Here is a 72089-nt window from a genome sequence, read left to right as displayed (position 1 = left end):
GATATCCCTATTAATAGCATGTGTTCATTTATTGTTCTGTGTCAGCAATGGTGTTCAGGTGGCTAGGTTCAGAAGAGGGAGGGACTTAATTCCTCTGTGTGCCCCCAAGAGAGTCTTGAATGTACCTTTTGGGCTATGGTCTCAGTACCTCTCTCTTTAGGAACTTTTTCTCCCATTCATCCACAGAAAGGCAGCAAAAGGCATGGTGCACTGACAGCATGACTCCATCTCCTAGACCAGAGCAAGTTCATTTAAAGGAAGATGAACCAGTCCTGGAATTTTGAACCCGAGACTGCAGGACAAAATCGTCTCCTGTATGTCTTTGTGTTAGGAGTGATGCATAAACATGGGAACTACTTGACAATTTTTCCCCATGTGAACTAAGAAATCGGAATACTCTTCATGAAGATCAAAGTATGACCTCAGGCACAGAGAGAAATCAAGAAAGTAAGAGGCAGGGCTTCAAGCTCCTTTTGGCTCTGCTCATTGTCTCTTACTCCTCCTGGCTGCATTTCCATCCAAATGCCATGTTCCAGCACTTTTCTATTATGCCAGTTGGAGTTGAATTTCTGGGTAAACAAAAATTTCTCTAATAACAGAGGGAAAGGGCCTCCCTTAGTTCTCCCTGCATTGAGGTAGCAGAAGAAGAACTCTAACCATATGTTCTGGTCTATCAAGCCATTCAATAAACCTAATCCTGGAAAACCCCAAAGAAGTTCCTATAGTTACCTTAAACTAGAATCAGGATTGTGGTGATTGAGTACCCTGGGGATGGACTCTGACTGCAGTGCAGAATGTACAAGAATGGGCCAGAAAGGCCAAAGTCCTCAGCTGCAGCAGGAGGGGAGGTCATCCATTGCTGGGAACCATTCCAGCTTGAAGTGACCAGCTTTCAGTAAGAGACTAAACCAGGGGAGGATGGAGAGGGCCAGTCACCATGGAAGCAGGAAGTCGGTTTTTTTTCCCTTTAGAAGCAACGGTGAATTGGCCTGAATTAGGGTAGATCCAGGCGCAGTGTAGGCATAGGCCAAGCCAATAGCGACTTTACTACACATTGGTTGTGTCCCTTGCTCCCCACTGGATAGAAGGCAACAAAATTTTAAAGAGAAAGAAAGATGCCCCTTTCCCAGGACAAGATGATGGAGACAAGTCATCGAACTATCGAGTGTCTTCATCAACCTCTGGTAGGCAGGCGTTCCCAAGGAATCCCTGCCCAGCAGGCGAAAGCACCACTCCAAGCTACCATTCCACTTCTCCATCACAGCCAGTTGGGAAACTTGAGAAGCCTTTGCAAAGGAAGTGAGCATTGCAAGATGGACAGGATTCTGTCCACCTTTAAGAGGTTAGCTTTGCCTTCGTTAGGTAGTGTTCACTATTGTTCTATGTCTCTGTCCTAACACAACAGATGCACAAGAATTTTTGTTTAATTGAGATGTGTGGGTAGCAGCCAAAGGGGGTAATGCTCTTTGTAGGTGATAAAAGATATGAAGTAATCAGTCATGGAAGAAAGATCTACTGAAAGTCACGTCCGGAGCTGTAACTCAGGGAAGCTGGTGAGTCCTTGAGCTTCTGGAGGACAGTAACCATGACTTATATTCTAGTCTGTTCATACATGCATTAGGATCTGTATACCATAGGTGTTGGAAAGAGTTTAAAGGAATGAAAGAATTAGAAAGTTATCCTCTTAGGGACCAAAGGTCTAAATAAGGCCTGAAAGTTTGAAACTACTACAGGAAAACATTGATGACATCTTTGAAGGTATAGGAATATAACACCTGTCTGGAGATATGACAAAAGCACTTCATATATGTATATAAAAATAGAATAATGGAGCTCATTAAAATTTTTTTAAAAGGAGAAGGGAAATAGAACACAAATGTATGCTAAAAGTTATTTATGTGTAAGGAAATATCACAATGAACACCTTTGTGCTATTAATATATGTTAATTAGAAGTAAGATGTATCAACACAAAAATATCATTATCCCATTAACAAAAAATTCACTAATAGGTCCCTTCAAATCAAGTGTCATTAGTCTATTTAATTTAGGACTCCTTGCACAGAAATTACCTTTCCCAGAATTTTGGGATGAAGTTCATGGATGAAGCGTTGGCATGAGAACTTAGATCTAAAGCCCATTGACTGTTGAGGACAGCATTTCCGTCTGAGACCTGTATTCCCATTAGACAGGACTGCCCTAAAGCTAACCTGTGGCCTCTCCTTCCAACTTTCTTCTCAAATGTAGTCAGCTCTACCTATATTGGTAGCAACTTCCTGGTTGCTGGGTTTAGAAAAAGTAACTGGGCATGCCTACTTCTTCCAGGAAAGGCCAGTTGCCAGAAAGTCCACAATCCCTATTCTAGGGCAACTTTATTGGGATTTGAGGAGAAGGCTATATTTTAAGACTTTTTAAATTCATGTCAGGGGAACCCATTAGGGGACTGCTCCGTCCCCATCTGGCTCTCAGACAAACCTCCAAACCAGCTTTTATTAGTAATAAAACTGACATTTTCATCATCAGATGTCTGGCTCCTATGTCAAAAGGTTTAGAACTCAGGAAGTGAGTAGAGTTATTTTGGGTTCCTTCAAAGACCATCTATTAATTGGCCTAAAAATTTCTTTACCACAAAGATAAGATGTTAAATTCTCAGTAAATGTTTGTTCTCTTGATTTCCTTTTCAATGTCTTCGTCATTAAATACACTCCGTGAAGATAATTGTATCACTCACTATATCTAGCACATGGGTGGAGTTCCTAAAGAGTTAAAAATGTGAAAATGACCATTGTAGAACTCCAAGCATTGGGTTCATATTTGAAAATAGCTTTTAATGAAGGATAACCAACATACAATATACATAGACAAATTGGACAGCTTGATACGTTGTGGCAGAAGTAAACACCAATGGAAGCAGCACAATCAAACAATAAGCATATCCAATATCTTTGTGTAATCCTTTCTTCCTGCCTCCCACCATTCCATCCCCAGGAAACCACTCATCTGCCTTTGCCACTATGGATTAGTTTTCATTTTTTAGAGTTGCATACAAACAGAATGACACGGTATTCTCTGTGTGTCTATTCACTCCTCTGTCTCTCTCGCCTATGTTTTAATGAATAGTAAGCAGTCATCATTAAATAGTGGAAGAATACTGACATTAGACTAAAGAGAGCCAGGCTGGTTCTGATCACAAGGTAACATATGACCTTGTGACCTCATACAAGTCATGTGATTGTGACCTTTTCCTTATGAGTAGGAATGGAATAACAATGTCATGCACAACATTACAGTTTCATTTGCAATGGAAATGGTGCATAAATATACTATCAAACGCATGATCATGTTCATGTGTTAATAGCTACATAATTTTATTACAATAACCTACATGGTTTTTTTCTGACTAAAATGTCCTCCTTCCTTTCCTACATTCAAGCCAACAGTAAATGATGTGCCTAATTTGGTTGGGGAACTATTGACAGAGTGGAAATCTAGAAAGTCAGCCACTGATGTTGGTTTTGGACTTTCCAGATCCTAAATCTTTAGAAGGGCTCAGGTTTGCAAAAAAGTAAAAGGAGATAAGACTGTGTGCCTTCAGATGATGTCTTAGGAGAGGCAAGGGGAGGGGTAAGTGAGCACTTGTCAGTAGGCTCTCAAGAAAGTCCTGTGTCAGCAGCTCTGGCTATTCCTCCTGCTCATTCCTCCAGCACAGGAGCCTGTTTGAGGTTCTCCAGACAAATGAATTTGCCTCCTGTCAATCAACAGCCTCTTCCCTTCCCCTTCCACCCCCACTCTCTGAGCTCAAGATTGTCTTCCCTTCTCTCTGGTGTGTCATTTATCATTCCTCTGTCTGCTTTCTGTCTCCTGCAGCATAGTGGGTGACAGATGTTATCTAGTTTTGTGGAGCTCACTTTTATGGTGCCGTTTCTTATTTGTGGCATGTTTTAAGGGCACAAGAATGGTCTTGTGTGCCTTTTCAACAATTAAAAGGGGGAGTTTTTGCCTGACATTCTTAATGAGATTTTAATTTTAGAGTATTTTTAGGGTTCATAGTTAATCTGAGCAGATTAGGATAGATCTAGAATTCTACATAAATAGAATCAAAGCTTCTTTGATTCTACCACTGGAGTGTGTGTGTGTGTGTGTGTGTGTGTGTGTGTGTGTGTGTGTGTTGCTACTGGATCTTGAGTTGGGGGCCTGGGAACTGTCCCTTAACTTTCCACTCAAGGCTAGTACTCTACCACTTGAAATATACCATCACTTTTATCTTTTTGCTGTTTGATTGTAAGTAAGAGTCTCATAATTAGAAATAAGAGTCTCATGTATTTTCTTGCCCAGGTTGACTTCAAATGGAGATCCTTATGTCTCAGCCTCTTGAGTAGCTGGGATTATAGGCATAAGCCTCCAGCACCATGTTGAATGCTTTTTTTTTTGGCCAGTCCTGGGGCTTGAACTCAGGGCCTGAGTGCTGTCCTTGGGCTTTCTCAAGGTTAGTACTCTACCACTTCAGCCACAGCACCATTTCTGGCTTTTTCTGTGTATGTAGTACTGAGGAATCAAACCCAGGTCTTTGTGCATGCTAGACAAGCACTCTATCACTAGGCCAAACTCCTGGACCTCAAATGCTTTTCATATTCAATGTCGGTCCATTTATTAGTAGTTAATTCCTTTAATTACCAAGAAATATTCCATGCTCTGAAGATGCTGCAATTGGCTTATCCAATGTTCTGTTTATTTTGGTTGTTGTAAGTTTGATAGACATTTGCATGAATGTCCTTTTATAGACATAGGTTTTCAGACGTGTGAATAGAGTAGCTGGGCTATTGTGTAGGTACACAAGCAACCTTAGAAAAACAATTGCCAAGCTTGCTTACTGAAGGGCTCTGTGCAGTCACCTGGATAATAGTGCCATACAATCAATGCTCAATACTTGGCCATGGACAGCCAACAAGAAGCCTATGCGAATTGTACATATTTATCCATTCATGTACCAAAGGATTCTGCAGACCTTATACGGCCAGAATTTCAGGCCTACCACATTCTTGCCAGCTCTATTTGTAGTCACAATTTTCATTTCACACATCATGATGGGTTCTTAGTGGAATCTCCATTTTTCCAAATGCCCTCTAGTCTCTAAGAGAGCTTCTTTGAGCTCTGAGCAGAGATCTCTAAGCACTCTTTTTGGTTGTCATTTGTACTTCATAAATGCAGCTGATTATGGCATCTTTGTGCGCTTACTGAGGTGCTAACTGCAGCCCACTGAAAGATTGCTCCTTGCAAAAAGAAAAACCTGTGTCATTTGTGAACTCAGATGTCTCTGAGGCCATAAGTGGGAAAATTGCATAACCATTGACATCTATGAAAATCTCTCTGTATCCTTGTGGCTTTGGTGTTATAGATAAAAAATAACTTGGAAGCAGAAAAGGGATGCAAAAATATTTTTTTTAAACTGGGGCTTGAACTCAAGGTTTCATGTTTGACTTTTTGGCTCAGCTGGTGCTCCACCACTTAAGACACATCTTCAGCCCTGATTTATGCTGGTTATTTTAGAGATGGAATCTCCAGGATTTTTCTGTCCAGGCTGGCTTTAAACCATGATTCTTTGGATCTCAGCCTCCTGAACAGCTAACATTATAGGTGTGAGTCACTGGCATCTGGCTGGGAGATGTTTCATAACTGAAGAAGGAAAATACATTTAGAAATTTCTATGCTTTGAATGAATGTCCTCAAAAAAGTTTCTGTGCTAAATAAAGGCCTCATCTCCAAGTGGTACTACTTGAGGATGGAGAACCATTGAGAGGTGGGCCAAGTGGAAAGTTCTTAGTCCTTGAGGCCATGAGGCTGAAGGGAACTATAGAATCTTGGCCTCTTGGTCTCCTTTGCTGCTCTCCCCAGGACCCAAAGAAAGGGACTGTCCAGTCTTGAACTGCCTTTGGAACCATGAGTCAAAAATCAGTCTTTTCACATTTAAAAAAAAAAAAACTTCATTTATGTTTTCATTTATGTTGGCAATTCTGAAGATGGAACCCAAGACCTTGTGCATATGCTAAGGTAAGCACTCACTGCCACTAAGTGAAATCACCACCCCTCCTGCCTCTTCATAAGTTAATTGTCTTAGGGATTCCATGAAGGAGTGGGGAACAAAATTGACCTGTAAAGACTGTGAAATCATTTGGTGTAAAACCGGACAGATATATATGTTTTCCACATGCTTCTCTGTGGCTACCCAAGGCAATCTGACTATATTGATAAATTTATGGCCCAAAAATGATATTATAAATACCCAAATGGCCTTTGGCAGAAAAGAAATTCCCTAATCTTGCAGGGCAAAGCTGATGAACACAAAAGACCCATGGAACTGGCAAGGAAATACAGCTGTTTCAAATTCTGTCACCATTATTTACAAAACTGTTGACTATTTTTGTTTTATTTTTTCCTAAAGATAATTAGCCAGTTTTTTTAATTTTGCGAATTGGCCATTTATATACATTGTATTATGAAGCAACTGTTCAACTCTTTTGGTCAATGTTTTAGATCACATTTTGGAGAGAGTGTTGGTACCGGGGCTTGAACATGAAGTCTCCCACTTTTGTTCTTCTGTTTTTTTTTCACTCAGGAATAGCATTCTACCATTTGAGCCACAGCTCCAATTCTTAAATCACTTTTTGCTTTCTACTTAGTTGTAATATGAATCTTCACCTAGTATGCTTTTCCCTACTTAACACTGCCATTTATTTTTTTTATTTATTTATATTTTTGCCAGTCCTGGGCTTGAGCTCAGGGCCTGAGCACTGTCCTTGGACTTTCTCAAGGTTAGAGCTCTACCACATGAGCCTCAGCACCATTTCTGGCTTTTTTTCTATGTATGTGGCACCGATGAATCGAACCCGGGTCTTTGTGCATGCTAGGCAAGCACTCTGCCACTAGGCCAAACTCCCAGCCCCAACACTGCCATTTATTGAGCAGAACTTTTTTGTAAAGTCTAATTTGAGTTGTGGCTCAAGTGGTAGAGTGCCAACCTTGGAGAAAAAAAAATGCTCAGGGCCCCAGCCCAGGTCTTGAGTTCAAGCTCCAGTACTGTCACAACAACAATAACAACATATGTTATTCTCCTTCATAGTTTCAGCTCTGCACAGTGCAAAACTAATTAAAATAAATCAAATCAAAGAAGGACTGGGAAAGAGGGCTTTATTCAACTTCACCAATCTTATATAAGACCTCTTTTTGGGCAACTGATCTGGGTCAGACTCTGTGAAGGGAAATAGAATCCCAGTGGGAGTGAGATCAGAGACCTTCACCTGTAGCCACTTCATAGGAAGCAGTAATAAAAAAAAAAATCATCTTACACTTACGTAACCCTTACTATTTATAAAACACTTTCAACTATCTTATCTTAAAAAAAAATCTATGGGTATGAATTCTCTTCCTGCTCACAAGGACAAACAACTCTTGGAAGTGTGGGGCAAGTGGAGGCAAAGGGTGACAGGTCACATTTTCAACTAGGGCAGAATTCTTTCCTCTGGAGGTGTATTCAGGACATGCAGGTCCCTTTATAATTCCCCTTCATCCAGCTTCCAACTGATCCTTGAAATCTTACTGAGAGTTTCATCCTTTCAAGACCAGGAGGCTTTCATCCCAGGTACGCAGGAAAGCTGACCTGTCAATGAGCTGCCAATGAGACTCTTGTATTCACCAGTCACCATGGCAGGATTCATATGGTAGGAAGATTGGTAAGGGTAGGGATATTCCCACAGAGGAAGCTGGGGACCTCCAAGGGTCACCTTTCCAAGTCTCATAACTGCTGTGTGGTTAAAATCTCCACATACTACCCTGCTGCAGCTAGACCCCAAAATATGAACCCAGGCACAACCCAGACACAAGTTACCCATGCTTCCTGTCTGTGTCAATGGGCAGCACCCACTTCTGTCAGTCACTTCCCCCTACTCCTGGTTTCTGTACCCACACATTCACTGTTTATCTTGTAAGTAACCCATCTGACCCAAGAAATAGTCATAAGTCTGTTACTTACTTGGAAAATGAATATTTGGAGTCATTCAATGGTTAGAAACTACAGGCTTGTTGGGCCCCTCCCCCACACTAAGTACATAGAAATTTAGCACCATGCCAAGCTTATAATGGGTTCCTTGTGTCTTCGTTTTGAAAATAACTATCAGAAATCACTTCAGGCTTCCTGTCTGACTCTCAGGTCTACTCTGAATGGTGCTGATGGGCCAGGCCTGGGCTTTATATGGCAAAAGGAGATAGATTTCTCAAGGTAAGCCTAACCATTTTTAACAGGCCTATGGGATGTAAACACACCCTTAGGCCTTCCCTCCTCCAACTCCAATCTCCATGCAAGCTTCCCAGAATTGCTTTTCCCTGACTTGTGTTTCTTCTCAGGCCTGCTTCGCTTATCTCTTCCCCATGTGTTTCTCTAACACAAAGGTTGTGACTAGTCCTATTTTGCCCAATGTATATGGGACTCTGGAAACATGGCTGGGAATCAGGGAACTCCTCCAATCCAATAATAAGTGTCACCCATCTATCCCATCAATGTCACCAGGAGAGAATATATCATTCTGTACTACTTTGAGGGAGTTTGGTCTAGGTTTGAATGCTTTGGGGATCTTTGGGAGAAGGGGGTTGTTTGCGTTTTCTTTTCCAAATTTGGACTAAGCCATTTTTCTCTAACTGAAATCCTTCAGGCCCCTGAAAGGAAAACAGAGCTCCTGAGCAGAAGTGGAATTCAGCAAGCCTTCTTCCAGTGTCTACTGTGTCATACACTGTATTACTTTACTTTTCATGGCATGCATGCATGTGTGTGTGTGTGTGTGTATGTGCACGCGCATATGTGTGCAAGTCCACCTTCATATGTGGGTGTAAGGTAAACTTTCTATTTCCAAGTTCCATTACACAGATGCCAAAAGTAGACCCTAAGGCCAGTTTGCCCAGCTACAGCCAGGGAATTAATTTCCATTAGAGCATGGCTGCTGTTCCAGATGCAGCCTCAGAACACCCCACCACCACCAACAACAACCTCCTCAGGATCTTACAAATCACATCTGCCTCCCCTGCCTTCCAAATGCCAGCAGCTCCATGGATCAGGTGTCATTTTATTCTGTTTTTCTTTCTTTTGGTCCCCTCCCCCAAAAAGTATCATTTCAAGTTTCAGCTCTGATAAATTGATAAGATAGACAAATGGCATTTGTCATGGGATTGGAATTGTAGGACACATAAAAGACAACAGTTAACCCAGGGCACTTAATAGTCTCAAAACTTCTGTGTACTGTCACACTGCCTCTATAACTCTGTAATACAGGAAAAATGTACTTTATTTTTCTCTTGAGAGGAAAGAGAAAGAAGAGAGGGAGGACATGGAAGAATGTTGGTGAGGGGTTTAAGATTCAATACTGATGAATCAAAGACCTAAATACCCAAATTACAGGGGACGCAAGATGAAGACCCTGCTTGAATGGGAGAATGGGGAGGTGAGCTTATTTCCTGAATGTCTATTGGGTGATCGTGCTTTAGTAGGTTGTAGTATATATTATGTCATTTAATGCAACTCTGCAATCCCTATTTTTAAAATAGATCGTAATGCACAAAATTAATCTTTATGATCCTTGGTTAATTTTATACTGTCCTTACTGACCCATATTTGAGTCTTTGTTATTTACTTATTCTTTCTGTCAGCCATTTGTTTTTAACAATGTGGTAAACAGGCTTGAACCCATACCCAACTCACCAATTACAACACTAAAGGCAATTTCCACCTACTTTTCTGTTCTTTCCTCAGCCTTCCCCTGCTCCTGCTACCAACACTAACCCATCCCTATCTCTCCTTTGCTTTCTGTTATTATTACTGAACTCATATAAAAACCTTACCATATATTGCTAGTCAAGCACTAGGCAACACTCCCAGCATAATTTACTATTTTTATCTGAATGAAACAAGAGGTTTATCTTTGTGATTGCTATTCTTAATGTACTAAGTAAAATTATTCCTCTTTCTCTTTTTCCACTATGGTTAATCTCATGAGGTTACTGTATCTGAATTGGTATACTGGTATACTGTATACACACGTATTGGTTTATTTGAAATAGGGAAGGGAAGGGGGAAAACAAGATGACAGGGAGGGGGAGTGGTGAGGGAAAAGGGGACAAAAACATAAGAAGAGGTATCAAGTTTCAAGAAATAATGTACCCACCACGTGACAAATATAACTGTAACCCTTCTATACATTATCCTGACAATAAAATACAATAATTTAAAAAAAATACTGCAAAAAACTCTTACCATATATTGTTAGGTGAGCACTCTACCACTAGGCTACACTCAGCATAATTTATTATTTTTATCTGAGGGCCTTTTGTGTACTGTCCTGCCTGTAGTTATTACTGTTTTGTTATGTGTGTGTGTGTGTGTGTGTGTGTGTGTGTGTGTGCATATTTTTGAGATTCATGGATCTAAGAATGGAATTGCTGGCTCCATTTAACAGATGAGGAAATGGAGGCTCACAGAGACTAATGTAACTGTCCAGGATTAGACAAGTAAATAACTAGAATCAGGATTTGAATCCAAGACTGCTATGAAGAATACAGATGGGAGGCAAGGAATCTAGGAGGCACTTTAAAGGGCCAGCAAAGTCTTTATACTTTACATCAATATCCTGAGATGAGAACTTCTGATTTGGAGGTACTGAATGCTTTATGGACCTGTCTCATGTGCCTTGCCTTCTGCTTGGGCTAGAAGATTTGAAAGTTGAGCCAACCTCAGAACCAAGGCTGGTTCTGAATGTAAATTGGCTTGGTCCTTTCATTCCCAGAACTTTTGCCCTTTGCTACAAAAATGACAAACCATCCTGAGCTTCAGAAGCAGCCTGCTCCCTAGAACCACTTTTCTACTTCTCCTTCCATGGCCCCCTGGCCTCCCCACCACACCCTTCACCCCCTACCCCGACTCCACCCTGAAACCAAAGGAAAAGCTCGCAGAACGTTCTGGCAGTGCCCCTCCTCCACAGTTCATTGACCCCCCAAGCCAGAGTCTCCCTTGTCCCTGCCCATTAGCCCCACCTGCCAGTGCTAGCTAGGCACACACCAGGGAGAGGCCACCCACAGAGTCATTTAATCACCCCTGAGCACAAGGCCACGCCGGGGACACATGCTACAGGAAAGGACAGCAAGGCCTGCAGCTGCGTGGTGATGTCAGTAACAGGCAGATGGGCATTCAAATAAAAATTAGAATTACCAGACAAATACACCCTGGGCAGACCAGCTGTCACTGCCCTCTGGCTGACAAGCTTCTCAGATCTGGGGATGTCTAAGTCTCTGTGGAGCCTATAAAACATCCTGCCTCCAGGCCTTCCCCAGGTTCAGGGGCTGAAGCCTCACTCTTTCTTAAGGAAACGGACCTGTGCCCCCAGGGTTTGTCTTCCAATGGAATTTGCTCATGGTTCCAAGGGAGATTGGAGGGAGGTAGTGGTAGATACCAAGTGGAATCACACCTACTGCTGCAGCCCAGCGCATAGAGTCAAGGATCTCATCTCAATGCAGAAGGACTGTCCCGTGTCACTCTGCTCACAGTGAGCATTGGATTGTCACCTATGTGTCCCACCCTGGCCCAGAGCAGCAGAGCTGCCAACAGAGATGTATCAGACTCAACTCTCACCTCTGTTCTGAGGAAAGAAAGAATGAACTCACACTGCAAACAAGAAAATGGCTTAGCTCTCTCACAGAGGAGGTGTAGAATTCCATGGTCTTTTCTTCAGAAAGGTGAAGCACAGACTCACAGGTGGGTGACAGAACTCAGAGTTCTGAATCTACAATCTCATCCTTACTCACCTGAGGAAGCAGATAACCCCTTCAGAGCCTTATTGACCTTTTCCATTCTACCTGCTCCAATACATGTGGGGGAGGAGGGGAGGGAGAACAGCGATGGTTAAACATGATATTGATAGACTATAGACACACAATTAGTGTTACATAAAGAACAGGGGTTCCTACATCAGAAACTGATATCCTCCCTCCCCATCCCTCCAAATCAAATTCTCTATTCAAATTCAAGTGTGTGTTACGGCCTTGCCTCTAGACTTCCTTTGCTATCTTCAGTGGTGGTGAATGTGTACACAGGACATTTGCTTCTATAGCTTTAGAATATCTGCTGCCCCTTTTACTACACCAACCCCCGACATGCACAAACACCCCAAAGTTGGCTGGCTTTGCTCAGTGATCTGTAGAACAGGCTTCACATATCCTAATAGAGGGGGAAGGCAGTAAACCATATCCCTGGAATCTCTCTTTCTCCTATCCCCCAAACTTCACCCTCCCCACAAAGTCCAGGCAGCTCTGGCCTGATGCCAAAGCCTGATGTTATATGGCAGGGCCTGAGACAGATACTCCAGGGATGGGAGTGGGGCAGGTGATAGACAAAAAGGCCTGCTAGGTGGCTGCCAGCATGCTTTTAAATGGGCCTGTGTGAGGACCTTTGGGACGACAAAGAAGAGGCACATGAGTGATGCCTGTGCTACTGTGTGGAACTCACCTGGAAAAGCTACTAGCCTGGGAAGGAGGCACTGAACACACCATGGCATCTGCCTGCTGACTACCCCTCAGCCCTTTCTTCTGGAGCCACGCTTCTGCTTCCTGCTCAAAAAAGGGTTTTGCCAGGCTGATGAGCAGGTGGCTAGCAGCTGCTCTCTCAACAGGCCAAACTCGCCTCTGTGGCTCCAAAGCAGGCAGGTGCAGCCCCTCTGCATGAGAATGTTTCCTCCAGGCGGAGACAAGTCCCTAGGTGAGAGGAATGAGATTCTCAGGGCTCTCTCCACATGCACTCTGTGTGTGTGTGTGTGTGTGTGTGTGTGTGAGAGAGAGAGAGAGAGAGAGAGAGAGAGAGAGAGAGAGAGAGAGAGAGAGAGAGAGTTCCAGAGCCTGAACTCAGGGCCCAGGCACTGTCCCTGAGCTTTTTTGCTCAAGGCTAATACAAAAAATTAATCTTCTCATCCAGCTTTTTGCTGGTTAATAGGAGACAAGAATCTTCCCGTGGGGGCTGACTTCAAACTGGTATCCTCAGATCTCAGCCTTCAAAATAGCAAGGATTACAGGATTACAGGCACGAGGCACCAGCTCTCAGATTCCCCTCTTTTTTTATAGCTTGTTTTATCTTAGCGGCTGGCCTCCTGAATCAGGTATACAAGTCTACACAGGGTTCAGTCCTCTTTGGGCTGTACTCACTTTACCCCAGCCATGACAAGAGTGAGGGTGAGATGACTCATAAGTAATGGTTCCTCTCCCTCTCCCCAGGACTCAACTCCCTCCCCACGTTGCGAGGAGAGTTTTCTCTGGTACAGCATGCCACTGTCCTCTCCACTGCTGTGATTTGAATATTATTATGACACACAAGTTCCCAGAAGCTACATTTGAGATTCCCACTTCCCAGCAAATCACCCCTTCCTCACCATTTCCTGGGAGATACTGCCAATTTAGCCCAGAGGAGTTACAACTTTAAATCATCTTTGTTTGCTTATTACAAATGACCCAGCAGAGCCCTTAACTGGGAAAATCCAGCAATTCATTTGCAAAACACATGATTAAAAGCATTTCCTTTAATATCCCTGCAAACAACATCTAGTTGTAGTATCATGGAAGTGGCTCCATTTCACTACATTCTAGAAGGCCTTACATGCTCTGTTTTTTCAGTATGAACCTCTTGTGTTTTTTTAATGCTTATAAGTAAACCAAAAAATGTCACTCTATTCATACTGGGATAAATATGATAAGAACACTCTGCCAGGTAAGGGAGTGCATACCTGTGATCTTAACACTTGAGAGGCTAAGATAGGAAGATTGAAAGTTCAAGGTCAGCCCAGGCTTCATAGCCAGACACTCTCTGTTTGTTTGTTTGTGCCAATACTGGGGCTTGAATTCAGAACCCGAGCACTGTCCTTTAGCCTTGTTGCTCAAGGCTTACACTCTATCACTGGAGCCACAGGTCCCTTTCTGGGATTTTTTGGTGGTTAATTGGAGATAAGAGTCTCATAGGCCGGGAGTTTGGCCTAGTGGTAGAGTGCTTGCCTTGCATGCACGAAGACCCGGGTTCGATTCCTTGGTACCACATACATAGGAAAAAAGCCAGAAATGGTGCTGAGGCTCAAGTGGTAGAGCTCTAGCCTTGAGAAAGTCTAAGGACAGTGCTCAGGCCCTGAGCTTAAGCCCAGGACTGGCAAAAAAAAAAAAATAAAAAGAGTCTCATAGACTTTTCTTCCCAGGCTGGCTTTGAACCTAGATCCTCAGATCTCAGTCTCTAGAGTAGCTGGATTATAGACATGAGGCACCAGTGCCTGACTTCAGACCCTATTTCAAAACAACAACACAAAGAACATGCTGAAAATGACCAGTTGATTTGGTTCAAGGATTTTGTTTTTTAACTCTGCCAACTCAAACATTCAGTTAATCTGTTTTTGTCATGGATGTTGCATCAAAGAGCTGTGTGACAAGTGAATGATCCTGTTATATTTAGCTCACAGGGCACAAGGGGTTGTATGAATACCCTGGTTAGGAGAGAACACTCCCTTGAATGAAAAAGCTCTACTGTGGGTCAAGCTGACAGAGGTCCCAACCCATGTTATTTCTATTGTTAATAGGCCCAAGACAAAACCAAGAAAGCACCCGCTGCTGAGATGTCTGCACACTTGAACCAAGCAGTTCTTGCACAACTTTCAGCTATGATTGCTTCATACCCCCACAAGGCCAGGTCCTACCCTAGGTGCTCTGCCACCCTGCCCAGAAATGTTGGTAAGGGCAGGTAAGACTAAATACTTTCCCCCAAGGTCACATACACAGCATTCAACCGCTGGTCTGTCTTCATCCACATTCCCTGTACCTTCCTAGCAAGTGACTCTAGAGAGAGCTTTGGTCTCCGTGGGTGCTTACAGGCTGGTGTCAGTGCTTGGGAGTATGGTTCCTTCTCTTTCCTACAGCCTGCACCGCACCCATGCGCAGACACAGGAGGTAGAACCAACAACCATCGCCAGGTGGTGGGCAAGGCTATGAATCAGCCTCCTTAAGAAGAATTATGTGCCCAAGGATGTGCCTGAAAGCAAGACTGATTGTCCTAATGGAGGTGGTACATAGGACAGGACAGACACAAGTTAGACCCTGTGCCTGTGGCCACACGCCCTGCCAGGAAACAGCGCAGCACTTAATTGGACAATCCAGATTCAAGTGGGCTTTGCAGTGTGTCTTCCAACCAACATCATTTTCCACCCACTTCTCCAGGGGGCCAGACTTTGGAGTAAGAAAACGACGGGAAATTGGTCCCATCTCTGCTCTCCTCCTCACCCCTAGCTGGCCTGCCCTGGTGCACACTCATCCTTCCCATCCCATGAGCGGTTTAGTGCCAGGATCCCAACCCCTCCCTCCTCACACACTGGCATCTCCTTCTCACCCCACCCTCTGTGTGACCTTCTAATCCCCAGGACAGTCACCATGAGGCTCTGGGTTCTAAAGCTTGATGCTAGCAGTGACACCATTTAATCGCTCTGTGTTCTGTTTTGTATTTTGGTACCTGGGGATGGCAGCAATATCTATCTCTGGCTTTTCCCCTAAATTCATACATTAAAGCCTAACCCTAATTATACTTCAGAATTGAGGGCTAGATTTTTTTTCCAGTCCTGGGGCTTGAACTCAGGGCCTGGGCACTGTCCTTGGGTAGTTCCAGGCTAGGACTCTACTACTTGAACCATAGAGCCACTTCTGGCTTTTTTAATGATTAATTGGAAGTTAGAGTCTCACAGGTTTTTCTTCCTGGGCTTACGTGGAACCTCAATTTTAAGATCTCAGATCCTGAGTATCTAAGATTACAGGTGTGAGCCACTAATGCCTGGCTAGGGGCTAAAACTTTTAAAGGAGTGATTTAGTCGAGCAATGAGGGCAAAACTTTTGTTATGCTTATGGAAGAGAAGAGACAGCCAGAGCTGAAGGTACAGGGAAAGACCATGTGAAGTGGCTATGTTCAGTACCATGGTCTTGGGCTTCCAGCTCCACAACTGGGAGACAATAAGCCTTTGTGCCTTAAGCCAGCAGTCTATAGTGTTTCTTCTGTATTCACAGCCATGTAGATACGTTGCAGAGGGCCAGCTAGATGAAGTATCTAAACTGGTCAGCAAACTTCTAAGTTCCTAGGTCTTTCTATATATTTTCCCAGTTGAGAATATGTAACCAGGACCAAGAGTGTGGCCTAGTGGTAACAGTGCTTGCTTAGCATGCACGAAGCCCTGAGTTCGATTCCTCAGTACCACATAGACAGAAAAGGCTGGAAGTGGTGCTGTGAATCAAGTGGTAGGGTGCTAGCCTTGAGAAAGCCCAAGGACAGTGCTCAGGCCCTGAGTTCAAGCCCCAGGATGAGAAGAAGGAGGAGGAAGAGGAGGAAGAAGAGGAGAAGGAGGAGGAGGAAGATACAGAGAACAGAACTTGTTTTCTGCACCTGTTCACTGTGCTTGAGAGAGGCCGGGTGCAGCACTGGGTGTTTTATGCGTGCAAGGACTTCCTGTCAGAGCCTAGGAGATGGTGCTAAGATATTAAAGTGGGTTCCAGACCAAGCAAACACTCCAGAGAAAATGCCAAAAACTTTTCAGAGAGACCTGAAAACTTGTCTCATGGAGGAAAAGCCCAGAGTCTGGAGAACATTTGTGGTTTGTGGTGAGAGCTGTCCATGAGTGGTGAGTTTCAGCCTAGCCCCTGCACAGGGAGGCCAGGATGCCCACCTCTCACCTCATTCCCAAGGGAGAAGGTTCATGGTCCCTTGAAAAGCTTGGCATGTGTCTCTTAATGGCCCTCTCAGACCCAGAGGTAAGTGTTTGATTCCAGCCTGGAAAATTAAAAACATGGGCAGGGGGCTAATTGAAGGCCCTGACTGCCATGCAAAGGAAAATCCTATTGCCTTCAAATTCCAGGAGCAAGCAAGGCCTGAATGCTACCAATGGGGGTCAGTGGAGGTCTCCTGAGAGAAGACCAGTATGGACAGTCCTGGGACCTGTCCAAGAGGGCCAACTGCAGGAGCAAAACACTGCACATGGAGAAGCTAAGATGTCCTCTAGAATAGTGCAGGTACAGCCAGTGAAAGCAATTCACCAGCACTGGGGGGATGGAGGGGGCACTAGGAAGGGACTCTTAGGTCTCCAGTGAACCAGAAAAGATCAGACATCACACCAGGTATGGCATTCCCTGCTCCCTTCCCTCTCCTCCTGCCAGTCCATTCTCTCCAAGGTGAGGGGCACCAGCGACCCCAGATAACAAGTGAGGTAGAAGTAGAAAAACACCATTGAGAAGAGAGGAACCAGCCACTTCCTTCCCACATGGTGGCCGCCCATGCCCAGCAGCCCCACCGGGCCCCTCTCAGTATCTGATCTGCAAAACTGGACTCCTAGGGAGACCATTTGTATCAAAAAGCTGTTTTTCCTTGGAATAAAAATCAACTTTCCTTTAACAATGTACCTTCTCCGGTGCACTTTACATTATTTGGGCTATTAATGATAAATAGATAGATAGATAGATAGATAGATAGATAGATAGATAGATAGATAGATAGGCTGTGTTTTCATTCCTTCTACCCCTTCCACAGGGCCTGAACACGAGGGACAGTCAAAGCTTTGATGACTAATCCACATGGGTTGCGTAAAGTGAGGTAGGGCCGCAAGCAAGCTCAACCCACCGTGCTTTCAGATTGCTCCAGCTGAATAAATAGGCAAACCATCCCCAGCCTTTTCTTTCACAGCATTTTCAAGCAGTAGGTGGTACAAATAAAAATACCACCTGGCATTTGTATAGCACTTTGCAGTTTCAAAGCCACTCTCATAACCCAGAACCACCCTCCACCTCTCGCTCATCCCCAGACCATCCACATCCCATTTCCACCCACACTCCTGTTTTTGCCTGGCGGCCAGCCCCGTGCCAGCCTCTGCAGGTGAAAGCTGCATGCTCCCTTCAGGAGTCCACGTGTTCTGTAAAGTTCCCTCCTAACCAGTCAGCCGGCCAGAAATGTGGGCAGAGAGCAAAGGGCAACTTGTTCAGATTGTGTTTATTATGTTCTCACAGCCTTGTTTATAGTAAAGGTGAATGACACTGTTCCACTTTACATGGTAATGAAACAACTCAATGAAGACTCCGTCAGCTAAGCGGTTTATACGGCAGATGAGCTGCTACAGATCTGTTGTGCTTGCTAAAGACTCAGCTAAAACTACTGTGGCCGGCGCACACACAGAGCTCAGCCACCGTTCCACATCTGGCAGAGAGGAAGGAGCAGAAGGACTGGAGGGGGTAAGAACCAGGAAAGGGACAGGTTATTGAGAGGTCACGCATCTCACCCCAGGTAGGCCAGTGGCCCTAATTCTGAAGTCTCCCATCGTGGCCCACAGCATCTCGTAGTGTCCTGAGAGGCCACAGGGACAGGAAGCCATCTCAGCTCTCGGCTCCTTCTCCACAGTCTCACAGTGGCACAGTGGCAGAGGGTCTTCATGCCAGGAGTCCCGTTGCCACCTATCTTATTTTAATGCAGAGGGATTCTAATCAAAGGAAGATTGACATGTGGCAGACTGAAGGCCGAGGATGGGAAACCAACAGTCCTCTGTCTGGCTTGGAAGTGGGTATGGCAGCATTCTGGGTACTTGTCTGGATGGAAGACCATTCTGCTTCCGAATGTGCCCCATATCATCCGTCCCTGTGGGTCATGGAAGGTCAAACACCATGCCAGCCGCTTGTCCTTCCCTCCCTATTCCTTTCTCTGTAGTTTTTCCCATGTCAAGCCTCCCCCAGCTATCAGCAGCACAAAAGGATCATGCCCTCCCTTCTTCACTGTCCAGAGCCTGGGGAGCATGGCACACCAGGATCCTGCTGTGCACACAGGCCCTGCCCTACCCTACGGCTGGCCCTGCAGCCTGGGCAAAACCCCTTTTCACAGCTTTGGTTTATCAGAGCAGCAAGTTCTGGGGAGAGCACCAGAGAGTAAAGCCAGCTAGCAGCTTCCCAGCTACCTATCTGATGAAGACTGAAGAGGGACTAGTATGGTCTCGAATTCACACTCCCCAGGATGGGCTACCCTCCACCCCAAAACTGGGCAGTTGTTGTACACCTATTATTATCACTACCATAACACTCTGCATCAACTACCTGAATTCCAGCTACCCTGTTGCATGGCCTTGGGTACAGAGGTACAGCCTGACACTAAATGACCAAACACAAGAGTACATAAAAACACACCCATGGAAGATACAGTCCACGAGGCAAACCTCGGGGAAGCACTGAAAGCAAGAGTGGGGAAGCACAGCAAAGCATTCTCAGTTAAGTGCCCCTTGCACTTGCCAACCTTTAATCCACCTCTGCCAACCAGGGCATGTCACTTGGGTCCAAGCATCCGTCTCAAAGGAGCAAGTCAGTCTGAGTGGTCACAGAGGCCGTTATGCTAGGAGCCCAACTCCAGAGTAGGCAGAAGTCCTGGTTATTGTGCTTTTTCGCATCTGGATGAGCTGTAGTGCCCTCAGACTCACGGCCATGTGCTGCTCTGGACTCTGGTTCTCCTCTCCTCAGGCCAGTGCTTCCTAACCTAGTTGCACACTGAGACCACTGTGAAAGACTACTACCACCTGCTAACACTGTTCTGGGGTGGAACCTGGACAATTCGGGGCAGGGGAACTTGGGCTTTTTCTTTTTCTTTGTTTCATATGCCCAAGCGCTGGGTCTGGGTGCTGCTTTTTAGCTTTTTCATTCAAGATTTGTCCTCTACTTCCTGAGCCACAGTTCTACTTCTGACTTTTTATTTGGAGATAATAGTCTCACAGACTTCTGGCTTGGCTGGCTTTGAACCACTAGCTTCAGACCTCAGCCTTCTAAGTAGCTAGGATTATAGGCATTAGCCACCAGTACCTTTCTTGACAACTGAGTTTTGAATGCTCCAGGGTGATTTCGAGAGTCCCTGTGGTAGACCATCTTTGTTCAATGTCCACAGACTATTACATGTGTACCCCAGAGGCTTATGGAAAAATAAAGATTTCTGAGTTCTACCCTAAGTCTATAGGCTCGGCATCTCTGGGCATAGAAGCTGGGAATCAGCATTTATGGCAGGTTTTTTTTAGGGGGGGTGAGGAGTTGCTTTTTGTTTTTGCAATCCCTATGTACATTCAAGTTTTATAAGAAATACTGCCTCAAAAGATCATCTTTACCTACCTCAGTGGTATCTGAGCTTTATATAAAGGGTTGTCATGGATTAGGTTCTATTTGTCCACCAAGGGCAACTGCAAATCTAATGCCAGTCACCAAATAGGTCCATGCTCCAGTGAGACTGCAAGTTGGAGAGCAGATCTGAAGAGCACAGCTCAGAGATCCTGCTGCCCAGGTTTGCTTTAAGTCCACAAGGTAATCATCAGCACATGCTCAGCATGAAGAGCAAAGGAAGACAGTAGGTGGAGCTGGCTTCTGAGAGGCCAACTTAGTGAGGCAGATGAGGCAAATGGAGAAGGAAATGGGAGAAGGGGCAGGGCTGGGAAACATGGAAAGTCCTGGATGAGGTATGCTTGGATATTGCTCTAGATGTTGTAAACATTTCTCTTGGTTTTAATCACAGAACAAAATCTGAATTGGCATGACCAAAGTGCCTAAAAGTAGGCATCAGAGCAGGGAGCTCTGTGCCTTTTGAGGAAAGCAGGGAGTGTAAGCTGTGAGGAAAGCCACCCCCTGGGAAGATCATATCTGCAGTCACTAGTCCAGTGCTCATAATTGTCACATACACACACACACACACACACACACACACACATACACACATATACACTCACATACACACACACAAAGACGCTCTATAGGAGTGCCATAAATAGAACTATTGTACTCCTCTACACATAAACATATACCCACATGACATGCCCTTATCTAGCTGCAAACCTCAGGATACCCAAGCTTGGTCCTTCACACCTCCCACTGTGGGAGGGAGTTGCCAGGGCACCATGACATCACCTGCAGCCTGCATTCCAGCAATCCCTGGCAAGAACTCGAGGCCCTAAAGGAAGTCAACACAGGGGTCTTAGTTAGACTTTTCTCTTCAGGATCCTGTAAAGGCCCTTCTCTGGACATGGTCATAACTGTGCAGTTCAACTGATACGCACCTCATATTTGACAGAAGAGTTGGCAGAAGATTCACCATTCATATGTAAACAGTGTTTTAAAATACCCTGTTGAATTTAATCGTTACGTTGTTTCCGGCAGCTTTCATTAAAAATGTTGTTTTGTTTTACCAGGCTTGGAATATGCTACAGATCTAACTAGGATTGTGAACTTGCACAGATATCTTCAATAGGAAACCTAGGAAACAGAGGTTTTAGATGTTTTTTTTCTCTCCTTGAGGTTCACACAGACACACCAATTCCCACTCACAGATGATTGCATGCCATGACATGGGCAGTGGGTATTAACCTAATTGGACACAAGAGCCTTCTTGCCTTTGTCCAGCTGGAGCCAAAAAGCAAAGCAATTCTTGAAGTGACTGGAGAGGAACATAAACCCTGGAATACCAGCATAATCTGCAAAGATCAACACACCATGAAAGGAGGAAGGACCAGCCCAGTTCTCTACCACCAGCACTGCAGAGCAGCCTAACCATGTGCTGCTCCGTTCAATCAAGCCGTAAGGATTGTAGCCACACAATGAATCCAAGTCCATTGGTTGTAAGTTATCTCAGGAGTACCTCCAGCTCATTCTCCATGACCCAGTTCACCCAGAGACTAGCATTTTCCAGGCTCTTCATACACCTTCTGGTTTCTAGGCTGAGGATTCATTTCCTTGGTACTACTGGATAGCAAAATGAGTTTTTTTTCTTGAGTAGCAAAGAGAAGGTTCTGTATTGTTTCATGCATTCTCCAAGGAAGAGTCTCCAGACAAATTTCCAAGATCAGGGTATCATGAAAGCATCTTAGGAAGATCTTCATTGCCAGATACTTGTAGTGAGCTTCTTATTTCATGTCCAATCCAGAAGTCCAGAGACCAAGAAGGTAGCTGTGTTTCAATAGCCAAGAGAAGGATCTTACTACAGAACTATGATCCCAGGCAGCAAGCTGGAAAGAGAGTTTTGACCTAAGTTCTCATTCCCCCCCCCCATCATAATTATATGGTCTGCATGGAACAGGAGAGGTGAGAAACAGGGGAAGTATTAGGCACTCAGAGAGCTGTCATGCTATGGGAATTCACCCCCTTTTGTCACACTGTCTTTCATCCTAAGAGAGCCATGATATGTAGTGCCACTGGGAGGTGAGGGCAAAAAACATACTAAACAACAGACAGATTATATGAAACCCCATTGCACAAATCTATGGTGCTACATTCCCTGGTCATTCAACTTCTGGAAAAGTTCTTGGTAGAATTGAGGAAGATTTGTAAGATATCTTTCTCATGACAGCGCCATTTAGAAGTCATAAAGGAACTCTCTCAAGGCCCTTCCTGCAAATACAAGGGTAAGTAAGTTCTATGAGTATTTCTAGGCTAAGATGGTAGTGATCCTAGATTATCACATTGGTCCAGTGGAAATGGAAGACAATCTGACTCCAGGGAGTCTACAGCCTCTCTCAAAGATTCCAAAGAGACAATTCTCCCAAGCTGGGAAGTCCCAGGATCTGATGGTGGGTGGGGGGAGAGAGTTTTTGGTCATGTCATGGTGACAAGGAGTCACAAGTGAAAGCCTGCGTCTTTCTGCTACTCCTCTCAGGGGAAAGGACACATGAAGAGTCAGGAATCCTAACTGATGAGGATATGGAGGTGGTGGAAATCGCGTTTGCATTATTTACAGATTAGCCCAGCACAGCAAATCTACCTCCTCAGCGGAGATGACCCAAGGCATCAAGGGCAGGCTGCTGACCCACCCAGAGAAGGGTGGCTGTGAGCGGTGCTACCACTAACCAAAATACAAATGTGGGTGAGTGGACGAGAGTCCAAGCTCTGGCAGCTGGGTCAGACTTTGGAATGGCTCTCTATCCACTCCTCAGCCCTGGTCTCCCATCCCAATGTCACTGCCTTTGAACACCTATGACACTTTACATTAGAATATAGTCTTGGCAGCAAGGGGAGGGGAAAGCCAGTGGTTTCCAAGAGTCTCCATCTGAGGTCTAACTGAGCCTCCTCTGGCTTTGGGACAGCAGATCTAAGTACATTTTAGACCTCAGGAACCTGGGATAAGAGTCTTTCTCCATCAGGCTGTGTACTTTTCCCTGGGCTTGGTCAAAACAAGTCAGGGATGGCTCCTGCATATTCTTCCTTGTGGCTTCTCGGGTCTGGAAGTCAATGTTCACCTGGAGACACAAACAGAAAGCAAGGTCACAGACCCTCAAGGACCAATGCGCCTCACTATGTAATAACCATTAAAGATATAGCTGGGTGCTGGTGGCTCATACCTGTAATCCTAGCTATTCCAGAGGCTAAGATCTGAGGATCATGGTTCAAAGCCAGCCCAGGCACAAAAGTCCATGAGACTCTTATCTCCAATTAACCACCAGAAAATCAGAAGTAGCATTGTGGCTCAAGTGGTAGAGCGTTACCTGTGAGCTAAAGAGCACAGGGACAGTGCCCAGGCCCAAAGTTCAAGCCCCACAATCAACAAAAAAAAAAAAGAAAGAAAGGAAAGACAGCACCTTATGTCTTTAAGATTATTGATGCTTTTCAAACTGGGTCATGAGACTTCATTTTTGGGATGAGTCAAGATCTCTCTGTGCCCTAAAGACCATACATTCTGAATTTTGATTTGTAAATAAGACATTGAATAAGAAATTTAAAAACTTGTCTATAAACATAGAACTCCCCTATGATCCAGCAATCCCACCCTGGGCATTTATCCAAATGATCACAAACAAGCCCACACTAAAGCTAGCACAACTATGTTCATTGCAGCACTATTTACCACAGCTAACATATGGAACCAACCCAGATGCCCCTCAGTAGGTGAATGAATCAACAAAATGTATACATACACAATGGAATGCTATGCTTCCATCAGAATGACACTGCCACATACATAGGAAATGGAAAAACTTGGGGGAAAAATCATATTAAGTGAAATAGCAAGATCAAAAAAAACCATAGGGCCCATGGTTTCCCTCATTTGTAATAGTTAGTATATGTCTAGGTTAGACATATACAGAGGATCACGATAGCTCAATAGCTATGTACATAGCTATAACCATATAAAACAATGCTAATCAAAATGATTTTCAAGATATGGAAACAAAAAGGGTTTTTTTATTGGTTGTTGATGTTATTGCTGTTAATGTACTGTGCAGAAGGGTAACACTGTTCGACAAAAAACAAACTCACTACCTTCTATGTAGCTGTAACCCCTCTGTACATCACCTTTACAACAAAATTTAATTAAAAAAAGAAACTTGTCTAAGTGACAAGAGCCAGGGGGAGGGGAGCGGGGACCTTCCACATCAGTCTAGGGTCTTCACATCAGAATGGGATTAGACTCCAGCCAGATGTTAATGCCCATTCTCATAAACTGGCCCTCTTTTTCCTTCTTAACTACTAATGGATCAAATGCTCTAAAGACACAGGCCCTAGTTAAAACATATATCTCTATTCCAACTAACATCATAGGGGGCGTCATAGCATTCTGCTCAGCTGGTGAAGACCTCGTGCCTAACCAGTCAAAAAAGAAGTGAAGAACCCTAGGTGAGCAGTGAGCCTGAACTCAGAGACGGCAAGTACAACTCTGCATTTAAACACTGCCAAGGCAGATTTTCTATCACAAATCAATGCACAGAAACTCACCTTATTATATATAATTATCATAACTAAATAATCATTACTAAATAGTGGCAAATACTGAGTAGGTGCTTCATCTCTAAATATTCACAGTGATCTTGAAAGGCAGTACTACTGCCTTTTACCCTGGGGTGGGGGGGTGGAAAAGCGACACAGAAAGTTTGACTAACTTGTCCGAAATCGCACAGCTAGCTAGTTAGTGGAACAAAATCCCAAAACAAATATTTATTCCATTAAGCTATGCTGTCTTTTAATAGAAAAACAAACATAGACTCAGTGACATCTACACTTGCAAAATCCCTCTAGCAACATAGCTCCTGCTAGCATCGACAGCCAAAATTCTCCTAATGGAACCCCTCTGATAGAAGCCCTGGGATTCTGCTCCTTAAAAATAATCTATTTTTCAGCATGGTACCCATGGCTCACACCTGTAATTCTAGCTGCTCAGGAGGCTGAGAACTGAGGATTGAGGTTCAGAATCAGACTGGTCAGGAAAGTCCATGAGACTCTTATTTCCATTGAAACACCAAAAAACTGGAAGTGAAACTGTGCTTCAAGTGGAAGTACACTAGCCTTGAACAAAAAAGCTCGGGGATAGTTCTCAGGCTCTGAATTCAAGCCCCAGGACCAGCACCAAAAAAAAAATCCCTTTTTCATCAAGAGCCACAGAGCAGTGAGGCTCTTGTATAGTATAGTATAGTATAGTATAGTATAGTATAGTATAGTATAGTATTGTATAGTATAGTACAGTAGAAGAATCTCAGCGCAGAAACCCTCTGAGGAAACAAAAGCAAGCAAAGAGCCCTAGTCAGAGTGTGGCAAGATAGTCCCCAGCGACAACCCACCTCTCGGGGAGCCTGCACATCCACAAACTCCTCGAAGATCCTGTGGGCCTTGGAGACCAGCTTTGCAGTTGATCTGGTCTTCTTGAACTCTTCACAGGCCAGCCAGAACTCCAGATTCTCCTCGCTGAACTCTGTCTTCAGGAAAGCACGGAAGGCAGCCACTCCATCTGTGGATGTGGAAGGAGGTGAAAGAGAAGAGACATAGGAAGACGCTGAAGTTCAGAGACCATGGAAGGAAAAGGCAATGATCATACACACACACACACACACACACACACACACACACACACACACACACACACACCTCACACTCATACTGTCCCAGCCCCATTGCTCCTTCACACCTCCTCAGTAGCACATGGGTACCCTCAGAGCCAGCCATGCTCCTTGTCCAAGGAGCATAGTGAGATTGAAGAGCAGTGCTTATGAAGTAATAACAATGGCAAACATTGTATTTCATCTCAAATTCTAAGAAGTCTTCAGTGATTATCATCTGTCCAGAGTGATTATCATCTTTCCCCAGGGTTCTGATGAGTCTATGTTGTCCAGTTAGGCCAAGGTAAAACATGCAATCTACTCCTTAACCCAATCCAAGTACATACCCTGAAAGACACAATCTGTTGCAAGGCAAACTAGAAGGGAATGTGAATGCCTCCCACCCAAGCCTCACTGTCTCAGAAAGCCAACTGGAAACCCACACCACAGGGCAATTCAGCCTGCAGTGCCACTGTGCTCTAGGGACAGCATTCCCTGGCTCTTTTAGAACCCCCCAGAGGCCCTATGTTTTGATATTTTATTCCACACATTCTTTATTTAAAGATTATAAGTTATACTTGAGGTTGATTGTAACTTTTCAACCAAATAATTTAATAATAAACACAGCCATGTCAGATATATTGCCAAGCAAAGTTTCTCATCAGCACAAGATAAGCAGCAAGTCAGGAGGGAAATAGTACTTATTTACAGACCATGTTTCCAGTTCATGTTTTTTTTGTTTTTTTTGCCAGTCCTGGGCTTGAGCTCAGGGCCTGAGCACTGTCCTTGGACTTTCTCAAGGCTAGAGCTCTACCACTTGAGCCTCAGCACCACTTCCGGCTTTTTTCTATGTATGTGGTACCGAGGAATCGAACCCAGGTCTTCATGCATGCTAGGCAAGCACTTTAACCACTAGGCCAAACTCCCGGCCCCAGTTCATGTTTTTACTTTAAGCTTTTTCAAGATGAATTACTGGATGAACTAATGCAACATTGGTACTCACTCCACACTATGTTGGGTATGAACAGCTTGGGAGGGGGGAAGTAAGGAGGGAGAAGCAGGAGAAAATGAGGGATGGGGCTTTTAAAAACAAATGTGCCCATTACATTATTTATGTAACTGTAACACCCCTGCTCATCACCTTTTCAAACAAAAGCAATAAAAATACAAATAAATTATTTGGGTTGGGAATGTGGCCTAGTGGTAGAGTGCCTGCCTAGCATGCATGAAACCCTTGGGCTTGATTCCTAGGTACCACATATACAGAAAAGCCAGAAGTGTTGCTGCGGTTCAGGCAGTAGAGCACTTCCCTTGAGAAAGTTCGAGGATGGTGCCCAGGCCCTGAGTTCAAGCCCCAGAACTGGCAAGAATAGAATAAAATAAAATTAATTAACCTTTAAAGTGCTTCTCTAATTAAATGATAGCTGTATCATTCCAGAAAGCTTTCATAAACAGGAAGGCAGATACCTCAGAGAACAGAAAAGTTCTGCGTGATTAAAAATGAGTCAAGAGGGCCAGGAATTTGGCCTAGTGGTAGAGTGCCTGCCTAGCATGCACAAAGACCCGGGTTCAATTCCTTGGTACCACATACATAGAAAAAAGCTGGAAATGGTGCTGAGGCTCAAGGGGTAGAGCTCTGGCCTTGAGAAAGTCCAAGGGCAGTGCTTAGGCCCCGAGCTCAAGCCCAGGACTGGCAAAAAAAAAAAAGAATCAAGAGCCAGGAGTTTGGCCTAATGGTAGAGTGCTTGCCTAGTATGCACGAAGACCCTGGTTCGATTCCTTGTTACATACATTTTTTTAAAAAGCCGGAATTGGTGCTGTGGCTCAAATGGTAGAGCATTAGCCTTGAGAAAGCCAAAGGACAATGCTCAGCCCCTGAATTCAATCCCCAGGATTGGCAAAAAAAGCAGAAGAAGAAGAAGAAGAAGAAGAAGAAGAAGAAGAAGAAGAAGAAGAAGAAGAAGAAGAAGAAGAAGAAGGAGGAGGAGGAGGAGGAGGAGGAGGAGGAGGAGGAGGAGGAGGAGGAGGAGGAGGAGGAGGAGGAGGAAAGAAAGAAAGAAAGAAAGAAAGAAAGAAAGAAAGAAAGAAAGAAAGAAAGAAAGAAAGAAAGGAAGAAAGAAAGAAAGGAAGAAAGAGGGAGGGAGGGAGGGAGGGAGGGAGGAAGGAAGAAAGGTAGGAAGGAAGGAAGGAAGGAAGGAAGGAAGGAAGGAAGGAAGGAAGGAAGGAAGGAAGGAAGGAAGGGACTCTAGGGACCATTTTCAAGACTGTTCTAAAATTCATTAGGAGAGCACAGGGTTGACAATTCTTAATTCTAGATGATAGATGACATGGATATATGAGGCCCATTAATATGTAGCAGGCCAGTACAACGGCCAAGTCATTCAGCAGATTATTAGTGCCATCCTGCCGGTGTATTTAAATGTTTGTCGATGCTTTTACTGAATCACTTATTTCTACAGCTGGAGGCCAGTGACACATCTATTATCCTAGCTACTCAGGAGGCTGAGTTCTGAGAGCACGATTCAAAATGAGTCAGGGCAGGAAAGTCCATGATACTCCCCTTATGTCCAATTGAACCCCCCCCCCAAAAAAAGCTGGAACTAAAGCTGGGCTCAAGTGGTAGAATGCTAGCCTTGAGCAGGGACAGTCACCAGCTCAAGCCCCATGTGAGGCTCACACACACAGGCTATATATCTTTGTCTTTCTTTTTTATTAGTGTTAGGGTGATGTACAGAAGGGTTCCAGATATGTTCATCAAGTAACTTCTTAAACATTGTTACCCCTTCCCGTGTTTTCTTCCACTTTTCCTCCCTCTACCCTCTCCCAATCATCTTGTTTTTTTCCTTTCCTTCCCATTTTCAAATACACAAACAAACATATATACAATATACCAGATACCAAGTCAGATACAGTAACATGAGATAAACCTTAAGGGGAAAAGAAGAAAAAAAGAAATAGCTTCACATAGTACATCAAGAATCACAATCACTCTCTCTGTCTTTTGAAATTGGTTGTTTACTGAGGCAGGAATGCATTACATAGCCCATGCAGACTGAGCTCCTGATCTTCCTGTCTCAGCCTCCTGAGGGCTGAAATTACAGATATGATCCCCTACACTTGACTCAAACCGGACAGTTCAATGTTCACATTAGAATAGTCATAAAAGCCACAGAGACATGACAAAGTGGGAGAGGGTTTCAGGGAGCTCTCAGAGCTAAGCTTTAATTTACAGAGATCTAATTCTCTTTAAAGCTATAAATCACCAAGGCAAAGTCTTGAGTTCGAAGCCAGTACCCCTTAATCAACCTTCCCTGATCCCTTCCTTCCTACTCTCCTAGAGTCTTGTCTCTGCCACCGCCATCCTATTCTCGAGCTCTATGATATCCACAATTTCAGACATTCTACAGCAAGTACACAGCATTTGCAGGCTCCTGCATTTTCCCTGCAGTCAGGGAGCAGAGAAAAAAGGAAAGAGAGGGACCTTCCATCACAGCATTTATTTACAGGATGAACTGGAAAATGACTCAGAGTAACCAGTTGTTGTTTTTAAGCCAGAAGAAACTAAATTCTTAGACTAGGAGAATTCCAAGCTTGTCAATCCTATCAGATTTCATTTTGCTTTTTGTTGAACAAAAATAGATGCTTAGAGCAAGTTAAAATGCATTTACCGATAAGGAAAGAATACTAAATTTCCGCTTCATAGTATTTATAAAGACAGCCCTACTATTGAAACTGTCTGGCCTCAAGCTAGATAAGGTCCAGTCACCTCTATTAAGGTAGGTCCCGGCTTTAATGGATCATTGTGAGGATTAGGAGATAATGCTGCACAAGACTTGGCTGAAAAAGGAGTGGAATAGAGCTTGGATAGCAAAGCTGGGAGGAAACATAAGGTCAAAAGGACTTTTGTTGTCTATTTTTTTTTCAAGATAGCTTTGGGTATGTTTAAAAGTTGATCTGAGCAGAAAACACTTGTAGAGCAAAAGGAACTGAAGTTAAAGGGAAGAAAGAGGTTAAATAAAGAAAATATTAATAATTGCACCAATCAGGCAAGAAAAAATAACAATAATTGCCCCCAACAAGGCAAAATAAATAGGCCTAAACACACAATTTTGTGAGGGAAAGAGAAAAAGTCGCATGAATGCCAAGAAACTTCTAGTCTTAGGTAAGGACTTGACAGAATTCTTGTCTAATTCTAGCTGTGGAAGGTGGTAGAGCCTATGGAAGGCATGTTTACTTTTATTTATTTATTTTGAGTTTGTATCTGGGGATCTTAATATTTGTTGCTCAGGATAAACAAAATTCAATCTCTATTTTTGCAACAATCCTCATCTACAGGTAGCATTATTCTCATTTACTTTTTTTGCCAGTCCTGGGACTTGAACTCAGGGCCTGGGCACTGTTCTTGGACATTTTTTGCTCAAGGCTAGTGCTCTGCCACTTGAGCCACAGCATCACTTCTGACTTTTTCTACATTTGTGGTACCAAGCAATTGAACCCCAGGGCTTTGTGTATGCTAGGAAAGTATTCTACCACTAGGCCACAATCCAGGCCCTCTTTCTTTCTTTCTGATTTTTTTTCCTTTTCCTTTCCTCCTAATCCTCCCCTTCCTTCTCCTCTTCTTCCTCTTCTTCTGTTGTGGTAGTGGGGTTACTCTCATTTTCCATAGACAAAAACTACAGTTCAGAGGAACTAAATCAATTGCCATACTGCACAGCTAGTAAGAGCAAAATCAGGACCTCCAAACATCTCCATCATATCAAAGTAAGATCTTTCCAGATGAGTTTGCAAACATAAAAGAAAGAGCAAGGGTGGCTGGGAGTGTGGCCTAGTGGTAAGAGTGCTTCCCTAGCATGCACGAAGCTCTGAGTTCGATTCCTCAGTACTGCATACACCGAAAAAAGCCGCGAGTGGCACTATGGCTCAAGTGGCAGACTGCTAGTCCTGAGCAATTCACGAACAGTGCCCATGCCCTGAGTTCAAGCCCCAGGACTGGCAAAAAGAAAAAAGAAAAAAGAAAGAAAACAAGGGACAAGAAAGGTCAAAATGCAAAACAGCAATATTTGGAAGGCAAATTTTTAGAGATGGGCTAAAAAAGAAATAGAAGAATTGTGAAGTCCTTGGGTTTGGTTATTGCAGGGAATTATCATTTACTAAGAAGGAAGCAAGAATGTTCCACTTCAGGGTACATCTATCATCCAATTCAGGCTGGCGAATGAACCTCAGATCTGGAAAGCAGGGAAGGTTTAGGGACTAGAAAGTAGAACAGAGAAGAGAAGGGGTAAGGATAACTGGAAGATATTATGTGTGTGTGTGGTGTGTGTGTGTGTGTGTGTGTGTTTGCACCTCTTGAGTAGTTTAGGCACTACACCATATGCTTCTTGAACCATGGAGCACTTGCTTCTCATGGCTTCATCAGTAAGGAAAGCAAAAAGGAGAGGAAAAGCAAGCTTAGGTAAGATCACCCAGTAAGTATCAAGAAGGCCAGAGTAGAAACTATGAGTGAGTAACTGTGCATGTGTGTACATCTGTGTGAGAGAGAGAGTCGTCCAGCCTCCAGATCTTCGTGATAGCCAGGCCCAAGTGCTATCTGGACCACTGACATAGAGGGAAGGTTCCCCAAATACAGCAAGATAAGTTGGACCTTTTAGTGAATGAGAGTGATAGGTGGAGAGGAGAGAAAATGAAAAAAGTCCCTGGGGAAGGAGAAGAAGAATCATCTGCATGTCAAAGAACAACGTGGAAAGAAGGCTGTGCATAGGCGCCATTCTGTTATACTATCGGCAATCAAGACTGGCTCTCTGGGATGAGGGTTTGAAGCAATGTGTGGTGAACTCGGAATCAGCTTGCAGTGACTGGCACCTTCCAACAAGCCAGAAACTATCCCGTTCTCATGTGGGAGCAGCATTGCTAATCAGGGTAGGACTGTGATCCACACACTTTGCTTCATGGTATCTTAGCATCCACAACTTTACATAACCCCTAGTAAGAGGGAATGAGCTGTAGATCCAGATAACCTGGGTTCAAATGCTGCTCAGCCTTGGACAAAACGTCATAACATCTTAAAGCCCCAGCCTTCTTATCTGTAAACTGTGAATCTGAGATGAAATGAGGTAGTCCAGGCAATATTACCAGTCAATAAGTGTTAGCTCTTTGGTAAGTTGATTTTACAGACATGAAATTGAATTGTTAGTTCTCTTAAGAATGGTCATTCTAACTGGGGGGAGGCTCGAGAGCTACTGCAGGTGATCATATAAAATGGTACTTATCAAAATGGACTTCAAGAAATGGAAACAAGAGGGATTTTTTTGATATTTTGCTTTGGGGGGGTTGTTTGTTTTTATTTCCTCTGTCGCTATTTTTGTTTTCTGTACCTCTTGCATATAAGCTTCTCTGATTTGGGGAGGGGGAGGGGAAGCACAAAATTGGTGAGCTAATTCAGCAGTGATACTCTAGACACTAACTATACAACTTGTAGGGGAGGGCTGGGTGAGGAAAATGGAGAAAACAGGGAAGAGGTGACATTGTTCAAAAAGAAATATACTCATTACCTGACTTATGTAACCGTTACCCCTTTGTACATCATCTTTACAATAACAATTTTTTTTTTGCCAGTCCTGGGCTTGAGCTCAGGGCCTGAGCACTGTCCTTGGAATTTTCTCAAGGCTAGAGCTCTACCACTTGAGCCTCAGCACCACTTCCGGCTTTTTTCTATGTATGTGGTACCGAGGAATCGAACCCGGGTCTTCATGCATGCTAGGCAAGCACTTTAACCACTAGGCCAAACTCCCGGCCTACAATAACAATTTTTTAAAAAGAAAGAAAGTGAATTATCTATAGTCCCTTAGCCAGAAAGAGGGGGGAATGGATTTGTGCACACATCTGGGTGATTTCATCCAATCACACCGGCTCCATAGGCCTCTCTTCTGCCTATGGTTGTAGTCTCTAATCACTTGTTCCAAAGGGAGGTTAGACAGGAACCCAACCAGACAAACCCATGGAGCATATGTATTCCTCCGCCCTGCCAAACACCATTTGGTTCACATGCCTGGGCATTGTCCAGGGGGAAGACACCTGCTATCTATTTCTCTATGGTGACAACTGAGACCATTAGATGGCACCCAAATCTTGGAATGTGCCTGTATTCTCCTCTCTCCCCCAGGGCCGACAGCCTTATCCCTGATCTTTCCACTTCCTTCCCCACAGGCTGGTGGGCACTTGCAAGATACACATGCATCTTTCCCAGCCATGGATCAGAAATCTTAGATATCCCCGCAAAGATGCTTCCCCAAGCCCGCATCTCTAGAGTAGGCTCGCAGGGAATGGGGGAGGGAAACTTGAACAAAAGATGAACTGTGAAGTTGTCAGAAATTTCAAGGTGGGGGGCTTAGCTAGAGAGAGGAGAAAAAGAGAACAGAATTGTCCTGCTCTGGTGGGCCCTTCACAGGGTCAGGACCAGAGAAATAGTAGAGAACAGACTGGGGAGAAAGACAAAGATGAAAAAGGCCCATGCAACCTACATCTGCTCCTAACCCTCTTTCTCTGTCACCACTTCCTCCAACGGCCCCCTCTTCCCAAAGCCTTTCCTTATTCCCAGGGCAGCACTGAGCAAGCCACGCCACAGAGGGTCACTGGGCAGAGAGAAGCTCTACCCTATAATAATGGAAGTGAGAAGGAGCCCCTCCTCTTCCCAGAGCAAATGGCAGCAGCTGGCTTCTGTGGACACACTACTTGCTCCCCTACCTTGACCACCTCTTCAGCTCAGAATGCAAAGGAGGAAAGCCAGTGGGACTTCCCTCATTCCCACTCACACCTTTTCTTCTTTCCTTCCAGAAAGCTTTGCATCGGCTCTTCAGCATCGTTCCTTGACCTTCTTCCTTTTCTTCCATCCTTTGCTGTTTTTCTCTGTCACATTTCTAATCATTTGTTCCCCTTTCTCCTTCAAAAGGACCCTCTCCTGGTCTTCCTCTTGTCTAGAAACCTCAGTTGAGTCCACATGAGGCATGTTGATTTGTCACTAAAAGGCTCTCCAGTGTCTCCTGAACTCCAAGTGGTGGCCATGTTAGCATTCACTGTACTTCCTCCATCCGGGCCCAGGCATCACCCCGCATGCTAGACACAAGGGACTGGAGCCCTACTCCAGAGATCCCACAGATTTCTCCCTGAACCCTGGTTCTGATGCACTCTAGCTAGCATGATCTCATAGGTAAGGAAGCTAAACCTCTGGGTATGTCAGTTCCCTCAGCTTTAATCTGCAAATATTTTGCCACAAATGACTCACATCTGCAATCCTAGCTACTCAGGAGGCTGAAATCTGACAATCAAGGTTCAAAGCCAGCCTAGGCATGAAATTCTGTGAGACTCTTCCAGAAGTGAACCTGTGGCTCAAATGGTAGAGCATAAGCCTTGAGCAAAATGCTAAGGGGCAGTGCCCAAGCCCTGAGTTCAAGCCCTAGGATCAGCACACACACACACACACACACACACACACACACACACACACACACACACACACACACACAGAGAAGCTGCCAATAGTAGCATTGTGCAAGGAGAATCTCTTACATAGGTGTTCACACATGTACACAACATGAAGAGCTTTACCACATGGACAAGGAGTGCTCCAGCTATACCAGTCACATTTGTACAAACACAAGATAGCCAACACAAAATCCAATGACTTGAAGGCAGTGGGTGGTGAGCAGTTCAGGAGAATAAAGGAGGGACAAGACAATCAATCTTCTAGTTGCTTCCTTTCCACTTCATTTGAGTTTTTTCTATATGACCCTCTAGCAGCAGTTGGGAACATCTCACCCTCAGGCAGTGTAAGACCCATGAAATCATTTAGCACATGACAGGACAGACATGGGTGCTCCTTCTGGCTGTCTACATCCATCTGCCTGTTATTGATCATTTTGTATGGCCCAGGGGCTCTTGGCAGGGGGGAACAAAAGGTTCCTGGCTACAGACTCAAGACTCTGGGGCTGTTATCACATGTTTTAGATAGGTGCTTATCCAGAAGCAGGAAGAGAAAGACTGGTGTCTAGGATTCCTGGAGCAGCAGGCAGGGTGTTAGCTCCTTCTTGAATATCCCCAGAACAACTGAGAACAACCCCATAGCCGCACATGCTTGCTGGCTGCTAGCTCTTTCCCTCTGGTTCTTTGATGCAGGGTACTTACATAAGGGGAGAAACTAGGTCATTATGAATGAGTGGCGCGGCTGGTACAGCTGGGTGAGTGGCTTAGGTAATAGTTCAAGGTCCAGCAGCCTTCATTTCACTGCTCTCAGAGATGGATGGAACAAAGCTTCATTTCCAGGTTTGGAAAAATACAAGATCACAAGAAAAAATACATTTCTTTCAAGCTCTATATTGACCAAAGTGCCCGCCCAAAGATCAGAGCTTCTGTCTTCCTGATCAATCAAAGAAAATAATCTAGTGAACAGGTTTCCAGTTCAGGAGGCTAGGAAATGGAGGAAAATGCATTTTAAAATGCTTTTCAGTGATGAAGTCAATTCTTCTTTGATTAGAAGGAAGCCACTGATTTGAAATTTGTGATGCAAATAGCATCAGGAACAGAGCCTTTCTTTTGTGTGATCTATGAAATAACAGTTTTTAGAGAAATAACTAGTGAAGATTTGAGTAGGGATATTACTTAGAGAATACTCTATTGCCAGTTCTGATATGCATTGGCAAGCAGTTGGTATGCTAATTATACATCAGTGCCGTGATTAGTGTGATTTCCTCAATGAGCTCTACTTTGTCAGTGTATATATAGCAAGATGACGTATGGTGTTTGTAGTAGGACTAGAAGGGCTGTGAGCATCCGTGCTGGAAGGGATTGAGAGAGCCTCCCATTACACCCCACATTGGATTCAGAGCAAGGACAATCTGAGGTTCCTCGACTTCTCACCCGTGAGACATGACAGCAGAAGGGGACAGAGTGCCTAGGCCTTACAGCCCCCATTCCAGTATACTCTCCTATCGCATCAAGCAGGCACTGAGCCAAACAATCAAAAACAAACAAAAGCAATGACAAAGCAGAGCTTATATCTGCAACTACTATAGGAACTTGGCAAGCTGAGCACAGATGGCTCATGTCAATAATTCTAGCTACTCAGAAGGCCTCAGGTCTGAGGATCAAGATTTGAAACCAGCCAAAAAGGGAAGTCCATGAGACTTCTATCTCCAATGAACACACACACACACACACACACACACACACACACACACACACACACACACACACACACACGTGGAGCTGTCATTCACATGGTAAAGCATGCCATCCTGCCATCCTTGAATGAAAAGGCTAAGGGAGAGCTGGCTCATGTCTACAATCCTAGCTACTCAGAAGGCTGAGATCTGGGAATGATGGTTTGATGCCAGCCTGAACAGGAAAGTCTATAAAAACTTTATCTCCAATGGTAGCTCAAGTGGTAGAATACTATCTTTAAGCACCAAAGCCCAGGGAAAGCACCTAGATCCTGAGTTTAAGCCTCAGGACTAGAGGAGAATGATGTGAGGATTGACATTGACCAAGAAGCATTGTGCACATGACTTATGGAATTGTAAGCTACATCATCGTTGTCATCGTCATCATCATCATCATCTATAAAGTTAAGGATAGTGCCCAGACCTTGAGTTCAAGGCTCAGTATTGAGAAAAAGTGAAAAGAAGAAGAAAGGAAAAGGAAAAGAAAATGGCAAGAAATTTCTCTTAGGAAGAGATAAATGAGATATGTTCCTAATAGGGTAAAGTTTACATTGCAAATGAGTCCTTCAGTAAAGAATTATTATACCTTCGTGCATACCAGTCCACAGCCCGAAAGACTACAAAAATTAAGTGTTCAGGAATATATATCTCAAGTTGGTTTAACAGGGACTATCAAAGGGAAAACATATCACTTATTAGACTTTTAGAAAGTGGCTAGGCAGCCAGATGCCAGTGGCTCACACCTATAGGAGGCTGAGATCTGAGGATCATGGTTCAAAAGCAGCCTGAGCATGAAAGTCCATGAGAGTCTTATCGCCAATTAACCACCAGAAAACTGGAAGTGGCGCTGTAGCTCAAGTGGTAAAGTGGTAGCCTTGAACTGAAGAGCTCAGGGATAGCACTCAGGCCCAGTGTTCAAGTCCAACGACAGAAAGAAAGAAAGAAAGAAAGAAAGAAAGAAAGAAAGAAAGAAAGAAAGAAAGAAAGAAAGAAAGAAAGAAGGAAGGAAGGAAGGAAGGAAGGAAAGAAAGAAAGAAAGAAAGAAAGAAAGAAAGAAAGAAAGAAAGGAGGGAGGGAGGGAGGGAGGGAGGGAGGAAAGAAAGAAAGAAAGAAAGAAAGAAAGAAAGAAAGAAAGAAAGAAAGAAGGAAGGAAGGAAAGAAAGAGAAGGAGGAAGGAAGGAAGAAAGAGGAGGAAGGAAGGAAGAAGGAAAGGGAGAGAGTGATCAGGTGCAGTAGTGCATACCTTTAATCTCAGCTATCAGGAGATGGAGGCAGGGGATCTTGACTTCAATGCCAACCCACGCAAAGATATTGGTCAAGAGTCTGTCTCAAAAACAAAATACAAGCCAGGTGCTGATGGCTTGGGCCTGCAATCCTAGCTGCTCATGCCTTATCATTCTAGCTATTTAGGAGGCTGATATCTGAACATCACAGTTCAAAGCCAGCCTAGTCAAGAAAGTCCATGAGACTCTATCTTCAGTTGGCCTCTGAAAAGCTGGAAGTGGAGCTATGGCTAAAGTTGTAGAGCACTAGCCTAGAACACAAAAGCTCAGGGACAACACCCAGGTCCTGAGTGCCTGGTCTGATACAAAAATAAGTAAATAAGAATAAGAGCTAAGCGGAGGGTAAGGAGACATAATTCAAGTAGTAGAGCTCTTGCCTAGCAAGCACACAGCCTTGAATTCAACCCTCAATCCTTAATACAAAAAAAAAAAAAAACATGCACCAGTGGTTCATACCTATAATCCTAACTACTCAGGAGACTAAGATCTGAGGTTCAAGGTTCAAAACCAGCCCAAGAAGAAAAGTCTTTAAGACTTTTATCTCCAATTAAGCACCAAAACAGCTGGAAGTAGAGCTGTAACTCAAGTATTAGAGTACTAGCCTTGAGCACAAAAGCTCAAGGACAGCACCCAGACCCCAGGCCTAGCACAAAAGAAAGAAAGAATAGAAGAAAGGAAAGGGAAGGGAATGGAAAGGAAGGGTCAGTTTATGTGGTAGTGCACTTGCTTAACAAGCATGAGGCCATGGGTTCAGTCTTCAATCCTTAGTACCAAAAGACAAAAAAAGAAAAAGCAATGCCCAAAAGAAAAGAGTCAAGTGCACCCAGCAGTATTGGCTCTGCTGTACATGTGATAGGAAGGTATGAGGCGGGGAGTCCACAGTCTCAGGAGGAAACAGGATGAGTAATATGGAACTTAAGTCCTATTAGTGTTTCTAATTCTACCCCAAGCTGCTACCTCAAGCTGTCTAGAGGATAAGGAAACTGACACTAATCTTAGACAAACAGAATATTTAAAAGCACGGGTTCAGAATGAATTTAGTGCTGTCAGGACAAAAGTCATAGAAGTGTATGTCCGCCATTGAACCCCTCCAGGTGTAAGTTTTCGTGTTTAATTGTTCAGAACAGCAAGAATGTTGAGTTCTCATGAGGCACAAGGTAGGGCTTCACAGCCCCATTTTACAGAGGAGGAAAGCAAGGTTTGTGGAGGTTAAGTCATTTGTACGAGGGACAGACTGGAGTTTGGAAACCGACCCAGGCATCGGCACCTCTCAGCCCTCTCTATGAGCTTTTCACAGCTCCCTGATTCTATGGATTCATAAACTCCCCATTCCTGGATACAAGTGTATCTCCACAATAACAATGTGGAGATGCAGTCCACCCGCCTCTCTACCCTCAGCCTCTATTTGTCCAGAAAGTGCCTATGCTGTAGTTGCTGACATCCCATGGAACGTGCCCTCCCTCCCCGAGCCCTACATATGTGGAATCTGTGACACCCAACGTCCCATGAAAGGGCCCTGTTACCTTAGACGTCAGAAAGAGTCACACAAAGCACAGTCTTTGTGTGTATCTCAGAAAATCGGGGTCACCTGCCCCTCCAGAATGGCACGGGCTCTTGTTATATTTGTTGGAGTTTGAAAGCATTGTTTCTCTTGCTTCATTGTGATTCCACATCCCAGAGGCCTGGCGCAAAAACATACCTGGGGCTCGCCCCAGGGATGCTGATTCAACAGGTCTGAGGCTAGACCCAAAGCAGTTCATTTCTTGCCAGTTCCTGGCAAGGGCATGCTGTTGCCCTCTGCCTTCCATGGATCACTGGCTGATGTTGATTTTTTCGGGGGTGGGTGCTCTGGCACTAGCTATACCACTTGAGTCACGGCTGTGGGGTTGAGAAGTAGTCTTAAAGGCCTTTCTGAAGCTGGGTACGGGTGGCTCACACCTGTCATCCTAACTATTGAGCAGGCTGAGATCTGAGGATCACAGATCGAAGTCAACCTGGACAGCCAATAAACTACTCAGGAAAGCCAGAAGTGGCACTGTGGCTCACAGAGGTAGAATGCTAGCCTTGAGCCAAAGAAGCTCAGGGACATCACCCAGATTCCAGAGCTCCAGCTCCAGCACTGGTCAAAAATGAAACAAAATGAAAGCCTTTCTGCCTAGACCGACCTTGAACCATGATCCTCCCCACCTCAGTCTCCCAAGGCTAGGATTACAGGTGATGTTCAGCTAAATTATTGTTTTTTTTTATTTCAAAGGTGATTGATGTTTAATTTTTATTCACAGGACAGTACAATGCCTTGCACTTTGCTTGTCTGGTGCCCCTACCACTTAAAGCATACACTCCAGCCTTTATTTTACTTATGTTTTAGGTAAGAACTCAAATTTTTGCCCAGGGCTAGCCTTGAACCACAATCCTCCTACTGGTGCCTCCTGTGTAGCTGCGATTGCAGGGGTACACCCCCATACACCCCCACACCTGGCTTGGTATTGGTGATGAGGGTCTCAGTAAAACTCCCTGCACTGGCCTTGAACCCCAATCCTCCCAATATCCACCTCTCAAGTACCTGGAATTTCAAGTATGCACCACCACCCTTGGCCCTCAAAGAAGATGATTTAAAAGAAAACAACGAAAAGCTTCTTTCTTGATAAATAATAACTCTGCAGATATGCTTTTGTATGTTCTAATCCACCAATCTAGCATTCTCGGGGCTTACTGGGGACAGAATCTCCATCCCCTGTGCAAACTACAAAACAAGGCCACCTGCTGAACTTCCTTCGATGGGATAGGAGGCAGGGAGGGTCTAGGATGGCCTAGAGTGAGGCCTGGCCCGCACAGGTGTGGAGGCAGGTGGAAGGAGTAAGTGAAAGCAGGGGCAGAAATGCTGCTGAGAGCTCCACTGTACCGATGAAATGAATCCAACCTCACATCCAAAATATACTAAGGTAGGAGGGAGGGAGGAAGGGAAGGTGGAGAAGAAAGGAGGAGGAAAACTAAAAGAAAGACAGGAAAGAGGGAAGGAAGAAATAGAGGAAATGAGAAGGAGGGAGGAAGGGGTGAAGGGAGGAAATAGAAGGGGGAAACAGAGGAAAGAAAAAAAAGAGAAAATTTATTCAGTGTTCTGCACTGAATGTCCTTCTAAAGCTGGACAAATGACAAGCATATGCTTGAATCTCATGTGGAACAAAAAGCAGAAGACTCAATTTTGTTCCTGTCCTCCAGCGACCTATCAGAAAAGATTTCTCATGAACTGGGCAAGAGTCTTCATTCTCCTAGGTATGAGCTGCAGAGCAGAAAGGCTTCTGGATGCCCACGTGCACACACACACACACACACACACACACACACACACACACACACACACGGCAGATTGCACGCACAACTCCCAGGCATCAAGTCTAATTGTTAGTGGATAGACAGGAAAAAGATGTCAAATTAACACACATTAGAAATCTTTCTACTTAATAAAGCCATCAGCAATTTCAATTTTAGTTTCATTCGTTAGCTTTTAAAAAAAAAAGTACACTGATAAAAATAATGAAAGGTTTTTAAAAAGCACTTAGCACGTGGTTATTTCTCAGATCTCTATATGGGTTTTTCCTCTTTGTTCTACATTTGTAAACAAATAGGATTGGAAGTAGAACTGCCTTCCAGACTCTTTATTCTAATGTTTATATTTTTAAAAAGGCATGGAAGTTGCTTTCTTTTTGTTTCTCCCAGGATTGAGCCCATGCCGTGCTCTGCCAAGGAGCACCCTGCCGACAAGGGGAAAAGGCTTGGAACACAGCTCCTTGGTCCCTCTTCTGGTTGCTGGAGCCATTTCAACTTAGAAACAGTTTTACATAACCCTGCTGGCAACTGCTGAGTCAAACCACCTGCTGCAGGTGGCTGGTTCTCAGGCTTTGTTACCTAGAGCGCCAGAACAACGAGGTGGCCCCTGCACACCCTCCTGCTCACTCCTTACACAGTGAAGGAGACCAAACTCCCAAGAGGCTGAGGGATTCCATCAAGACCGCCGGTGCCAATGGTAACCCTAGTTCATCAGGAGGTTGAGAGCTGAGGACTATGGTTCAAAACCATCCAGAGCAGGAAAAAGCCATGAGACACTGAGGTCCAATTAACCACCAAAAACCCAGAAGTGGAGCAATGGTTCAAGTGGTAGGGTGCTAACCTTGAGTGAAAAGGCTAAGGGACAGCACCAGGCCCTGAATTCAAGCCCCAGTACTGACACCAAAACAATAACAAACGAACAAACAACTCAGCTATCCAGATGTATCAAAAGTGAAAATACAGTTGTGACTGCCAGTCAACATTCGTCACTTAATTATCGGATAAGCATGCTCCTGAATAAGTAGAAACCACTCCTGCTCCTGTGGGGGAGGGGGGAGGACTTCTACGATTGAATGACAAGATGGAATTTAAAAGGAAAGCCGACTCTCAAGATTCTGCCTAAAATCTTAAGGCCAGCTAGCATGTGAGATTGTGTAGTATTGTTTGTATGCTTGTCTGTCTCCTCAGAGGACTGTGCTCTCCATCAGGGTTGTGATGCATACTGTTCTTCTTGATGCAACCCCCAGCAGCACAATATAACTTTCATCCATGATCGACACTAAGCATATCAGTTAAAAAAGAAAAAAAAAATGTCCAAAACACTAGGCAAGACAACAATAGCAAAAACGCTCTACACATTGAGAATGGGGAAGAATAATTGCCTGGATTTTGTGAAATAGAAAAGTAAGAAGGATAGCTGCCCAGGTTTGGAGAATAGTCAGGGACAAAGTTCTAGATCAACGCACATTTTTCCTGGAACCCCGTCATTCAGGGACTCTTCACGTCTTGGGACATTTTGCTGTCTTTTTTTCTTCTTTTTTTTTTTTTTAATTTTACTGTTGGAATAATGTATAAAGCAGTTACAGTTACATTCATCAGGCAATAAGTGCATTAATTCTTGCACATTGATACACCTTCTCATGATTTTGTCCCCATTTTCCTCCCCCACCCCTTACCAATCATCTTGTTTCCCCCCCTTCCCTTTCCTATTTCAAATAAACAAATAAACGTATATACAATATACCAGGTAACAAAGTCAGATATAGTAACAACATGAGATTAACCATAAGGGCAACAAAAGAGAAGAGAAATAACATAGTACATTAAGAACAACAATCACACAAACCTTTTGTTTCCATCTCCTAGAGTTAATTTCATTTAGTCTCATCCTATATGACCAAGAGAAATAACATAGTACATTAAGAACAACAATCACACAAGATAAACCTCTTGTTTCCATCTCCTAGAGTTAATTTCATTCAGTCTCATCCTATATGACCTTAAATATTTCAATCCTAACCCTCAATATCAATGGACTTAACTCTCCAATTAAATGGCATAGACTGTCTAGTTGGATCCATCTTTCTGCTGTCTTCAAGAGACACATCTTTCCCAAAACAAACAAACATTCTGAGAGTGAGAGGCTGGAATAAAATCTATCAAGTTAATGGCCCCCATAAACAGGCTGGAGTTGCCATCCTCATATCAAATCAAATAGACTTCAAACTAAAAGTAGTGAGAAGAAACAGAGAAGGTTATTACATACTACTAAAAGGATCTCAATATCCCAATGTCATTCTTCAATGAAATAGAGGAAGCAATCCAAAATTCATATGGAATAATAAAAGGCCCTGTGTAACAAAAACAATCCTTAGCAGAAAGAACAGCGCAGGAGGAATATCAATACCAAACTTTAGACTCTATTACAGAGCTATAGTAACCAAAACAGCTTGGTACTGGCACAAGAACAGGCCTGAGGACCAATGGAATAGAACTGAAGACCCAGAAATCAACCCGCAGACCTACGGCCACCTAATCTTTGATAAGGGAGCCGAAAAAATAGGATGGAAGAAAGGCAGCCTTTTCAACAAATGGTGCTGGAAGAATTAGTTAAGCACCTACAGAAAACTAAAGTTGGATCCTTCTATGTCACCCTGCACCAGGATAAACTCCAAATGGATCAAAGACCTTGAGGTAAAAACAGATACTCTGAAAACTTTAGAAGAAGGAATAGAAGATACATTAGGTCTCCTTGGCACAGTTCAAAACTTTCTTAATAAAGATCCAGAAACAACAAATTAAAGAAAGTTTGGACAAATGAGACTGCATTTTGTTGTCTTAATTAGAAGTTCCTCACACTTCTCATCCGTGATACTGGCACAGGTACAATCCCTTTGGAAAAGCTTAATCAGCCTTAATTGAGTTGTAATGCCAACCCCAATTAACTAGACTTTTAGAAAGTTGTCAACACCTTGTTTAAGGTGGCTTGGGTTCCAGCTCCTCTGTAGCTTTTGCAGGGAAGTAGGCATGCATGTTCTAAAAGCCTGAAATTCTACCAGCAACACCAGAATAAAGAATCCTCTCTTCGTAAGAACATTCATGCCACTGGATTTTTTTTTCTCTTTTTTCTCTTTTTGCCAATCCTGGGGACTAAACTCAGAGCCTGAGCACTGTCCTTGGGCTTTCCTCAAGGCTAGTGCTCTACCACTTGAGCCACAGAACCACTTCCGGCTTGTCTATGTATGTGGTACCGAGAAATTGAACTGAGTCTTCATGTATGCTAGGCAAGCACTCCACCACTAGGCCAAACTTCTGGCCCCTGGATTTTTATTTCTCTCCAGGACAGAAATAAAAACAAAACCTCAAACACCAAGCAAGATTATAGAACTCTAAGGCTTACTGTGGCAATTTTATGAAGAAGCAAACTGGTTCCCAGCTCATCACCCTTTAGCAGAATTCCCAACTCAGAAAAGTGTTACCACAGTTCCTGGAATCAAGAAGCATCTCTCACAGAAGCAGGATCCAGTGTCTTCATATCGTCAAGAGAATAAGATAAAACTTCTGAATTCTCCTTAGGTCTCCTCACTCAAGCAACACAACCTCTGATGTCCCCTCCATAAATGTCTACAGTGGCCGAACTCAGGTGGCTCACACCTATAATCCTAGCTACTCAGGAGGCTGAGAACTGAGGATTGTGGCTCAAAGCCAGCCTGGGCACGAAATACCATGAGACTCTTATCTCCAAATAACCACCAGAAAACCAGAAGTGGTGCTGTGGCTCAAAGTGATACAGCACTAACCTTGAGCTGAAGAGCTCAGGGACAGCACCCAGGCCCAGAGTTCAAGCCTCATGACCAAAAAAAAAAAAAAAAAAATCCTGTTGGCAGAGTATATTTATTTTGCATAGAATAAATGAAAATATCACTTTTAAATGCACTACCATGTCTTTATAATGTACCTTCCAGCAAGGTATCCAGACTTCCCTACAAGTGTCTACTTACTAAATTTCCCATGGACAGATGCCAGATAGCAAACAGGCATTTCTAAGCACAACCCCATTCTAGAATGAGAAAAGAGCCTCAGAGACTTGAACTGGAGTAAATCAATAATGAAACAGAAATAGAAATCAAACTCCAAAACGACCTTGACTCAACTCCAGCCAGAAGAGAAAGCATAAATTGTTAGTGACACTTACTTAATCCAGCATAGCTCCAGAAAAATTGTCTGAATGACTTCACACATGCACACACATACACACACACACACACACACATGCATGCACACACACACAAAACTACTACCATGAAATCTTAAATATTATTCTACATATGCCATCCCCTTGGCAAATTTCTCATGTAAGCTTGCTGCTTATGCAAGCATACAGCCATATGGTATGTAGCTCTAGGCTCTGTTGCATTTTCCTGCATGAAATATTAACATGACTATTTGTCCCCCAAATTATACATTCTGATACACACACAGGTTCTTAATGGGGTTTTTGCATTTTATTTAAAAATACAAAAATATTTGCCTCCATCAAGACCACTCAACAAACTGTAACCAAATTGGGTCAACATTGAGACCACAAGTCTGGTTTGCACCCAGTACCTTTAGTGTAATTGTACCAAACCATCTTCCCCAAGCAAGTTGAACCAACACTCTGAATTCAGAGCAGCCCTTTCATTCCCAGGTCGGGTCTGTAAGACTTTAATAATGGAGGGACACGGTTAAGAGAAAGCCTTCTTGTCTCTTCAGAACAGCTTCTCCCTTCTCCCTTCACTCCCTGGAAGCCCTGACTCTGCCACTCCCATTTCACTTGATGCCATTGGAATTTCATTGCCCAACAAATTTGGATTTGTCATGCACAGAAAAAATAAAAACAGAAAGAAAACCACTGCAAAGTTTAATGACAAATTCCCCTCCCCAGTCTGCAATACATACATCTCCTTCTGCCTTTGTAGGAAACAAAAGACACAACAGCTGAGGAAAGAGGAAATGGAGGAGGAGGGATAGAAAAGTGGTGTTCTAGGCAGAAATTGAGGGGTTGCAAACCACTGAGATACTCGCAGCTCAAAATAAGACATCAGAAGAAAATCCAAAATGTTATTCACTGAAGAAAATAATAAAGTGTCCAGCACATATGTTTGACTAAATAAATAATTATCTCTAGACACTCCCAAAACCTGAAGGAAGATAATCTAGTTTGTTTCTTTGTTTTTCCAGTCCTGGACCTTGAACTCAGGGCCTGGGCACTGTCCTTGGGCATTCTCAAGGCTAGAGCTCTGCCACTTGAGCCACAGCACCATTTCTGGCTTTTTTCTATGCATGTGGTACCGAGAAATCGAACCTGGGTCTTTGTGCATGCTAGGCAAACACTCTATCACTAGGCCAAACTCCCGGCCCGATAATCTAGTTTTATCAACAGGCTTTGGTCTGGAAGTTAAACTGTAATCCCTGGCTAGCCCATTTCCCCAAATTCCAAAGCTAAATTCTCTGTAGCTGAAATTGCTATGAACCTGAAAGCTTCTTGAGACTATATACTTTGAACTTAGAAAACAGAAAAGAAGGCTTATTGAATTTAGATAATCCATGTTCTTGTCTATCTATTCCTCCAGGCAGGATGCTTTGTGCTGCTAGAACTCTCAGAGGTCTGGGACACCCAACATGGTACAGGAGCCTCAGAGGCAGATTTTTTAACTAAAGGAACGATTTGCTACAACAGGATGCAACCTGAATTTTACTTACACTTATGAGAGAGAAGTACATCAAAGGAATCAGCCCACCTCGTAGCCTCTTCTGTGGATAATCTCCTAGGAAAGATGAAACATCTCCCTTGAGAATTTCTGCAATGCTCTTCTCTGAATTGCTACAGAGATTTGCCCAGAACAATGGCAAGAAAGGACACATATCATCCATACCCAGATTCCTGCAATTCTGTCACTATAATTTGGGTACATTCTCAAGTTGTGGTTGGAAAAACTTCCAGGTAGGAATTCAGTCTATTGGCTTTCAGACTAAACAGCAAAGCTAAAGAATTGCAGAGTTTTAAGATGTCAAAACTACAGCAAGGGGGCCAAGAGCATGGCTAGTGGTAGAGTGCTTGCCTAGCATGCACAAAGATGTGGGCTTGATTCCTCAGTACCACATACACAGAAAAAGCCAAAAGTGCTGCTGTGGCTCAATTGGTAGAGCTCTAGCCCTGAGAAAGCCCAAGGACAGTGCCCAGGCCCTGAGTTCAAGGCCCAGGAGGGAGGGAATCCCACAGCTGAAGTGGTTAGGAGTCCAAAAAATTTGGCTCAGCTCGTGACTCCATCCCTTACTGCCATTTGGTACTTTTTTTTTTCCATCACTAAAACAGAGCTAACACATCCCTTACCAAGCCGGGAGGGGATGATACCAGGTCACATCCGTGACATCACTGAATAAAGCGCCTGAACAGAATAGGTTGCAGAATCCAGATTCTCTAATCTTAAGCATATTTTTAGAGTAAGCTTGAGTGTTTATTGCCAAATTGAGAGCTCCGACTAACAACCAAGAACCAAGAAGTGTCTTTCCTCACCCACAGCTGGGTGAGTGGCAAGTGAAAAACAGGCTTTCTTAGAAGAAAGCATCACTGAGCTATGTACACAGGTCCTGCACCACACTCAGCTGTCCAGAGGCAGGAATTGGTTATCCTGTGGCTTATCCTGGTCAGTAACTACAAGAGAAGCATGTCTCATCAATCCCCCACAGTGGGCACCCTGGGAATGTTTCACGGACAGACTACTCACTTGAGAGCACGGTTGGGTTTGTCAGGGAGAATCGCTGTGAAATCACTACACGAATCTGACTTGTGAGACAGGCATCCCAGTCGAGTCCTCATCCCTTTGTTCCTGTAATGAGCAGACGAGGGCAAAAAGACAAGACTGTCACCATCACGGCTGCCAAGCTGATGAAGAATCCCCAGAACTGCTGCTGTGAGAGCCAACACTTCTTCCCCTCCCCCACATGGCCCTTGAAAACTAAAATAAATAAACAAGTCAAAATAAAAAACAAGACGAGAATTATCTAAAGCCAGGTGCAGATTACACCTATAATTCTAGCTACTCAAAAAGCTGTGATCTAGAGGATTGAGGTTCAAAGCCAGACCAGACAGAAAAGTCTATGAGGTGCTAACTCCAACATAATCAGCAAAAGGCTAGGCTGCAGGCATGGCTCAAGTGGTAGGACACCAGTCGTGCAAGCAAGCCGAGCAAGCAAGAAGCCTTGAGTTCAAACTGCAATACCATCAAACCATGAGAAAACTTAGACAAGGAATATATTTACTCATTCTCACAAGTCCTGGAGTAGCAGGTATCCTACCTGGCTCTTACAAGAAGTTGATGGTAAGTCAATAAAGATCATTCTCTAGGAAGAATTTCTAAATTAGGATCCTCTATGGGGAAATGAAATACAGAGGTGACAAGATAACAATCCACATTTTGCTTTCCCATCAGGAAGGCAAAGTAGCAACAGCAGCAGCAGCTCCTCATTGCAAAGCCCCAGAAGGGGTGATGCTTGCAGACTGCAGTGAGGGATGCTTGCAATGAGGGATGCTTGCCGTGTGAATTCACAAGAGGTAGGACACAGAAAAGTGCAGGCCCTCAGGGCAGTCAATTCTCATTGGTTTCTCCCCATTCATTCTTCCAATCAAATTACATACACCAATGACTACACATGGTAGTCTCTACACATTAGCAACAGTTCATGCCTACAAGTAAAGAGAAGAGCCGAGGACAGAACCCACAATTAAGAACCACCAATCCAAGCAAAGGGCCCATGGCTTGCTCCTGTAATACTAGTACACTAGAGGCCGAGATCTGAGGATCATGGTTCAAAGCCAGCCTGGACAGAAAAAAAAAAATCTGTGAGACTTCATCACCAAAATAACTAGCAAAAAGTTAGGCTACAGGCATGGCTCAAGTGATAGTATGCCAGCATTGGGGGGAAGAAAAAAAAAGCCAAGGGAAAATGAAAGTGAGAAGCACTTCATTGAAGCCCCAGTATTGGCCCAAAACAAACAAACAAACAAAAACAAAAACAAACAACCCCTTATCAGTTCTTATGCTTTTTAAAATAAGCTCTTATATTCAGTCATATTTGAGTTTATTTTAATATCCATAAATCTAAATTTTAAACATGTCGGTTTAAATTTCTCTTATTTTTTATTTTCCAAAAGGCCTATATAATTACAGGACCCAGTTAAAAAAAATCATACTAAAAATCACACATCTCTTTTTGACTCCCATTCTCAGTCTCTCAGTTTACTAGGGGCTGGCCAACTACAGTCCTGCAAGAAACCTGTTTGTGCACAGAAAGTTTTGTTGGAATATCACAGCACCATTTATTCACATATTGTCTAAGGCTGCTTTCCACTGCAAAGGCAAAGTTAAGTAATTGCAACATGGACTGTATGACCTGCAAAGCTGAAACATTTACTCCCCAGCTCTTAACAGAATACATTTTCTGACCTCTGATCTTTAATCATGGAAACTCTTCATATTGAGGGCAAAGGTAAATAGGAAATGTTTGATATAGACTGCTGCCACATGCCATAGAAATGGTTTTCAAAGATGGCATTCTCCATATTGAAAGCAAGTCCTTACCACTTGGCTTTTTATTTCTTCTTCTTTTTCATAAATCCTGGGGTGAGGCAAAGACCTGAGAAGTCATTCGACTCAATTACTTTCTTGTACTTCAAATGACTTCCCATCTGTAACCCTGCAAATTGTCTTTGTTCACAGAAGTATTATCCAACGAACGATTCGCAGGGTGACATTATATTTGGCAAAAGTGGACAGAATTCATATTCTACAGCACAGCTCTAAAGAGCCTCTCAAGATTAGAATATCCATGTTTCTAGAAATAGCTTGTCTTCTGGGAAAAAATAAAGGCCCCCAGGTCCTCCTCCCACCTATCCCCTCATCTCCTTGGCCAGGCTGCCATGGGAAGCCAGGTGTTTTGTTGCATTTCAAAACATTGCTACAGCTATTCTCTCTCCAGAGGCTGCAAGTCCCCTCTGTGTCTGCTCACTCTTACAAATCACAGATTAAACAGCAGCAGAGCCATCATATCCCCTGGATTCAAGCAGAGGTCTTGCTCAGGCCACCCCACAGGCCAAAACCCAACTTCCAGAGAGCTGGTTCATTCTCCAATGCCTTAAGATCATCAATCAGAAAACAATCAAGCTGCTGCCTCCCCAAAGAGCAATTAAGAGGACTCTCAAAAAATAGCAAATCTACACAAACCATTTAACAAGACTTAGCAGGGGTCAGTGTACAGGGTTCCACTTGCTACCAAGAAAACTGTGATTCTTCCAAAGAGCTGCGAAACTGTTTTTGTTTTCAATGAAATCCTTTCTGTGGGGCAAAGTGGTTTGTAGTTTTCATCTTTCTAGCTGAGGCTGAAATCATCATTGTCTTAGGTCTGACAGAAGTATAAACAAGAGTCAAAGGTTATGAAGGAAGGAAGGAAAGAAGAGAAGGAAAGAGTGAAGGAAGAAGGAAGAGGTAAAAATAGAAAGGAGGGAAGGAAGGAAGGAAGGAGGCAGGCAGGCTTTGCCTCACTCATCCTTTCTCGACAGCACCTGTCCCAGTAACACATAGAGATCCTAAATGGCCCCATACAAGTTCATGCACGATCCCTCATCCACCCCACAAGTCACTATCACAAGGTCCTACCAAGTTTGTGGGAGATCACGGAACTAAGGCAGGTCCTGCTTGCAAGGCCACAGCTTTGCAAGAAGCACACAGGCAAGGACAGCAGTGCCCATTGAAGGCCTAAGCGGGCAGATGCAAGTGGACAACCTAGGGGCTTAAAGGCTTGGGCCAGGCTCAAACAGCAAGGGTGATGGGAAGGGGAGAAAAGGAGAGAGGGGCGGGGACAAAACGACAGGTCATCAGTCCATTACCTGCGTGGCATCAGTAAGGCAGCCATACAGGCATCCGCTTACAGTTACCCCTTGGGCTGGTTTGCAGGGACGTCAGGGCAGGAAATAATACTGCGGGGATCAGGGATTTACCCTTTCACGTCCTCTCACCTAAAATCAAAGAATCTGCTGTAAGAGGGGCCACCCTCTCTCCTCTGACTGCCTGATCCAGCTATCCTTCAACTGGCTCTGCACCCATGGGGCACCTCCCCACACACAGACACCCCAGCCCCCGTAAACATTTACTTGTCCTTCACAAGGACAACCAACCAAGAATGGACAAGAAGGAACTGTTGGGTGGCTTCACATCGCTAATGCCCAACCACTGGCCATCCAAAAAATTAGGACATGGGTCCCTGGGGAAGCATGGGCCTGGCAAACCACAAATTATACTGTTCTCTTTCTCTTACTAGAGTGGGACCCAAGTGACCAGTAGGGGAGGGCTGAGGGAGGAGAGCTTGCTCCAAAAATCTCGATTGGATGCTGGTCTGGTTCTTGCCTCCTTCCAAGGGCACTTGTCCCAAGTGGTCATGCATGAAGAATTAGGGGGGGTGGAAGTGGGAGGGAGGTTGGCTGTCAGGCATTCTCACCCCACTGGCTTTCTCCTTTGCAGGGAACCCAGGCACAGGCTGGCAAAATGAATATGCAAGTCACTGTTTCTTGAACATATGGAGCTTATGTGACCTTCCTGAGCCTGGGGGAATGGCCTATTCTTGACCTGAAGCCAGGAGGACATGGGGGGAGGAAGGAGGGGGATACTGAGGTTGAAGGCTGATTGACTTAACAGGGTCTCTGTCTTGAATGTTCTGATGCTGAAACCCATTGTTCTCACAGTAGAGAACTGAGAAGAAGCAGCACGTGAAGAGAGCAGCCTACCCATAAAGGGTTTCCCTGGGGAACTCTGACACCAAACATAGACTCCATTTGGAGAGAAACCTAATTTAGATAAGGGAGGGCTCCTGTGTGAGACAAGCCATTGAGATTATTTTGGTATTACCCTAAACATTTCACAAATACTTTTTATTTTTAAAAAAATGTTTCCTTACTAATATTCTAAAGAATCAAGTAAAAGAAAAAGATTTGCTTTTGTTAAAAGTACAGAGAAACAAGAGGAAAATAATTTTATGGAAAAGCCTGCTCCCAGAAATTATGTTCCTTGATTAGAGGGTCATTTCCTCCATCCTTACCCTAACTGGGCTCAGGAGTTAGGAAATCAAAATTCTTTACAGCACACATATCCCCTAGAAATCATGGTTGGGGTACCTAAGTCTTATTACCCCATCTCCATGGGATATAGCCCTAGGGGAGGGGGAAAAAAATCCCCTGCCAAGAAAGGGCAAAGCCTCTACCAGGAGCATTCCTTATCCTGGAGAACCAGAGGCAAATATACCTACCACATATAGCTCAGGCAAGGTCATTCAGGGCAGGGACCACTCCACTTGATCCCTGCCTTCTCATTCTTTCCAGTTCTGCTGCCATCCTGCTTTGGCTTGCCGGTGCCACCAGGTGCTTGCCTCTCTCTCCTCCTCCTCATGGAACGCTGCTCAAACTGCCCCCTCAGATCCCACCACGGACACCCCATGTCATGAGTGCAATCTTGGAGCCCACTAAAGGCAAGCCAGTGGGACACTGTGATCTAACCATCTGAACTAGACTTATGGGGGAATGGAGTAAGGGGTTCCCCTGATCCCAGAAAGTTCAAAAGTGTGGGGCACACACCCTTGTAAGTCAGCATCAACTCACGGATGACACAGGGAGGAAAAAAAAAACATTATTTCAAGAAGAAAAAAACACATGCATGCACGACGGTTAAAACAACAAAAGGCGAAGATTTATCAAGAGGAGAAAAGCTAAAAACCTTAGTGGGGAGAAAGCAATCAATATGCATGAGGAGGCAGGTTAATTAAATATGGATAATGCAAATCATCGGTGCACACAGACACCCCAGCGAGAAAGGAGAAAAGCAAAAGCTATACTCACTGTCGTTGGCCAGTTCTCATGGCCTGCAGGTCTTTGCCAAGTGGATGGTCAGAAAGGCTGCGGGTTAAGGAGCTCTGAGGAAAGAGTAGATCTTTCTTTTAGCAGTGAAATCCTTGGTTGGTGAAGGGCGTGTTTGCATGGGCACACTGGCACATACACACACACACACACACACACACACACACACACACACGCACAACACACCTCCCACCACTTGTACCAGGCAGCAAGCAGCCCCGATGAAAGCTCTTCTCTCTGCTCGTCACATCCAGTAAATACTGAAGCAGCCTACACCCAGCGGGCGGTAACTCAGCTCCTGGGCACAGTCTGCCCGCCCAGCCTCACTGGCAGGACACAGGAGATGCCCCTGAGCAGAGCTAACCTGGCATGCTTCCTGCACCTTCCTCCTCAGCCTCGCTGAACCTGAAGCTCCTTTGGCTCCAGCTCAGAGAGAAGTCCCCACAGCCCACAGCTGCCTCTCCACACCCAGCGCAGAGTAGGTATTAACTCTTTCGGACCACCAATGAGCAGAAAACCAAGTGTCCAGGGCGCCCTCGTCTAATGAGATCTGTGCCGGTGTGGGGCTGATGGCCGCACAGGGAGCAGGAAGCATAAAGATCTTGCCCCAGACAGCTGCTGACAGCAGGATCTGAGCCGAATCAAATCTCCTAATGAGCCAGGAAAGGGGGGGGGGGGTTGTCTTGCTGGGTGTGATGTGATGTGATAAATGCAGAGTGCAAGAAAGCTATGGGGCAGGTCACACATCTAAATTCCACCCCCTTTCTCCCAATTTCTATTGTGCTGCACCAAGCCAAACCACACAGCCCTGAAATTACCCCCCTCTGCCACTTCTCAGCTGTCCCCTACTCTACAGAGGCAGCCCATTTCCACGCTCCATCCCCCACCAGTGCCAAACACACTGCTCCCCACTTCTTAATGAGAAATTTCCACCTCCCCCGCCTCCCCAAACGTGCAGATTTCCAACCCTGTGCTCCTGCCTCTCACCTGGTTTTTCCTCCAGCAGAAACTCACCTCTCTTTCTCATCCATCACCTAGCAACTTCCCCCCTACTTGTATCTGTGATGGAGTGAGACTTTTCCCTTTGTTCTGCCAGGATCATCCCAATTTGCTGTCTCTATTCCAGTTTTGCTCCCAAATCTCTTTACCCGCATGGATCTCCATGCTGTCTTTTTTTTTTTTTCTGATCCCAAAAGAAGACTTTCCTCATGCTTGCCCTAATATAGGGAGGCATCTAAAGTGGTACCCAGACCAGTGATGAACCCGGTAATGTATTGGACATGCTAAACATCAAGCCCCACCCAGACCTACAGCATCCTAGAAACTCAGGATAGAGCCCAGTTTCTGGGAAATTCCAATGCATACTCAAGTTTGCAACCTGCTCTGGGATAAAGCTTGTCTTCTGTTCACTGTCACTATAAGGACCGGAGTCTCAAAGGCTAAGTCTCCATTTCTACTCAGCAGCTTGCTCCAAAAAACACTTTACCTTGGCTGCAAGTTGTTTCTAAAATCCATGTCTCCTACTTAGCAGACATTTCTACATAAAGAGGTGGCTTTACGTTTAAAGTAATAGATTCCATGTGATACCCTTTTAAAACATATAAAGCAAAACCAGATGTTATGGCTCACCACCATAGTCCAGCACTCAGGAAGCTGAGGCCTCACAACTCCAAGGCCAGACTGGGCTATATAGCAAGACTGTCTCAAGAGCAAATACTCTTGTATAAAACATTTCTACATATTGTCGTTCCACCATCCCAGGCCACAGTCAGAGAGGGTATGGCTATTCCCAAATTACAGACCAAGAAAAGTCAGGCTAGACATGATAAAGGATCTTTTCTCAAAGTAACACAGAACACAAGGGGCAGCACAAGAACCAGAATTTGTGTCTATAATGATGCTAACAAAAGAGCTTTCTCTACCATATCATTCAGATCTTTCTGAGCAGACAGTGGTGCATAACCTATATTCTGACCATGAAACAGTTTTGCTGCAACCATTCATCGCTTGGTGCTTGGACAAAATAAAAATGCCGGTGCTCCCTCTGTGGTGACTCATTGTCTCTCCTGATAATGTCCACAGTGCCCTTACATCAGGCAATGCACACAAAACGAGATGCAAAAGGAAAGTTTTCCATTTATTGTAACTCATGTCTTAAACCCTGCTGCTAATCCAAACGAATTTAGAGCCTAAGCCAGAAGAGAATCTTTTACTTCTGGACCTTTTCCTGATATACCGTAATGAAGGTGAGGGAGGAAAGCTCATTGACAAACATTTTGCTAATCCACAATGGATTTATTTATGTTATAGTGTGACTATATATATATATGGCTAATGTTTAATGAGCATTTAGTATGTGCTAGATAACATGCTCAGCATTGCATTTGAGTTATCTTATTTAATTCTCACTACAAATTGACAAGATCAATGCCTTTATCAGCTCCCTTTAAAGGTGGGGGGGAATAAAAGCAAAGACAAAAACAAGCCAAAGTGACAGAACTGATTTCGGTTGCCAGACTCAAAGCTACTGTGGCCCTCCCTCTAACACAAAAGTAATGACATTATGGCACTCTTAACCAAGGCTAAAATAGCGTACCACCTCCTCCCAAGTTTCCTGCTGCCAAATCTGCTGTCCAGGATAGAAAAGCCTAGAGGCCAGAGGAGGAGAGCAGGGCTGCAGATGAGCCCAAGTCTCAAGTGGGAGCTGATCAATACTAACCAGGCATCAGAATCCCCAATTAGCCTTCAGAGAAATAATACAGTCACAGGAAGTCAATAAGTCAAATGCTTAAGAAAAGATAGAGTGATGAATAAAATGTTAAAGGAAGGAATGAGACAAGAAGGAACACAAGGATGCTGACATGTGCCAGATAGATAGATAGATAGATAGATAGATAGATAGATAGATAGATAGATAGATAGAGATATGTGGAAAAAGGGAAAATCCAAACAACTCCAAATGTGTTTACCAAAGCACCTCAACAAGAAATCACCCCAAGACCTCCCCAGGCCCATGTGAGAAGCACAAATCCACGACCAGTCCCATCTGCCGAAGGATTCTAATGGAATCTTTCCAAGGGAGAAAAGCTCCAGGAGGGAGGTTAAGCTAAACTCAAAGTACAGCGTGTTAGCTTGATCTTCTCTGCTGAAGGAAAGAGTTAGAAAAAGGAAGGTAAGCAGGCTTGGAGCACTGAGGGATGAGAAGGGATAGGAGGATTCAGTTGCATAGACTCTACATCATCAGCTGAGCTCTAGTCAGAAAACTCCAGCTCTGGATTCTTTGGTGGTTGGCTGCTGACTTGCTGGCTACAAACGAGGTCTAGCATATCTCCGCTGACAGGCAGTGATTCCTGGTTTTCCCCAGGAAAACTCTGATGACAAGTCACGCTCAAAAACCTGCCCTCACCAGATGTCAACCACTGCCTGCTGAAAAATTAGGGCTTCTTTCTTAAAGAGTATTTCAGGTTGCTGGGCCTCAGAGCTCTGCTGGACAGCTCCACGAGCCTCTGTCTCCTAAATCCACATCTTTCCTCTCCTGTTCCTGCAGGGGCCTCCATCAGTTTATGATGTATGTCACTTTATCCCAGTCACTTGGGGTAACAAGTGCAGATATTTCTGGCTTATTTTTCTCCATTCTTCTTGACTTTCGAACCTCAGCATTCTATTTCTGCAATCCTCTTTTAACTTCATCCACTGGCATTGCCTGTCAAAGGTTATTCATCCTGCAGCACATGCTTATCCTCCTCCTCCACGCTGGATCCTCGGCTCCATGCCTCCACCCCACCCCCTACCTGCCTACAAGCCTTCAAAAACACGACTCCAGTGTCAGCCACCCACAGAGTAGACACCATGAAGTGGATTGTCTGTGCAATCATCTTTGATGGGCTCTATTGCAGCTCCTGGCATTGTCTGACTATCAGCTGGTCCCATTTATGTATCTAACTTCGTAGTCCAACACTCATTCTCCCCTCCCATCTCCTCCCTTCCTCTCTCACCCTCTCTTCTTTCTGCTTTGCACACACACACACACACACACACACACACACACACACACACACACACACGATTCCTTCTACTCAGAATGACAGGATATTAAGGGTTTTCCTGGACAGTCACACAGGTACGGAGGGCTTCTAGAAGCTATCACAACCGCCCAACCAGGACAGAAGGGAATTAATCAGGAGCAAAAGAAGCACCTGGCATCACTATCCAGACCATGAAAACATAATTAAATTGAAGATAAAAGGAATTAAAATCCACAATATAATACGTTAAGAGAAGAGGTGATTTATTGCCAAATACTTCCTGTGTATTTACCTCATCGACATACACCTAAGATAGCACCCCCATTAAAAGCTTTTACTAAAACGATCATTTTAGATATCAGATTGGAATTCTGGCCAGTGTGTTCAAGCTCTTCCACAAGTCTTTTTAAAAGTAATTTCCACTTCGTAGCTTCCTAGTAACAGTAGAAACATGAATCGACATACGCTGCATTGATTTGGGGTTTCCATGGAGACTGGAAGGACACAGGGAAGGGCAGGACAGAAAGAGGCCACTTGGCCCAAAATTCTACTTTAAAAAAATGCATCCCACTGTCATTCCTCTGAGCATTAGCAGCCTCATTTTCTGTTCATCAGTTCAAGCATTCAGATATTTAATTTGCAATAACCCTCCTCGTCTGCTCCGAAGGAGCATCGGAGGGGCAGAAAGAATGGGCAGGAGCTAAAGAAGACCCATGAGATTTGAAAGAAAACCAGAGAAGCTCAGGATTTGGAATCCAAAGAAAAGTTCTTCCATTCCAACTTTGTCATTCACTAGCTGTGTGGCCCTACCTACCTTTAACTCCTTGTGGCCACCAACTCACAAGACTGACAGCAAATTAACACCCTTGCTCCATCTAATTTCCAAGGTAGATATAAGAAAGAAATGTGAAGTTCTGTTACATAAATTCTAGTACACTGTCCCTTGTAATAATATTTGGAGGTGATCTTTGCTTCCTAAAATATCAATGGAATTTTACCAATGAGCAAATAAATGAGAAAGAGTGAAGAGAGTTGATTTTTTGATGCAGAGTAGACAGAATTGAGAGGAAAGCCCAGTGATCTGCAGCAGTGGATGTTATTTACAATGAGTATTGTTTTCATCATGAGTAAAGTAAAACTAACAATGGTATCAATATCCTAAACTCATTAAAAGGTTTGATAGGGATGAGAGAATAGGTTGTTCACCATAGTCATTGACAAGTGACAAATGACTCGTGTGTGGATGTGTGTGTGCATGCACACATGTGGGCTTGGTACTCACTCTCCCTTAGCTTATTTATTCAAAGCTAGTGCTCTACCACTTGAGCCACAGCTCCACTTCTAGCTTTTTGGTAGTTAAGTGGAGATATCAGACTTGGGGCCAAGAGTATGGCCTAGCAGTAGAGTGCCTAACATGTCCTGGATTTGACTCCTCGGTATCACATACATAGAAAAAGCTGGAAGTGGTGCTGTGGCTCAAGTGGTAGAGTGCTAGCCTTGAGAAAGCCCAAGGACAGTGTCCAAGCTCTGAGCTCAAGCCCCGGGACTGGCAGGAGAGAGAGAGAGAGAGACAGAGACAGAGACAGAGACAGAGACAGAGACAGAGAATATCAGACTTCTCTGCCTGGGCTGGTTTTGAACTATGCTCCTCAAATATCAACCTCTTGAGTAGGAAGGATTCAAGATATCAGGCAAACAGTGCCCAGTACAAAGGACTCTTAATAAAGGAAGTCATCTTTATTTTATTATTGACCTTATCAACTTGTTTTGCCCATTTGTAAAATGGGAAGAGAATTCCTGTGGTTTCTCTATTGACAGAAGGATTTCTTATATAATGTCTGTTCTGACACTAAATAAGCTGTTTAGAAACAGAAGCTATAAAAGGAGAACGTAGTAGTTTAAAGAGAGCCTTTGTTGGTTTTTTTTTTTTAACCACTGCTCCCTGAGATAGCACAGACATGTATAATCCATTCGTAAGCATGTGCCTAGTCTCACTGGAGGCACTTATGTTTTAAGTCTGTCACCATTCTGGTTTCCTTTCTTCCTCTTGGGCCTTCATTAGCCTCCTAAGAACTCAGTCACTGTAAGTCCTTCCCGTTCTTTTTCCTATATTCACATATTTTTTATCCTCTCTCTCTAGCTGTCTTCAGAAAGAACTTTAAAGTTAAACTTTCAGGGCTTAGTTACTAGACCTGCAATTGCCATTTAGAGCAACGATACAACTAACTGGTATAGCAACACAGGAAAATGATATCAAATCAGGAAACAAGATTACACAACACCGTCCCTCAGACAGAGTTGTTGGTGCTTAAAAAACAAACCTCTCCCAAACAACCATCAAACAAAGGAAATATATGGAATTTATCCTGGATCTTGATTCAAATGAAAAGTTATAAAAAGAATTTTCTGGACATGATAGTGCCTGTAATCATGCCAGCACTCCAGAGACTGAGGTAGGAAGGTGGCAAGTTCAAAGCCAGCCTAGGCTACATAGCAAAATTATGCCTCATAAATAAACAGCTAGACAGATGGATAATTGGGAAAATTTGAGCACTTATTAGATATTTAATAATCATTGGATATTTAATAATTGTGTAATGGCCTTTCCCCCTAGCTCTTTTGCTGGCTCCTTCTCCTCTGCCTAGCCCTTACATAGAAGCCTTCCCTTCTCTTTAACCTTAGCTTCTCACCTTCCTTCTTTACATGATGCTTGGCATCCTTACCTGTAGTCCTACATACACTGGGTATATGGACCATTTCCCCAAATTTAGCTCCTCTCCCAATTATGTAGATCACTATGGCCTCTGGATTGCTGGACACACAGGTACAACCAATGGAAGTATACATCTCATCAATACATCACCAGGCCTGATTCCCTGAGACATCCCCACTCTACCCAGCTAGCCTCTTCCTCTCAACACATACTTATAGATCCTAGGTTCCTCTGGAATTGCTGGTTATCAGTCTCTGAGATAGCCCCTCCACTGGCTGAATCGCTCAAGCCAGAAGGACAGAAGTAACTAGAGACAATTCTTTTGTTCTCATCTCTTACCCTCAAGCAACCCCCAAAGCCTGCTGATTAACCTTCTTCCATGGATCTCAAATGTATCTCTTTCCTTACATTCCTACTATGCTTGTCCATGGTCTTGATTCATTCATTCTTGGTCTCTGGCTGCTAAGCTCCCAGCACTTGGTCTCTGATCAAGCCTACATCCTTGAGTTCAACTCCATTCTGCAGTCATGGTCCCCTGTTTGAATTATAAATGTATCTGTGCTCTCTTCTCATACTCTAGGAACTCCCCTACCTAGAGCTTACTAGGGATCCTGATAGATTAAACCCCTACCTTCTCAGTCCTGCATTCCTTAAGAGTTGCCTACCACTCTCCTGGCATAAGGTTCTGTTTCCAGCAACTCCATATCGCTCATCTTCTTGAGCCCATTGCACAGGGTTCCATGGCTCTCAGCCTTCTTGGTTCTAGTCCCTCTTCCAAGAGTGGCCTTGCCCTAAGTGTTTTAAGCTGAACTTCAAGACCGCTTCCTCCAAGAACACTCCTCTGCACACACAAGTGTGTATCTCTGTACCTCTTTGACTCTGCACATACTTCTCTACCTCAACTCCTAGCATTGGACATACTCTCATCTCTCTTTGCCTAGCAGGCTCTGCATTTTTCAAGGTCAAATGAAATATATTCATTTATTCATCTAAGTCTTAAGAATCCTTATGTAATGTCCATGGATACCTCACATTTCCTATGTATATGACATAGGTAATGGATATATTGATCACCTACATCTACACAGCTTTTCACAGTGCCCAACACCGACAGGATGTTCAATCCATATTTGTTGAATTGACCTGAACCAACCAATAATAGGATGAAGGAAATCATGGTTGGGTTTGGAGCAGCATGGAGTCCTAGAGATGACACAGGCTCCAAGGACGATGACAAGAGTTCAAGAACTCATCCAGCTCTTCCCCTTCAAGCTAGGCTCACCTTAACTTAGACCTTCCATGCTCACATCAGCACTACTAAAGCAAGGTCAACTTCCTATGTGGCTCCATGAGAATTTACTGAGACGGAGAAGCAAGCATAAATTCTAAATGATGAGTCCTATGAAACAGAGTCATGTTGCAAGCAGCAGTCAAAGAAGGCCCGGCCTTATAGCCAAGGAACTCAATAGCATGGGATATGGGAAGAAAGGAGGAACTGGCTTGCAAAGCCTTGGGGCTGCAGTGTAAGCAGAAGGCACTGCCACAATTGAAATGTGGCTGTCTCCTCCTATCTCTCAGTGCCAGGTTATCAATCTCTTTCCCTTCTTAGACAGTAACAAAAGCTTTACCATTTGTTGTCAGGGTCCACAGCTGTTGGCAGAAAGCAGCTTCAGCATTCTCCCCCTCCCCTGAATATAAAATAAGCTCTTTCTAATCCTCCATTTTTAATGACTTCGGGCAATGGCTTTCCTGTCCTTGCTTCCAGCTCCAATCTGACCACCTAGTTCGGGCAGAAGGGAAAAAAATCCACAGCCATCCAAGCCAGGAAATAGTGCCCTGCAGGCAGGGACTCAGGAAACAGTTTTCCCACTGGAATCTGCTCCTCAATTCAGAGTCCTGTGGGGAATGAGAGCTTGGTGAGATGCTTTGCATGTGCCGGGTGCACTGGGGGTGGGAGGAGGGACAAGGGCTGTGTGGGTGCATTCTGATGCACAGAGATGCTGAGCAAATGCTCCCTGATACATTATCTTGACAGACAAGGCCCTGGTAGGAATCTACCTTAACCCACTCTGCTCTTCTGAGACCTCATCCTCCTAGGATCTTTGGTGGAATAATTCAAAAGGTGTTTTGGAAATCGTAGAGAGAGTGCTACAAAGGTCCTGATAAAGATCTACCCAGTGAATTCCGAAACCGTGAAAATATCCAAAATCACAAGTCACAGAAGGAAAAGGGTATTTGTAGTATCTCTAGTGATGTCAGGATTTGAACAACGAGGAAGCAAAGAGTGTGCAAAACAGAGAGCCTGGGACAGGACTGACAGGAAAGACGTTCCAAACCATAAAGCCACTTTACAAGAAGATTTTACATTTATTTGACCCAGCCACCACTTGACCTATGAACTCCCCCCAGTCTATAGTGTGCCTGGAAAGTTGGAGGATGAAGCAGCATAATGTAGGGGATGGGCCTAGCAAAATTGCTCAGCACAGCTTCACCATGGGAGGCCATCTTGTTCCTTTTCACCGAATCTCAAAGAAGAGTAAGTGGGACACCTTGATATTGCTCCCCTTTTCCAGATGACCGAAGCAGAGTTGCTCAGAGGCCTGCAGTAAGTAGGCTAATGGCCCAACGGAGTCACCAATCTAGAGCTTTCAGGGCTTTTTGTACCCACCAGCATCTCTGCATGTTCAGAAGCTGCTTCTGCTGCTGCCCTTGCCACTGAGATCCGCATGGGGTGGAGAATTGGAGGCAGGCAGTCTTAAAGCAAAGTATAATGGGTTTTGCTCAACCATCCAAACACACACTTGCTCAGTCTCCGGAGAGTACCTAGCATTATTAACTTAACTGTTGTGGCGAAGAATCCATGTTTTCCAAGTCAGAGTTCACTGACCCCCTGGAGGGAAGACCTTGAAATTAAGAAATTAGCCCCCCACTAGAAGGGCTAATTCAACTGAACACAGAATGTGAGTGTGTTTTCAGGTTCCTTTGTTTGTGAGGCACTATGTTAAAAAAAAAATTATTTTAAGCACAAAGTATCTAATCCCAAACTTGACTTAGCCTTGTCCTACCAACCTCCCCCCCCTCCTCCGCCCCAGACACATTTCTTCTGGGAAACCTGTGCTAAGAATGAGCAGAATGCAAGTGGTTAATAAAAGCTGGGTTACTGGGTTGTTTGCTTGTGGGAGCCCCCATAAAACCAATCATCAGCCTAACACCAGATTGCTTGTTTGGAACATGAAACTTTCCCTAGTACTAACATGATCTCACGAATACATCTCTCACTTGTCGGTGCCTCTCTCCTCCAAGAAAATCCTCAAGTTTCCCAAATACGTAAGAGCAAATGATCCAGAATTCACTCCAGGTGTGGGATAGGTTCAGCTTTCCTCTGTTATTTCAGTAAAATGCAGACACCCCCAACTTAGAACCTATAAGGACCATAAAGCCAGATTTTCAGTATTCAATCCAACAAGAGGTTGACAGTGAGTGACGCTAACACAGAAAGAACCGCCCTCCTCCCCCATGATCCCATAAAAGTCCCTAACCAGACAAGCCAGTGTTTATTACCTCCAGTAGGTGATATCTGCACCCTCATCTTGCTGCTTAGACATGGGTAGCATTTTACCGATGCATTTTAATCTCCCTCCTTGCAATTGTGAGTCTTCCTGCACTGGAATGTGTCACCAGGGTTAGTCACCGGCAACACTGGAGAGCTGTACACTTGACAGATGCTGTGTTCAGCCACACTGCTACACAGGTGACTGCTTCCAAATAACAGCCAAACAAGACGTGAATGGAACTAAAAATAAGGAGGCTGTGCCATACGTAGTCCAGACACAAGGCTATCCAGCGCTGAGCTGGAGCCCCTCCTAAACAGAAAGCTGCCTTCAAGGGACCTGAGTGGTTAGAGTTGAGAAAGAAAAACAAAACAAAATAAAACAAAAGAACGTTTTGCAATCCAACCCCTACTGACTAGGAAGAATAAACTGTTCCTGCCCCCTTGCTCTAGTCAAGGGTGGCAGGCTTGCCCTGCTCTTAGAAGCTCTGAGAAGATAAAATGGGATTCTGCCTGCAAGTATCCTACACCTCCCAGCAAAACTCATGGCTCTGCCAGCCATTCCACCGGGCCCTGCTAGAAACAGCTGCTCTCTCTTACCTGTCTGGGAGTGGCACAGCTGGGAAGATGTGGCTGGTGTGGGCCCCAGCTGGGCATGGCTCGGTGAAGCCCTGAGTGATAGCTACCTTCTGGTACATGGAGAGGGAGGTGGAGAGTAGCCACCTTACCACAGCTCCCTAGAATAGCTGCTGTGACATGCTGCTCAGTCCTGGCCCGGCTCTGCTCTTTGCCAGGCTTTGCATCTCATGAAAAGGGAAAGAGCCAGCAGCAAGCACAGGGGAGGGGGGAGAGAGGCGGGAGGCAGGGGGAGGGGAGAGGGGCACTCTGACAGATGATGCACGCTGCCACGCAGTCGGGGGAGGACCGCAGGCATCAGCAGGATGGCACTGCCTTCCTGGCTCTCCTGCTGACAGCTCGGTTCACCGCAGCTCCTAGGGGCCAGTGGCTCTCTGGAATTCAGGAGATGGAGAGGCACAAAGAGGGTGGCAGAAAGAGGCGGGAGGTGCTACCTGAGCACAAGGAGATGGAACAGGGTAACTGGCATGGGGGGAAAAAAAAGATGAGCTGTTTATGCTCCAAATCAGGCCAAGATAGAAGCTTTATAAAATAGGGAAAGAAAAAATACAGAAATGTGTATTCCTGGCCCAGCTACCAGATTTCCCTCTTACCTCTTATAATCAACAAAGCCACTTTGGCTTAAGATTTGGCTAGACAATTTCTGTCAAGTACAGCTCCAACTTTTTCTAAGGAAAGAAAAAAAATACACACAGCTACATTTTAGGAACTGTTCAGTGTCCTTTGTCACCCTGTGCTGAGTCTAATGCCCCTCTTCCCCTGCCCAACATAAGGAGGATGCATACCCATCGTGGTATGACCAGGAATGAGAGAGCTGGACTCAATGATTTCCCTCATTTGTAACCACACATCTAGGACTCTCCTAGCAGAGGATTACAGTAGCTCAAATCCTAGGTACACAAGGTCATATAGGATGAGACTAAATGAAAGGCTGTTTAGGATATGGAAACAAGTGCTTTATCTTGTGTGACTGCTGTTCTTAATGTACTATGTTATTTCTCTTCTCTTTCTTTGCACTTTAGTTAATCTCATATTGTTACTGTATCTGACTTTGTTACTTGGTATATTGTATATATGTTTATTTGTTTATTTGAAATAGGAAAGGGAAGGGGGAAAAACAAGATGATTGGAAGGAGCTCGGGGAGGAAACAGGGACAAAAACATGAGAAGGGTATCAATGTGTGAGAAGTAATGCCCCTACTCCCTGACCAAAGTAACTGTAATCCCTCTCTACATTATCCTGACAATAAAAAAAGAAAGAAAAAGAAAAGAATGAGAGAGTCAGAGGGGCTGGAGGGAGCATGTCACATGACGACCCTCTCTGCAAAGTTCCACTTGAGTGATCAGGAGCAAAAACTTCTGGATGGCTTGGGCCAGTGCCTGGAGCCACTTTTGAACACAAGAATCACCCTCTGTGTATGTTTCAGAGTCTGCAGGCAGCAGGTTCACAGCACAGGCCCTGGGCAGACAGTCACCAGCTCTATTTACAAGCACAGCCAGAGAAAGAGGCTGACAAGGAAATAAATAAACAAACAGTGGAAGCCAGAGATGAGCAAAGGAAGCTGCAGCTGGCAACTCCCAAAAGCACAGCTAATGACAGGGAAAAGATTTCAAGAAGGCCCTTCTCTAGAGGCAGAGAGCAAACATCCTGATGGCAGCAGATTTCTAGGGAATGGTCCTTCCTTGGCTGCAAGCTGGTTCTCTTGAGTGAGGCCTGTCTCTAAAGGTCCCGCACAGAGCTGACCCCTGCAGACATTCACATCACCGTTTCACTGCTGCCTGAGACACTGAAGCAACTCAACTGTCAACTGGCTAGGCTCCATTTTGGGGAGCCTAGCCAGAGCCATGAAGGTGAGAAAGACATTCTTGTGGTGCCAGGGAGATTAGGCAAGGGGAGAAAGATACACATGACTAACTGAAATGCATTCATGAGTGAGCTAAATATTCCAAGGTATCATGGGAATGTTGGGGTTCATGGAAAGCAGAAGAGAGACAGAAACCAACCTAAAAAAAAAGAGGCCCTCAGCCGGACACAGTGGCTCATGCTTGTAATCCTAGCTTCTTTGGAGGCTGAGATCTGAGGAACAAGGTTCAAAGCCCAGGCACAAAAGGATCTAAGACTCTTATCTCCAATTAACCTCTAGAAAATGGGAAGTGGGGCTTGGCTCAAGGGTAGGGTGATAGTCTTGAGCTGAAGAGCTCAAGGAGAGCGCCCAAGCTGAGTTCAAGCCCCATGACCCATAAAAAAAAAAAAAGAGGCCCTCTAGGCGGAGACACCACCTGACTTGCACACTGATAGTTCCCTGTGATTTTGGTAAGCCCAGCTGAATAAGTGAAAGATTAATTGTGAGCAAATCGATTTTATCCTCAGATCTATGTCCTGAGAACACATACTAGGGGGATGGAATTGGAGGAAAGACTGGCAGCCAAACTAACACAATGGATTTGAGAGAAAAGAAAAAGAGACACTGATTTGGGAAGGCTGAATCAGCTGGACTTGGTACAATAGGAGGGCTGGGCGAGTTCAGAATGAGAGGCATTGAGAACTACTCTAATCTGCCACTTGAGCCTAATTTTAAAGACTTGGAAGCCTAGAAAGAAAAGAAGCACTTGGCTAGCCAAAGAAAATCTGCACAGTAATGTATGAGGCTCGGGATTTGGCTGAGCTCTGTTGCTACCCCTGGGCAGAAGATGAAGAAGAGATAGATGGAAAGGCAGTGCTCCATGGAAGCTCACCAGTGCTCCATGGAAGCTCATCACATCAAAACAGGAGATGAGAGAAGATGAATTCACTCAAAGATAAAAAGTAAAGAGGGACTAAGAGCAGAACCCTGAAAGAGGAGCTAAGCAAAGACACTGAGAATAAGTAACAGAACATGAAAGTGGACATGGAAAAAGAAGTCAGGAGAGATGAACTCAGAGAAGGATCAACTACTTCAAATAAGCCAAGGAGAGACACAACCAAAGAGAAGATAGTGGACCTTGAATTTCAGGCATTGGAGACGACTAACAACCTGCCATAGAGCAATGATCCTTACGTTTAAGACCCATAACCAAGTGTCAGTGTGGTTTTTGCTTGTGATCATAGCTCCTCTGAAGACTGAGATCTGAGCATCATGAGTCAAAGACAGCCCAGGCAGAAAGTTCATGAAATCCTTACCTCCAATTAACTACCCAAAACACTGTGGCTCAAGAGCAAAGCATTAGTCTTCAGTTAAAAATTAAAAAAAAAAAATTTAAAAAAAGGCAGGAACAACACCCAGGCCCTAAGTTCCGGTCCCAGAATCAGTACACACATACGTAACAGAGAGAGAGGGGGGAGCATGTGGGTATTCTATAGCACTTATTAAACTCCAGATTGAGAGAGGACACTCTCAGTTTCTAATTCAGCAAATACAAGGGTAGAGTTTGGGAACTAGCTTTTCTAACTGAGTCCCAGTGATGCTTACACTGCTATTCTCAAGACTGCAGGGAGGACCAGTGGTGTAGAACACTGTCTTAGATCCTCACACCATGGCACATACTTTCATATGGACATTACAGTAAATAGCACCTCGGCTTGCTAAACAAATAGGTTGGGAAGGTTTGGCTTAGAGAAATAAACAGAAAAAAAAAAAAAAAAAAAAAGGCCAACAGCAAGACTTGAGTGTGTGATCAGCCTATCAAAGGAAACCAAAATAGATTGTGCCCTAAAGATCAGGGACTCTGTTGCATCTTTGTATCTCCAATCTTTCTTTTTTTTTTTTTTTTTTTTTTTTTTTTTTTTGCCAGTCCTGGGCTTGAGCTCAGGGCCTGAGCACTGTCCTTGGACTTTCTCAAGGTTAGAGCTCTACCACTTGAGCCTCAGCACCACTTCCGGCTTTTTCAAGTATGTGGTACCAAGGAATCGAACCCCGGTCTTCATGCATACTAGGCAAGCACTCTACCACTAGGCCAAATCCCAGCTCTCATCTTTGTATCTCCAATACCAAGTAAATTCCTAGCATGTAAAAGTTTCTGTTATTTGCTAGAATAAATGAATTGAGAACTAAACTGAGAAGAAAAGGGGATTTAGCTAGCTGGTGTCTCACACCTGTAAATCCTAGCTACTCATGAGGCTGAGATCAGAGTATCATAGTCCAAAGTCATCTCAGGCAGGAAAATCCATGAGACTCATATCTTCAATTAATCACCAGAAAACCCAGAAGTGGCACTGTGGCTCAAGCAGTAGAGCACCAGCCTTTAGCAAAAAGGGCTCAGAGAGGGAGGAAAAGAGGGAAGGAAGGAAAGAATGGAAAATGAAAAGGAAGAAACGTACAAAACAATTTGGCTATGAAACTAGAAAAATTGAGGGAATAGATGGAACTGGGAGAAATGGGAAAGAAAGAAGCAAGGAGTGATATTGACTAAAATGCATTATACTCATACACTGATATGTTGAATTTTAACCCTTTTGTACAATTACTTAAAGTTAATAAAAATATAATTTCAAAAGAAAGAAAAAGATTTGAGGAAGCAGAATAGTAGGCAAGCAGTTGAAAGGTACACAGAAAGCCAGGCACAGTGGTTCACGCCTATAATCCTAGCTACTCATGAGGCTGAGATCTGAGGATCACAGTTCAAAGCCAGCCCGGGTGCTAAAGTTGGTGAGACTCTTATCTCCAATTAATCATCAGAAAACTGGACGTGGTGCTATGGCTCAAGGAGTAGGGTGCTATCCTTGAACTGAAGAGCTCAGAGACAGTACCCAGGCCCAGAGTTCAAGCCCCATGACTGACCAAAACAAAAAACAAAAAAACAAAAACAAAGAAAAAGAAAGGTAGACAGAACATCATCCCCCAATGGTAGCCTAATCCCTGGAACCTGTGACTGTGTGACCTTACCTGGCTAAAAAAATGACTTTGCAGATTTGATTAAGTCAAAGACCTTGAAAGAGAAAGGGTGTCTAAATTACCTGGTAGGTCCATTCTAAAACATGCCCTTAGCAATGAACAGTCATAAGACAGGCGGCTTGTCTCAAGTGGCAGACTACCTGCCTAGCAAGATCAGTCCAGCAATCCCAAGGACTGCGCTTGAAAGAGCAGAGACACATCTTTCCAAGAGCCTTCAGAAAGGAACACAATCCAGTCAACACTGTAATTGTAGCCCTGTGAGACTTCCAAGCTACAGAACTATAAAATCATAAATTTGTGTTATTTGAGTCACTATGTGTGTGGTAATTTGTTATGGCAGCAATAGAAAACTAATGCACTGAGGCTGTTTTTGACTGTAGTAGGGGCGTTTCTATATTTATACATTTCTGCATTTACATTTCTAGTCCAAAAAATAATGAATATTAACAATAGGGAGATGCAAAAGATTGTTGGAAACTCAAATCAGAAATCACATGATCTCTGTCTTTCAGTGAGATGCAAGGTCCAAATATATCCCTGAAAGTTACACACACACACACACACACACACACACACACACACACACACACACACACGCATACACAGCACACCACTCAGTGGTAATTTGTTATATGGCCTTCCTAGGCATATCTTCCTTCCAGCAAAAAGCACCTGTACTTCTGACTAGCCTCTGTTGACAATGGCTCTCTTTGCTTTCCCACTTAGTATTGTCTGGCCCAGAAAACACAATTGAAGTTTAAGATTTGAAAGGAGAAAAGGGAAGAGGAAGTCACCTCTCATCATAAGAGAGAAAGCCGTTCCTCCACTGGAGGAAAGACAACAAATAAACAGTAGTAACAATGAAAATAATCTAGTCCTAGGTCAAGAAGATGTTTGAAGATTCTGGAAAGGAAAGATTCTAGGGAGAAAGAAAATAGGATGGACGGATCAAGCAATAGATGGATAGATACATTTCATGATCAAATAAAAGAAGCTGCCCAACTCTACCATACAGAACAAATTATATAGAGAACAATGAACCTTCAATTCTACCTATTCTTACACCCCTGTGGACACAAGTCTAGGTGTGTGTGTGAGCCCACGTGTACAGATATAGGCACATAGCTCACAAGAGTTTAGGTCTTGTAAAAATCTCAAGGTTATTTCTATGGAATAGCATTCCAAGTATCTAGGAATTCTGTTTTCAGCCTTCAGCTACCTCTTCTCCCTGACCTTTTTGCTCAGGGAGCAAATGGAACTCTCCAGAAGCATGGACTTTGCCTCTTACCTAGTTCCATAACCTACCAGTTATGTGTGACCTGGAACGTGCCATTTAACATAACCCAAGGATAATCACTATACCGGCTTCAAGGGATTGTGGGAATTAATGAATTTATTTATAATGCCACCTCTGTCCTTCACGTCTCCCTGGACATCCCATAAGATCCCAAGCTTTTCCTTGTGTATTATACAATGTTTCAATCCCCTACTTGCCCATCTGCATCACTCTACTAGAATATAGGTTCCATAAGGCAGGGATCAAATCTTTTGTTTCATTTTCTTTCCTTATCTTCACCTGGATGCTCAAAATATCAGTGGTGAAATGGAGTCAACACTACTTAATTCTTCTATTGGGATGAAGTCTCTCTGGTTTTTCTGCCCTTGCTGGGTTCTCTCCATCTCAGATTGTTATATGTCTGAGATGACAGACATATAACAATGCATGCATCTGTTGGTTGAGAAGGAGTCTTGCATATATGCTAGGGTCGGCCTCAGTCTGTGATCCTGAGTTCTGAGATTACAGGCATGCACCACCACATCTAGCTATGGGTTCTTCTCTAATTCTCCCTCTTCCTACCTTGCCTCTGTCCCTTTGTCAGACCCATTTAACAGAACTCCACCATTTACTCAGCTCATCCCAAGGCCATTATCAACAATGACCTGCTTAAGCTGTATTTTGTTTCTAAACTGTTGTTGTTCCAAACCTAATCTCTGTCTGATTCTTTTTTTTTTCATATATTTTATCTCTGACTGATTCTAAACCATTTGGACTAGTGTCTTCCATTCCAATCCTTTCTTAGTTTTAGTTAGTTGTTGCCATAAAACAAACCACTCAAAACTCACCAGTTTAATGAAATAATTCTTGTTTGCTACTAACCATATATCTCTGAGTCTGTGTCTGATTTTGCGGTATGTGCCAGGCCTGGCTGATCTAGGAAGCTGGTTCATTAACTGGAAGTCAGCAGTTAGACCAGCCAAGTCTGGCTGCTCTAGAATGGTCTCACTTCCATGCTTGTCATTTAGATGGCTATTAGCTGTGGTGATAGGAAATTATTTGTTATTATTTTATTATTCTTTCTTTCCTTCCTTCCTTCTTTCTTTCTTTTTTGTCCTGAGGCTTGTACTTAGGGTCTGGGCCTAGTCCTTGGACTTTTTCAAGGCTAGCGCTCTACCACTTGAGCCACAACACCACTTTCAGTTTTTAGTATGTATGTGGTACCAAGGAATCGAATCCAGGGCTTTGTGCGTGCTCGGTGAGCATTCTACCACTAGGCCAAGCTCCTGGCCCTTTATTATTATCTCTATGTCATTTGTCATTGCAGAAATGGATTATCAAGATAAATAGCATAAGTGCAAGCCAAGAAAGGTCTGGAACTGGCACTTGCCTCACTCTGCTAAATTTTACTGTCTAAATCAAGCCATAAAAGCAAACAAAGCAAGTTCAAACAGTAGAAAAACCAATTCCACATCTTGATAAAGAAAGGCCACAAGGTCACATTACAAAGACATGGCTATCATTTTTAGAATGATTTCTTACTAATTTTGATACTTAAATTTATTCCTAGGGTTTGAGTGTCCAACCTGACTCTGCTCTCTGACTTTCTCATCAGCAAAGAATCTTTTCTCGGTCATCCTCTAAGGACAGCAGATTCTTTCAAGAAGAAAATTTAGACCCCTTCCATGAGCCTGTTCCCATACTAAGTCATCTTTTTCTCATTTTGAAAAAATGAAAAGAGAACCCCTTCAGCTATTATTAAAAATAGATATCTGAACCAGGCTGAACTCCAGCTGACAAGTGTAATCAAAATTCTGATACCCAGAGAGGGAAGACCACATAAGAAGAGCCCTTACAAAATGCCTGCCTGACAAGGCTTGAACCTTGTGAACAGGCAAACTTTAAAATACTATATCTTCTCAGCCAGATGCTAGTGGCTCTTGCCTGTAATCCTAGTTACTCAGGAGGATGAGATCTGAGGGTTGTGGTTCAAAGCCAGCCCAGGCAGGAAAGTCTGTAAGACTATTATCTCCAATTAAACACCAGAAAACTAGAAGCAGAGCTGTGGCTCAAAGTGGTAGAACACTAGCCTTGAGCAAAAGAGCTCAGGGACAGCATCCAATCCCCAAGTTCAAGCCCCATGACCAACAAAAACAAAATAATATATAGTTTATATAGAGAGATGATTATACATAGTACCTTTTCAAGTATCAAATATATTTCCCACATTTTAAGATTTTTATAGTCAAAATGACTTTTAATCAGATGTTCCAATAATGTTAAGATTGGTGGCCACCTCTCACCCTAGTCAATCCTATCTCAGCCTTTCCCTGCCGCTCTCTGTCACAAAGGCAATGGGTTAATAGGA

The 72089-nt window shown here is 44.0% G+C and overlaps 1 protein-coding gene across 5 annotated transcripts; it reads right to left on the bottom strand.

Annotated features, from left to right (window-relative positions):
- Positions 1–18062: 18062 nt before the first annotated feature.
- Positions 18063–63666, bottom strand: Rgs8 (regulator of G protein signaling 8). 5 transcript variants are annotated; one of them, XM_090340298.1, is made up of 7 exons: positions 63556–63666; positions 53119–53139; positions 52633–52706; positions 47477–47578; positions 46452–46516; positions 25631–25797; positions 18063–23317 (listed from the first exon to the last, which is right to left on the bottom strand). In XM_090340298.1, exons 1-7 carry the CDS (start codon positions 63634–63636, stop codon positions 23135–23137), a joined length of 693 nt encoding a protein of 230 aa, XP_090196424.1. In that variant the 5' UTR covers positions 63637–63666; the 3' UTR covers positions 18063–23134. The 5 variants fall into 5 exon arrangements, with proteins under 5 accessions (XP_090196424.1, XP_090196420.1, XP_090196422.1 ...); XM_090340294.1 differs by lacking the exon at positions 53119–53139 and having other exon boundaries at positions 63539–63666; XM_090340296.1 differs by lacking the exons at positions 53119–53139; positions 63556–63666 and adding an exon at positions 53015–53087.
- Positions 63667–72089: the final 8423 nt, after the last annotated feature.

This window comes from Megascapheus bottae, chromosome 10 (assembly GCF_031878675.1).
Source record: "Megascapheus bottae isolate mThoBot1 chromosome 10, mThoBot2.hap1, whole genome shotgun sequence".
In the NCBI taxonomy this organism is placed as follows: domain Eukaryota; kingdom Metazoa; phylum Chordata; class Mammalia; order Rodentia; family Geomyidae; genus Megascapheus; species Megascapheus bottae.
The sequence above is the reverse complement of the archived record's forward strand: the minus strand, read 5'-3'. Positions and strand labels throughout refer to the sequence as shown.

Bases quoted from the DNA above. Each gene is read 5' to 3' on its own strand.
- Rgs8 (XM_090340298.1), bottom strand. From the start codon at position 63,636: ATGTACCAGAAGGTAGCTATCACTCAGGGCTTCACCGAGCCATGCCCA. The intron at 53,140-63,555 runs GTGCCACTCCCA...GGTCCGAAAGAG, and splicing joins CCAGCCACATCTTCCCAGCT to TTAATACCTACTCTGCGCTG. The intron at 52,707-53,118 runs GTGTGGAGAGGC...CTCTTTCCTCAG, and splicing joins TAATACCTACTCTGCGCTGG to AGCTCCTTAACCCGCAGCCT.